This window comes from Pseudopipra pipra, chromosome 25 (assembly GCF_036250125.1).
Source record: "Pseudopipra pipra isolate bDixPip1 chromosome 25, bDixPip1.hap1, whole genome shotgun sequence".
NCBI classification, from domain to species: domain Eukaryota; kingdom Metazoa; phylum Chordata; class Aves; order Passeriformes; family Pipridae; genus Pseudopipra; species Pseudopipra pipra.
This window is the reverse complement of record NC_087573.1, coordinates 5,836,714-5,907,060: the sequence shown is the minus strand read 5'-3', so window position 1 is coordinate 5,907,060 and position 70,347 is coordinate 5,836,714. Positions and strand designations below refer to the sequence as shown.

The following is a 70,347-nucleotide window of genomic DNA, read 5'->3' as shown; positions in this document are numbered from 1 at the left end:
GAGGACAGAGGGGGTGTTGGTGTTGTGCTCAGCTGTGCCTCTGCCAGCACTTGGATTTTTTTCCCCCTCTTTTCCCAGGAAGGGCTGGGCCTGGGTGATTTTGATGTGAGCATGACTGCTGAGGGGAGCAGCTGTGCCAGCTTGGGATGAACAGCCTGGAGAGCAGGTTTCAGCAGCATAAGAGCAAAATCCCCTCTTGGCCTCTGAGTATGTGATGATGGATCCTGCTGGGGCAGAAGCAGGTCCTCACACAGGAGCCTCCTTGGCAGGAAGTGAGTTGGTGTATTTGCCTGATTTGCAGCAAAAAAACCACCAGTAAAACTAATTCTTTTGTTTGGACTCACAACACCTGTGATCTTTGGTGCCTTGGAGAGTGAGATCAGGTGTGCCCATAAATCAGCAGTGGTTTCCCAAGCTGTTTTCTGAGGGCTGATCTCAGCCCTAGGGACTCTGGGCCTTCTTTCCCTGTTGATTTTCCCTTCTTAGGCCCTGCTTAGTGGGGCTTTTCTCCAGCCAGCACAGAGACCAAGGCTCTGAGAAGCAGAAGACTCCTGCTTCCTCTTCCTCTGCAGGTTCCTGGCCTGCCACGTGCTGGGAATGTCCCTGTCCATGTGTTTGCCCTGCACACGTCCCAGTCCTTTCCCTCCAGGACAGAGCTGCTCAGGCTGTGGGCCTCAGCTTCTGGTGGAACCCCTCTAGAAGGAGATGCTGCTGCAGCCCTGTGTGCTGCACACCCTCTGTGTGCTCCTCAAAAGTTAAGGGTGTTGGGATGCTGCTCTGGCTCTGCTGGGACGGGACAGGGTGTGGGATTTGTGCTGGTGTCCTTGGGGAACCTCCCCCACGGAGAGCTCCGGCGCATCTGCAGCGTGTCCCTGCCACGGCTGTGTGGGTGGGAGTCCTGAACAGCCCCTGAGGGTGAATTCAGGGGCCTTTTCCCTTTGGGAAGGATAACTCCCCTCTGGCTGCAGGAATTCACAGCCCATGCTCCTGGCAGGGCAAGGTGGTGATGGATTGACCCCGGGCAGCCAAGTTTCCCACCCCCTTCCTGGATCCAGGTGCTGCAGGAGGGGACTCGGTTCCCTGGAGCTGGCAGAGCTCAGCAGGGAGCGGCAGCCTTTGGAGCAGCCTCTGTCCTCGCTCCTCCCTGTCCCATCCCTCCATCTCCAGGGGGTGGAGCTGCAGGACCGCAGAGCTCCCCAGAGACAGCGGAGGGAGGGTTTGTCAGTGCAGGAGACTCTGCAATTCCAGCTCCTTCAGAGGCTGGAGGCACTTTGGAGCCCCCATGAGCCTTGTTTAAGAGCTGCTGTTGGCATGGGCCACCTCGAGCCCTGGGAATGAGCTCTTCGTTCCTGGGTGATGAGGTTAGATCAGGGGTAGCTGTAAGCTCAAGAGTGCCCTGGCAGTGTCACCCACAGTCTTTGAGGATGTTGCCCTTCTGTAGACTACAAACATCATCTTTGTTTCCAAAGCCTGTTCCAGAGCGGAGCCAGTGCAGCTGGTCTGGAGATGCAGACCAGGAGGTGGCTGCTGGAGCAGCCAGAGGGAGGGGAGAAAGGAGCAACCTCCCACACAGAGGGGTTTGAAAGGCACAGCTCTCCAAACAGAGGGGTTTGAAAGGCACAGCTCCTCACACAGAGGGGTTTGAAAGGCACAGCTCCTCACACAGAGGGGTTTGAAAGGCACAGCTCCCCACACAGGGGTTTGAAAGGCACAGCTCCCCACACAGAGGGGTTTGAAAGGCACAGCTCCCCACACAGAGGGGTTTGAAAAGCACAGCTCCCCACACAGAGGGGTCTGCAGGCTGCACCAAGTCAGGAACTCAGCCTAGGAGGTAGGACATGGATGTGGTACCCTGTCATATATCCTGCTGCAATCTCTCTGTCCCTGCTTAGCTCTGGCTGTGTGTCTGGAGGATGGAGATCTGGGAGCAGAGTGTGAGGGCACACAAGTCTCTCTGGTTTGTATGAACCAGGCCCTGTGGTCATCAGCCTGGGGCAGTGTTATCTGGTGGGGCAGGACAGGGACTGTGGCCTCACTTAGGTCCAGCTCCATGTCAGCTCCAGGTGGGAGAACTGCTGGGTCTGCTTCCAGTCTCTCATGGCTCCTGAGCTTTTCTCAAATTCAGTTAAGACTATTTTCTTTGCCTTCCACAGTTTGCCATTCCCCATGGAAGCTGGGCAGCAAGTGTGCTGTGAGCTGGCAAAGCAGAGTGGAGTGTGAAAGGGCTGATGTCAGCCCAGCCCGGCTGAGAGGGGCTTTTCAAACTCAGGGAGTCTGTGAAATTGCCCTGGAAGTGACAGAATCACAGAATGGTTTGGGTTGGGAGGGGCCTTAAAGCCCATCTTGTTCCACCCCCTGCCATGGGCAGGGACACCTTCCACCAGCCCAGGTTGCTCCAAGCCCCGTCCAACCTGATCTTGGACACTTCCAGGGATGGGGCAGCCACAGCTTCTCTGGGCAACCTGTGCCAGGGCCTCCCCACCCTCCTGGCAAATGATTTTTTTCTAATACCAAGTCTAATCCTACTCTCTGTCAGTGTGAAGCCATTCCCTCTTTTTATGTCACTCCAGGCCCTTGCAAATTGTCTCTCTCCATCTTTCTTGTGAGCTCCTTCAGGTACTGGAAGGCCACAATTAGGTCTCTCCAGCTCCTCTTCCAGGTGAACCCCCCCAGCTCTCCCAGCCTGGCTCCAGAGCAGAGGGGCTCCAGCCCTCAGAGCATCTCCATGGTGTCCTCTGGACTCTCTCCAGCAGCTCCACGTCCTTCTGCTGTTGTTTCCAGTGCTGGAGGCAGCTCTGCAGGGGGGTCTCACCTGAGGGGGCAGAGGGGCAGAATCCCCCCTCCCCTGCTGCCCACACTGTGGGATCAGCCCAGGGCAGGGGGGGCTTCTGGGCTGGGTCATGTCCAGCCTCTCCCCCACCAGCACCCCCAAGTCCTTCTCCAGCTGTTCATTACCAGCCTGGATTGATCCTGGGGGTTGCCCTGAGCCAGGTACAGCACCAGCCCTTGGCCCTGTGAAACCTCCTGAGATTCCCAGGGGCCACTTCTGGAGCTTGTCCAGGTCCCTCTGGGTGGCCCCGTCCTTCAGGTGTCTCACGGCCCCCTCGGCTTGGGGTCACCTGCAAACCTGCTGGGGGGCCCTCGATCCCTTTGTCTGTGTCATTAATGAGGATATGAAATCACACTGGTCCCAGTACAGTCCCCTGAGTCCAGAGCAGTCCTAGGGCAGCTGCTTTGCCCACCTGGGAGGGAGGAATTTGACACTGATTGTACAGCATTGTCCAGTTTTGAAGAAGGTAATCCCACTGCAGAGTGTCCTACAACACCTCCACTGGGACAGTCTGGCCAGGGAGGGATGTTTTGTGCTGGGGGAGGCTGGTTTGGGACATGGCCCTTCTGGGGAGGGTGAGTGGGATCCCAGTGGGATGCTGGGATGCTCCATGGCTTGCTGGGGATAGAGTGTGAAGCATCCACTTCACAGGGTCAGCTTTCCTTGTTTTTTTCATGGGATGTTAAAGAAACTGGATCTCTTCCTCACATCTGTCTGGGACAGGATGACCACAGGACTAGATGGGGGACACGACGGAGCGCACTTTCTGACTCTCCTAGTCCTGGATCTACACTGGCTGCAACTTCCCTCCTTGGGGTACTGGGATACTCCATGTGCAGGGCCGATGCTCCCAACGGGGGAAGCTCTACTGCTACCAGGTTCCAAGCCCTTGTCCTGGCAGGTTTGGGGTGCCATGGGGGTGTGGATGCCTTCACAGTCCCTGGAGGTCTCTGATGTGCTCTGCCAGCGCCCTCTAAACTGGAATCCCTTCCCTGCCCCAGCACAGGGTGTCTGTGGGTGAGTTAGAGGGGTGCAGGCACTGAAAGCTCATCTTGCCTGGCTGAGTCACCCACAGATGCTCTGGGAGGTCTGGCTGAAACTGCTGCGATTGGCACTGCAGAGAAGTCAAACTGGACAAGTCTGGAGTGTTTCTAAACCCTCTGCTGCGCCTCAGCAGTGATTCAGCACTGATGGGAGCCCAGCAGCTGCCCAGCTCAGCTGAACCTCTGGTGATTTGGGCAGTTTGTGCAGAGCTGCAGCTCCCAGGGCTCTTCCCCACCCAGGGCAGGTTTCCTGCAGGGCAGCATGTCCGGATGCATGACTTCTCCAGCTCTGTCTCACCCAGAGGGACCTGTTAGCAATGGGCAAGCTGGATGGAGGTGTCCACCAGACCCTCATCTCCTGCCTAGGCTTATTTCTGGGCCTTGTGGCATGAAAGACAAACCAAAAACACTGCAGCAGGATCCTGTTGGTCCTTCCCTGCTGAAGGCAGGTCAGATGAATGCAGTGTGGGCTGATCACCTCCTGTGTCATCACTGAACATGGTCCTTGGGCCGTAGATGTGGGATTGAACCAAACCCTGCTGTGTCTGGGGAGCTCCCTGGTGTTCAAGGAGTTTTCTTTGAAGCCACGATGCAGCAGCAGTTCAGTCAAAGGTGATGCTGTGTGTGCTCAGTCCCTCTGACAGCAGCCTTGATCCATGGAAAAGATCCTGTTATGCCACAAGGACCTGGGATGTTTGTTTGATAAGGAAATTATCTCCACATCTGCAGCTCAGCTGCAGTTCTTGCTGTATAAGGGGACTCTTGAGGCCTCCAGCTTCACTCCTTGGTCTGTGCCCAGCCCTGGCACTGCCAGAGGGTTGGGGGTCTGCCAAGGGACCGTGGTCATTCAAGGGCCAGAGCTGTCCCAGAGCTCAGCCAGAAAGGATCATGATGCAATTGGGGCAGTTCAGCCTGGAGAAGAGAAGGATCTGGGGAGACTTAGAATCCCTTCCAGTGCCTAAAGGGGCTCCAGGAGAGCCAGAGAGGGACTTTGGACAAGGGCCTGGAGTGACAAGACAAGAGGGAATGGCTTCCCACTGACAGAGGACAGGATTAGATGGGATACTGGGAAGAAATCCTTCCCTGTGAGGGTGGGGAGGCCCTGGCACAGGTTGCCCAGAGAAGCTGTGGCTGCCCCATCCCTGGAAGTGTCCAAGGCCAGGTTGGACAGGGCTTGGAGCAACCTGGAATAGTGGAAGGTGTCCCTGCCCCTGTCAGAGGTTTAGAACTAGACTGTAAGATCCCTTCCAAACCAAACCATTCTATGGTTCATGTGATTCTACGATTCTACGACGTGAAACTTGAGTTAAGTCACTGGGAGCACCAAACCACAACGTGCCTGCTCTGGCTGACACTGGTTTCCCTCGCCCTCCTGGGTGACACGGGCTCCTCTTTGCCCTCAGCAGGCTCTCCAGCAGGTGCAGATTTGCATGACAGACCCAGAGGCAGTGGCCTGTGAAGTTCTGTCACCCTGCAAATGACATTTCCTCTCATTTGCTCACTCCTGTGCAATGGAGCCGCTCTCTGACCTGCCCCAAGCTCTGGTCTGGCAATCCCTCTGGGGTGGCCTTGGAGTACTTGGAGGTTCTACAGGTGCTGGTTTCTGCAGCTCTTTGTTTTCTGTGCCCACAGCTCTGCCTTTGTCCCGTTTTTGTCCGTGTCCAGCCACCTCCTCTGTGTGGTCCCTTTGGTGGGACGGTGCTGCCTCAGAGAATCACAGAGTCTCCTGAGCTGGAAGGGACCCACAGGGATCATCGAGTCCAACCTTCAGCCCTGCACAGGACACCCCAACAATCCCACCCTGTCCCTGAGAGCACTGTCCAAACCCTCCTGGAGCTCTGGCAGCCTTGGGGCTGTGCCCACTGCCCTGGGGAGCCTGGGCAGTGCCCAACCACCCTCTGGGGGAAGAACCTTTTCCTGAGATCCAACCTGAGCCTGCCCTGACACAGCTCCAGCTGCTCCATCTGAGGAAGCTGAAGACACCAGTGAGGTCTGACCTCAGTCTCCTCTTCTCCAGCTGACCAAACCAAGTACTCTCAGTCTCTCCTCAGTTTCCCCCTCCAGACCCTTCACCATCTTCGCCCCCCCTTTGCCTGATGCTGCTGTTGCTGCTGTAACTGCTCAGCAACCACAGGCAAACCCAGATTTCTGTGCTCTCTTTGCCCTCCTGTCCCTCACCCACCAGCCCCAGCTCCTTCACTGGCTGCAGCAGCCACCCAGGCTTTCCACATCCCTGGTGGAGGCCTGGCAGCATGCTGAGGTTGTTTTGCTTCCCCCGGCAGCCCGTGCCTGCCTTGCCCTGCCCACACCCGGCTCCCTCCCGGCTCCTCTGCCTTGGCGTGGCACCTCCTGGCCTTTGTTCCCGCCTGTTGCACGGCGAGCAGATGAAAGCCGACCTTGGAGCCTAATTTATAGCTACCTTGAAACTCAGTTTTGGCAGGGCAAAGCACGCCAGAAAGATGTGGCAATGCCCAGGGAGCCGCGCTCACGGTGCTTATCAAACGATGCTTGAAAGGCTCGGTAATGCAAGAGGAGGGTTGACTTGCTTAATTCCAGCAGGGGATAAACTGCCTCTATTACAGGGACACGTGTTTGAGAGCAAGGAGCTGAGAGCTGCCTTTTAGAACTCGTCCAGCAAGGCAGCTCAGCTCCGGGAGCCCTGGTGCGAAGGGCAGCCAGGCTGGGGAGAGGTAAGTGTGTCCCAGCAGGGCTGCACCACCTCCCCAGCCATCTTCTAGAAAACGGGCCTAGAGAGGAGCTCATTGCCTTTAACACAATCACAGATGTGAGTCAGCACAGGCTGATGACCCGGGGATCTCTGGGCAGCAGGAATTTGTAGCCCCCACATCTGCAGGGACACTGCTGGCACAGTTACTGTGCTGCCAGGAGAGCCTGGGCACAGTCAGGTGTGTGGCAGCCTTGGCTGAGGCAGAGAGCTGTGACCTGCCACTGCACATCCATCTCTGCTCACAGAATCATAGAGCCACAGGATCACAGAATCCCAGGATATGCTGAGTTGGAAGGGACTCACAAGGATCATCCAGTCCAACCCTCAGCCCTGCACAGGCCCAGCCCCAAGAGTCACCCCCTGTGCCTCAGAGCATCATCCAAACCCTCCTGGAGCTCTGGCAGCCTTGGGGCTGTGCCCACTGCCCTGGGGAGCCTGTTCAGTGCCCAACCACCCTCTGGGGGAAGAACCTTTGCCTGAGATCCAACCTGAGCCTGCCCTGACACAGCTCCAGCCATTCCCTGGCTGCTGTCCCTGGTCCCCCAGAGCAGAGCTCAGTCCCTGCCCCTCCTCTGCCCCTGCCCAGGCAGTTGTAACTGCACTGAGGTCTCCCCTCAGTCTCCTCTTCTCCAGCTGAACACCCCAAGTGCCCTCAGTGTCCTCACACGGCTTCAAATCAAGGCCCCACACCATCTTCGCTGCCTCCTTTGGACACTCTCTAATGGCTTTAGATCTTCCTTATCTTGCAGTGCCCCAAACTGCCCCAATGGTGCAGGTGAGGCTGTGCCAGGTCAGAGCAGAGTGGGACAATCCCCTCCATTGCCTGGCTGGTGATGCTGGGCCTGATGCCCCCCGGGACAGGTTGACCCTCCTGGCTGCCAGGGCACAGTGAGTTGTGCACAGCCCTGGGCCAGCCCAGAGCCCTGGGCAGTGTCTGAGGAGCGTGAGGGCACCACACACCCCAGGGCACAGCTGGCCACTGCCATGCCAGTCTTGCAGCTGATCCCCTTCCCTGTCACCTTGTCTCTGTCCTGGCTGCTGGCCATCTGCACTGGAGGGACTCCATGGTGCTTAAGGGAGGGCAGGATTTTAACATTGCAGGGTGGGAATGAGGCACAGAAAGTCCTTTTTCTGCTCCAGTGCAGGACAGTGCAAGTGGCCTTGCCTCAAATGGGGTGTTTGTCTTCTCCTTAAAGACTTCCACTGCTACAGGCTCCATGGGGTAAAAGGTACTTGCTTCAAATCATCAGCAGCTGCTTTTTTCCCCCTCAAGACCCCTTTTTCAGGGCTAGGAAGAGTCCAGGAACTGTCCTCTCCATGAACCGTCCCCAGCAGCCAAGGCAGGTGAGAGTTTGGGTGTAGCCTCCTGCCCCTGGAGCAACAACAGCTGTGAGACCCTGGGACAATATGGAGCCTTCAGGACACTCGTGTTTCCATGTGGGAACAGCCAGGCACTGAGGGAACATTCTGTGGTGCTGCTGAGGTAATTCCAGCTTCTGTCTTGGGGATATTGAGCTTTTTGGGTTTCTGGGGGCCTTGGAGAAAACTGGACCACACCTGGATCCTCTGCTGGTGTCCCATGAGTGTGACCTACCTGTCTTGGGGTACCTGTGCTGCCAAGGAAGGGGTTCCAGGGAGTAGGTCCAGTCCCACCCAGGCTCCCCCACCATCAGTTCACTCTCCAGCTTTGTTACAAGCTATTCTACTCATCCTTCTCCGGGGCAAAGCCTGGGTTTGTGCTGTAAAAACACCACCCCACCACTGCCTTCCAATTATTTCTGACACTTGAGTTACACAGGAAAAATCCCTCTGAGAACAGCAATTATGTCATGGGCCACTGCATGGGTCTGGGGAGCAGGATCTGTAGATAAAACCTGCTCTGAAGGGGGATGTCCCACAGCAGGATGGTCAGGACCCCATCCATGCTGCCTGCCCAAGGACCAGGGGTCAGTCTCTGTCCTTCTTGCATTACCTGTGGTGACACTTCCACTCTTGCTGATCAGGGGAGACCCTCAGGACACCCATGGGGAGCGTGGGAGTCCCCTTGGCCAACACTTCTTTGTCCCATGCACTGGGACAGGACTTTTTGTACCGGCACTGTTGAAAAAGTGTCCCAGTTGCAAATGTGTCTTCCCTGCCTTCCCACAGCCACGGTGAATGCTTTGGATGCCATGTGCTGTGCCAAGGACAAGTAGTTTCCGTTCCCAAGGAGGTTCCCTCCTTCCAAAGTTGCTGCTGGGCCACAGCAAGGGGCCCTTTCCCCTTCTGTTCAGTTGCCCACAATGGCAGGAAATTTCCAGGACGTGAGGCCTCAAGTGGAATATGGGGTAGAAGTGTCTAGAAAACTTGTGTTAAAACCAGTTTCTGCACAGAAAGCTCTAAATTTTATTGTATTTTGTCCAATTGACTTAAATAAGAGATTAAAAATCATTCAGGACAACTGCTGCTTGGTAACTACTGAAACATCCTCTCTGCTTGTCTAGATCAAACACTTGTACAAATGTCAGCCTTGTTTGGTTACAAGAGGAACACTTTGATCTACAGAAGCAAGGTAAGATTTTTTTCAGTCATTCCTAAGCGGCAGAACAGTCCTTAATGATGTGATTTTAATGAAATTACGTGCATTCCAACCCCAGCTGGTGGGCCTTTAAAGACAAGAGAAGGTGCTCTTTGGTGTCACAGAAGTGGTGAAACCTCCTCTGCCACCTTGGAGGCTTCCACTGCACATCAGGAGCCTGGAGTTCTGCAGAAATGGCCCACAAACGTGGCGACCCCAGAGTCAGGTGTGTTTTAGCTCTCAGACCACCCATTCCCACCCTCTCCTAGGGGGATCTGCAGTCCCCTGGATGTTGTGAAGGACTCTGTAGTTAGAAATTACTGTATTTGGCCAGTTTGGTTGCACAGTGTTCACCCCTAGTCTGTGCAATGAAAGACTCTGCAAGTCCATGAAGTTGTTGTTAAACCTAAACCCACATTTTTCCCTTCTCAGGGGAGACGTTTGGGGCCAGAGAACATCACATATGGTGGGAGGTGGTGCCTTCACCCTGGAGAAGCAGAGGTTACCCAGTGGTTTTCCCCCACCAAGGGGAAGGGCCAGAGCCTTCCAAGGTGCACTGAAAAAGGACAAGTGGCACCGTGCAGAGGCTGCAACAGGGACAATTTCAAGTGTACATAAGGAAAAAGATTTTCCTGTGAGAGATGTGCAGCCCTGGGATGGGATCTTCACTGAGGACATTCAAAGCTCAACTGGGCAAGGGCTGGAGTGACCCAAGCCCTGCTTTGAATGTGGTGTTGGGCTCAGGGCCTCCCAAAGTCCCTGCCAGCCTGAATCTCTCCTGATTTGCCTGTCCTGCAGGGCAGTGACCAGTACCCACACATGGAGCCCATTACATCCTGCAGAAGACTTGAGAAAGGGAGATGTCACTGAATCACAGGGTAGTTGGGGTTGGAAGGGACCTCTGGAGATCACCCAGTCCAACCCCCTGCCAAGGCAGGGTCACCTGGAGCAGGTGACACAGGAACACATCCAGGTGGGTTTGGAATGTCACCAGAGACGAAGACTCCACACCCTCCCTGGGCAGCTGTTCCAGGGCTCTGCCACCTCCATGGGAAGAAGTTCTTCCTCATGTTGAGGTGGAACCTTTTGTGTTTTAGTTTATGTTCATTACTCCTTGTCACTGAAAAGAGTCTGGCACCATCCTTGGAGATATTTGTGTGGATTGATGGGATCTCCTCTCACTCTTTTCTTCTCCAGACTAACCAGGCCCAGCTCCTGCAGTCTCTCCTCATCAGAGAGATGCTCCAGATCCCTCACCACCTTTGTGGCCTCCACTGGGCCTTCTCTAGTAGCTCCTTCTAATTTATCCCTCGACAATGACATCTCTTGCTTGGGTTTTGGCAGCCTAGAAACGGGGGGGTAGGAGGAGCTGCCCCAAAGCACAGCCTTTCTCTGCACCAGGGCATGGCTCTGTGGGACATTCCTGCCTGGAGCACCTCATTACTCATTTCCATTATAAACCAGGGCCAGGTGTGTTTGTCCTCCAGCAGCGTGGCAGGAGGGCAGGGATACACTCTGGAGGATGAGCCTCCTCTTGTCCTCCTTGATTTTGTGCCCTAGTCAAGACATCAGACCCCAGCTAAGGGCCAAGAGCTGTTTCTGCTTCCAACTCCTCTTTGGACTTGCCAGGGAGTGTCACCAGGTCCCTCTGCCGTGCCTGGGGCTGCTGGGATGTGGAACAGGAGCTCAGCCAACAGGCTGGGAGGTGGAATAAATTGTGTCCTTAAACCAAGGCCAAGGGGAGGTGTGAACCTGCTCTGCCCCGAGCTCTTGGAGCTGGTGTCAGAGCCAGGTCAGGCTGTCCCAGTCCCTGCTTGCTCCCCATGGGGAGGGGTGCTGGACTGGCAGTGCTGGGCTTCCCAGAGCAGCCCAACAACCCCCCACACATAGAGAACAGAACAACAAAAATCATGCTGGTGCTTCAGCACGTTTCCAGTTGTGGATTTTTGCAAGGTGTGACCTGGCAAAAGGGACCCAGAGGACATGCAAGGATCAGCACCCAGTGTGCAGGCACGACTTGGATGGTTGAAAATCTTCTTGACTGTCAGGGAAGACCCTTTGCCTCTTCTCTAGTACTGTTACCTGATGATTGTTCATAAATGCAAGTCATAATTTCACTTCAAAAAATCTGTTTATCCCTGTTCAGTCTGAAGGGGAACATGTGAATACTTGTCCATCTTGAAAACCCAGTTCAGGATGGACTGGTCCTGGAGAGCAGGCACGAGTGAAACAGAGAACCCCTGCATGACATGTGCTGATTAGCCTCAAATAGCATCTCTAATCACTAGTGTTAGATTTCACTGTTAAAATAAAACATATCCTTCAGAAATGATGTTAGTAGGATGACTTGCATAAATCTATTGAGTGGTTCATAGCAGTCTTTATTTAGCAGGTTTCTTAGTTTATTTAGGAGATAGAACAAGCTTCAAGGTTATCTTGGCATCATTATTGTCATAAAGTCCCTCCCTGCACCCCTAAGTAGATGCCAAGTGAGTAAATAACATCCTGTGAGAATCACCTCTACCCCACGCTTGACAACCATGTGTCCTCTTCATCCCCTCTCCTGGTGTCTGCCCCTGGCCCCACAGGACCTCTGGGCCTTTGGAATGGGGTGAGATGGAGGATGAGTCCCCACGGGTCAGATCTGCTCCCAGCAAGTGTCCCCAGTGTGGTGCAGAACGACAGCCCAGGGCATCCCAGGGCCTTTCCTGATGGAAGTCTGGTGCCACTCACTTAGTCTTGGGAGTAACTTGGGAGTCTGTCTGTGTTCTCTTCTCAATCATCTTCTCCTCCCTGTCCAGGGCTCCTCAAGGATTGCAGGTGGGACACCACAGCCCTGAGTGTAGGTGGAGGAGGGTCTCCATCATCATGGCCCAGTGCATCTCACTCCAGGGCAGAATCAGGTGCTGTAGAGGCATCAGAGCCTTCCCAAATGCAGGACAGCAAGGAGGGTGGAGAGGAAAAGTCCTCCAGCAGCTGCTTTTCCAAAGGGATGAGTATGGCCTCAGTGTGGCTTTTCAACCCCACAGCTCCCAGTGGGCACCGGTGCCCCGTGGGGTTAACGGTGGAGGACACTGTGCTCAGGGTCAGTACAGCCTTTTCATCTGGAGAGGACTCACCTACGCTGGCAGTTGCAGACAAATCCTCCTGGAATTAGAGCAGGCAAGAGGCCAGGCCTGGAGGACAGGTAGTGAGATGGCATCACCAGTAATTCCAGTGCCCGGGCTGGGGATCACTGCTCTCATCCTCCCCACAAGAGGACAACCATGCCAGTGGCAAACAGTGTCTTTGTGCTTAAGCTGAGATCAAACTGACAGGATTCCCTGTGTGGGGAGAAATAAAACCCTCTCACAGAATCACAGAATCCCAGGATATGCTGAATTTGAAGGGACTCACAAAGATAATTGAGTCCAGCTCCTGGCCCTGCACACGACCATCCCCAAAAATCACACCCTGTGCCCCAGAGCATCATCCAAACCCTCCTGGAGCTCTGGCAGCCTTGGGGCTGTGCCCACTGCCCTGGGGAGCCTGGGCAGTGCCCAACCAGCCCCTGGGGGAAGAACCTTTTCCTCAGATCCAACCTGAGCCTGCCCTGACACAGCTCCAGCCATTCCCTGGGTCCTGTCCCTGCTCCCCCCAGAGCAGAGCTCAGTCCCTGCCCCTCCTCTGCCCCTGCCCAGGCAGTTGTACCTGCACTGAGGTTTCCCCTCAGTCTCCTCTGCTCCAGCTGAACACCCCAAGTGCCCTCAGTGTCCTCACACGGCTTCAAATCAAGGCCCCACACCATCTTCGCTGCCTCCTTTGGACACTCTCCAATGGCTTTAGATCTTCCTTATCTTGCAGTGCCCCAAACTGCCCCAATGGTGCAGGTGAGGCTGCCCCAGGTCAGAGCAGAGCGGGACAATCCCTCCATTGCCTGGCTGGTGATGCTGGGCCTGATGCCCCCCAGGACAGGGTTGTCCCTCTCCCAAAGCCCTGCCCTGGAACAATGCTCTGCAGGGGAGGGAAGAGTCAGCACTGATGCCAGGAGTGCCTGCACCTCCCTGCAGAGCACGTGGTGCTGCCAAGGTGTGGTGTGGGCACGTGGACACTCATAACCTGGTGTCTGACATGACAGGGGTCCTGGGCCACGGTCACAGCCCGTGTTCCCCATCTGGCCCAGGGGACTGTGGTGTGATCACCTCCCCCTCCCTGCTCCCCTCACCAGGGGCTGCTGTGACGAGTTGGGTCACACTGGAACATGTTGCTAAATCATTACATAAGTTGGTCTGTGAGGTTTCCTCCCCCACCAGCCATGCAGGGATTTCACAACACCGTGGAATCGAGGGCATCCTCGCACCATTTACACACTTGCTCCCTTCCTAAACTTTGTCCTGTCACCTCTGCACCTTTCACAGAGGGAACAAACTCTCCCTTCACTAAAGTATTTGTGATCTGGTCCAGGTTGTGACGGCCTCAGGGAGGCCAAGGCTTCAGGTGCCATCCTGGTACACTTCCCCCTGGGTCCCCACCTGTGGGAGACCATTCACACCTCTTTGGTTCCAAACACCCATCTGGATTCTGTCTTGACCTGCAGTGGCCATGGGCACGAGTCCTCTCCTTGACTTTTTGTGCCATGCACTGATAAGGCTCCTGGGCCTGGCAGCATCACCTCTGGGGATGGTGCCCCACACCCCTGCCCTCCCTCCAACCCCTCCTGGAAGCAGCAGATGCCCCTGGCAGGACCTGACTTGACTGCATTTGCAGGGCACCACCCAAGAAATGCTCATGCACCCCACGGGGGCCTCCAGAGCACTCTTAGCTTATCTAAGGGTTTTTCATGGGAGTGTGGGCTCTTCTTCCCTGTCTGAGAGTGGTTATTCCAACCACAGCCATCCTCAGGCACTGCCTCCATCGACAGCCAGCTCCCTATGAACTTGCCAGACATGGGATGGCACAAAGAGGGGGAGACTCTTCAACCCTTTACATATCTAAAAGCAAGAAAGGCACTAGACAGGTCCTTGGATGGTCCACAAGACCTAGAGGAATGCAGCAGGGAGATGAAATGAGAGAGAAAATGGAGGTCTGTCAGGTCTTCCAGGCACAGTCAGGCAGGATTCACTGTCACTTGGAGCCTGTTGTGAGAACACAACCTTGCTGAGGGGCTGGTTCATCCTCACAGGCAGCCAGGAGACCCCAGAGGGGGATCCAGCCCAGGGCTGGACATGGTGGGCAGCACCACGACATGGACACAGGCCAGGCCCCCGTGCTGACCTCACCAGCACTGCCCACTTTCAAGGGAAGCCTCTTGCAGCATCACCACGTAATTGGTCCCTGAGAACAGGCTGCATCACCAAAGTTAAGTGCCATGAGCACAAGGAGTTCCTCATTGCACCCATCCCCTCCCACGTGTCCCCTCCTGAGGATGTCACAACCTGCCACTGAGGTGCACCAGCACCAGGGAAGTCCCTGGGACAGGGCCAGCCCCAGAGATCCTGAGCTGGGATCTTCTGCAGCCTCCTGGGACTACAGAGGGGTTTGTTCCCAGATTCACTCAAACACCATCGCAAACTTTGCCCTTGGGCTGCTGGGCCAGGTCTGTAGCAAGGAGGGGCTTGGCCAGCAGGGTCCCCGTGGTGAGTCTGGGTGTGCATCCCCCTCACAGAGCGGGGTGAAGAGACAGCTGCAGGCTGAGCTCTGTCCTGGGCATGGCCCTGGCAGAGAGTACTGGGTACAGATGGGAGGAGAACAGCAGCTCCTCCATCCATTCAAGATCCTCAAGTGAAACAGGGAAACAAGGAGATGAAAACTGGGTGGGTTGGCCAACTGGATGGCCTTCTTCTGGAGGGGAAGCAGAGATCCTTCCTTCTCCATCACCATCCTCCCCTCCCAGGGCACCTCCCTGGTGCCTGCCCTTCCCTGGCAGCTGCATGGCCACTCCTGGGGCCTGTTTCCAGAGTGACCTGCTGACCACATCCCTTTTTCTCTGCTGACAACCCTGTTCAGCCCTGGGAGCTGTCAGCAGTTCAGAGCTGTGATGTTGTTGCTCATCAAAGGTGGGACCCGGGATGTGACTGTTTGCCAGGGGATGTCCAAGCACAGGGAGGGGCAGTAGGGACAATCTCAGCCTCGATAGTGCTGAGTCTGGGCCTGCTGTCAGGCTCCTGCAGGCTCCTGCCCAGAGCTGTAAGGGGGGTCTCCAGCCCACAGCCCACCCTGTCCTGCTCTGTGCCCCCTGGAGTGGGTTACATGTGCCACCTACCACAAATGGGCAGTAAAGGCAGGGAATGAGGAGCGTGACCCTGTGGAGGTCCAGTGGACAAGGACAAGAGCTCGGCTTCCCCTTCAGCCCCAAGATGGTCAGGAGGGGAGCACAGGACTCACAAGAAAAGGCTGGGAGACCTGGATTTGTTCAGATTGAAGAAGGGAAGGTTTGGAGGGATCTCACAGCTCTCTGCAGCTGATGAACAAGAGCAGGTAGAGAGGATGGAGCAAGTTCAGAGGAGGCCACAGAGATGCTCTAAGGGCTGGAGCCCCTCTGCTCTGGAGCCAGGCTGGGAGAGCTGGGGGGGTTCACCTGGAGAACAGAAGGGTCCAGGGAGACCTTAGAGCCCCTTCCAGTGCTAAAGGGGCTCCAGGAGAGCTGGAGAGGGACTTGGGACAAGGGCCTGGAGGGACAGACAAGTCAGAATGGCTTTCCACTGCCAGAGGGCAGGGCTAGATGGGATATTGGGAAGAAATTTCTCCCTGGGAGGGTGGAGAGGGGCTGGGATGGATTTCTCAGAGAAGCTGTGGCTGCCCCATCCCTGGAAATGTCCAGTGCCAGGTTGGACAGGGATTGGAGCAACATGTGATAGTGGAAGGTGCCCCTGCCCATCGCAGGGGGATAGAACGAGGTGAGCTTTGAGGTCCCTCCCAACCCAATCAATCCATTTTGTGATTCAATGGAGATGGAGTCACACCTTCTGGGGTGCATGGGGAGAGAAGAAGAGGCAACTGGAATGAGCTGGGACAGGGGAAATTCCTCTTAGATACATGGAAAAAAATTCACCATGAGGATAGTCAAATACTGGGAGAGAGGCCTGAGAGGCTTTGGGATCTCCACTGGACAAGGTCTGGAACAATTGTGTCCTGACCCAGTTCAACAAAGCTGACTCTGCTTTGAGCAGAGGGGCAGCTGCTTCCTATCCCAATCAATTCCATGTTTCTGTTAGGGAGCACCTTAATGATGTTCCCAGGTGCTTTATCTCCATGACACGAGGCTGCATGGAGCCTCTTGGCTGCTCTGCACAATTTCTCCATTTCATGGAGAAATGAGGGATTTCCTTACTTTCCCCCCTTAAGCTCCCATGCCCACTGGAAGATCTCTGGGGCTTGGTGAAGTTCCTGCTTTGCCAAGGGCCAGCCCATGACCTCCCTGGTGCTGTCATCTTCTCACCCTCCCACAGCACCACCCCAAAAACATCTCAGTGCCACACGTGTGCAAGGAGTGGAGGGAAGGTTTTTGCTCAAGAACAACCTGCCCACATGTCCCAACAGGCTCCTGAGTGGCTTTCCTCAACGTGGCAGCTCCATGTTGTCTTTCAGCTGGATCCTGGTTGCCCTGTTGGATCTAAGCTCTCCATCTCTCCTGTTCTTGTGGTGCTTTCTGGCCCCACAGAAGAAAGAGGGAAATTCAAGGCAGGCAGAGCAAAACTAAGGTTTGCAAAACCAGGTTTCCTCCTGGAGAAACCTTGCCAGGCTCTGCAAAGTCTCAGATGTGCCAGGGTGAGGCTGAGTCACTTGTCAGAAAATGGCATTATCCCGGGAAATACAGGAAATTCCCAGCACCTTTACCTCTGCCCCTCCTGCAAACACCAGCCCTGAGGAAGAATTAACCCCTCGGTGCTAAAACAACCCCCAGAGCTGGACTCCCTGACACCAGTTTTAGGGGGCAATTCTTCTCCTCCACAGACATTTCCAGCTCAGGAGCACCCGACAAGTTGGAACAGCGAACCCGCAGCGCTCCGGGAGCAGAGTTGGGCCAGCGAGCCCTTTGATTGGGATCAGCCAGCTGGCAGGAATCCCAGGAACTCGCGCAAAAATGCTTTGAAGAGGCCAGATGCACAAGGCGTGTCCCCGTGTGGGGTGCGGCGCCGTGAGTCACGGCATTGCCATGAGATGCTCGGGGTGTTGCACACGCGGCCCCGGCACCGCAGCGAATCCCCCTCGCCCTCAAATTACCGCCCGCTCAGGCATTTCAACTGGATTTTCGAACCCTCCGATCTTTTTGCCTGTCGCACTCCAAATTCGGTGCGGGTTTTGTTTCCCTTTCGGCCTTCCCCGCTTTGCCCGTGAGCTCCAGACAGACTGGCAGACAGGGAATTTGCTCCGGGCGCTGGTGGATCCAGGCTTTGCTGCTGCGCCGGGTCTGCGCTGGGCTCGCCGGGGATGACACTCCCCGTGCCCTGCTCGGGGACCATTCTTAGAGCAGAACAGCAGTTTGCACAAAGCTGCAATAAACTCCTTTGTTTAAGCACCTTTTGCTCTTCCAGATCCAGGTCTGGAGTCTGTTGCAGAAACCTGGGAGATTCCCTCCCTTGGGCTAGACCGCGCAAACTCGCCCCAAGAAACCATTGTTTCTTGAAAGCCTCTCTTAAGCTCCCTGTCCGCGGCTCCGCAGCCCAGCTCAGCATTTTGGGCGAGTTATGAAACAGGGCAGATGCCAGAGCCAAATGACGGGCTGTGATAAACACTCGGCTCTCCCGCACGGGGACAGGGTGAGGGCTGTTCCTTGCCCGGGGGGAAATGACATTACAGGTTTGTTAGAGCTGGGCACTTTGTTGTGCAGGAGCCATCTGACGCTGACAGCCTGTCATTGATTTGCGAAAACATCGCTTGGCATCGATAACAAGCTTTCAGGAGAAACAAGTAGGACAGAGGAAAACAACACCCAGGTGTTGCTTTGCTGTTCCCTACCTGGACTGGAAGTGCATGGACTTATCCCCAGTCTGTGAAATGCTCAAGAGCAGCAGAAAAGGAGGGCATCCACTCCACCCACTCTGTCTCACTGGGCATCAGCCACCAGGTCTTGGGCAGCACTCAGCTCTCCTCCTGGCTGGACTTGCTTGGGCATGGTTTAAAAGTCTGGGCAGGTTGGGTGATGGCCCAGAGTGAAGCCTCTGCACCCCTTGGATGAGGTGTCAGGAAACGAGGGGAGAAGAGACCAAAGGCAAATCCCCTCCAGTTGCTCTAGTCATGTGTCTCATCAACCAAACCTGGCTTTCTGCTCTTGAGTTTCATGGGAGGAGCATTGTGGAGCATCAGAAGAGGACACTGCACAACACTCATCTTCCTGGGGAGCCTGCCCTCTGCTTTCTGAGACTGCTCTTGTTGGTACAAAATGTGGTGGACACAAACCACCAGGGGAAGCACAAAACCTGATGGATGGGAATGAAATAAAGCATCTGTGAGCTAAAAGCACCAGATCTGCAGACAGCCAAGCCCTGGGTGCCGATGATTCTCACTGGAGAGAAACCACACAAGTCCTTTCTACTACCCTTCTACCTTTCTAGCACCCTCCATCTGGCAGCACAGAGGGCTCTGCTCCTCCCAGCCCTTCTCCAGTCTGTGTGCTGGCACAAACACCCAGGACCTGGTCCTGGGGGACCCAAGAATCCTCTGCCCTGGGCACCCTCCCCTCGGCCTCCCTCCTGATGAGGTTTCTGCCTCTTCTCCCATATCAGCCTCTTGTGGCTTGGCAGGAGCTTTGTCAGCGCTTGCTGTGACCTGAAACTGGTCACACCAGCACCAAGGTGTTCAGTTCTCTGCAAACGAGTTGCTGCAGTGTGGCTTGGCAGAGAGAAAATTCTCTGCTCACATTCATAACCTGGCATGTCATTTCTTGCACAGCCATTTTATCTTCTACTCTGCTTGCTAAATGTCCTGGTTTTCTCCCTGCTACTCCGAGCTGCTTGCAAAGATTGCCCCAACTCTGCCTGGCAGGTTTGTCCATAGGCCTGTCCCTGAAGCAACTGGGACACCCTTTGGGGAGAGGTCTCACCCCCATGGGCAGCACCGTGACTCTCCTGAGGACCTCAGGTCCCCCCCTGCCCCCCGTGCTGGGTGTTCTGCAGGGATTCTGCATTCCTGGGTTCAGAGGCACAGATTTGCAAACTGTGCAGGCAGAGGAAGGTTTCTGCAGATTGGGAGCTGCACACATTGAGCCAGGAGCACCTTGGCAGGCCGGAGGTTGGACCCCAGGCAGAAATGGGCACTGTGGGCAGCAATGCCCCTCTGACCCAAGGCCTGTGCAATGCTGCCTCCCACTAGGGGTGTCCCCAGACTTTTGGCATTGAGAAACCATTTTGATCCAGTTTAGACTGAGGGAAATACCAGAACTCAGGACGTGCAGGCTGTGTGGGAGATTCTCCAGCCCTCCGGCTGCCCGAGAGCACCGTTTCCTACCCAGACCCACAAGGCCTCACCCACGAGCCCTTGGCGACAGGCACGGCCACGTCCATCCCCAGCCCTCGCACCTTCCAGCCTTGCCCACTCCCCGTTGGCACCCACACGTCCCCCTCGCCCCGCTGTGCTCTGGCAGGGTCTGGGGGAGGCGGTTTTGGGGTGAGGGCCGCGGGGAGCCGCGTGCCCTGCAGCGACGGCGCGGGGGCCGCGAGGAGCCGCGGCGGGAGCGCGTGGGTGTGTGCGAGCAGGGCTGTATATCCAGTCTGGCAGAGGGTGTGCCTGCTCACACGCCGGGGAGCCGAGCTGGGAGCAGGAGCCCTGAGACACTCTCGGCCAGGGGACGTATGGCAAGGAGGGGCTCGGCAGATTAACCCCAGTCCGAGCCGGTCCGCGGTCGCCCCGTGTCGTGCACGCTCAGGTGAAGTGCAGCCCCCTGTCCCCCCGAGCCCCACGGTCTGATCGCAGCCATGCTTCACTCTCCACTGAAAACAGCCCTGGCATATGAATGCTTCCAAGACCAGGCCAGTTCCACGCTGGCTCTGCCCTCGGACCACAAGCTGAAGACCAAGGGCACGGGAAAGCAGCGGGTCCAGGAGCAGGTGATGATGACGGTGAAGCGGCAGAAGCAGAAGTCGTCCGTGTCATCGAGCGTGGGCCACTCGAACAGAGGTAAAACCCTGGACAGTGGGGGGGTCCCCTCTGGGGACAGGGCTGATGCTCTGGGGAGCTGTTGCGGGGTTTTGTTTGTGGGGGACAGACTGGTTTGTGTCTCTCATGGACACCCCAAGCAGGGGATGCCGAGGTCTCTTGCACTGGATGGAAGAGTTAGGACAAGACTTGGAGCTGGATACCTCGACTCTCTCCCCGGTGGAGCTGATCCCCCGGCAGTGCTGCACTGCTCCACATCCCCGAGGCACTTGGACATTTCGGTGTGGTGCTATTAACCAATTTTCCCCTGGGTCTAAAGCTGGAGTAGCTTCCTAATTTTGCAAATCCTTCCTCTGCAAGTGCTTCCGTGGTTGGAATTCTCCACCATCCCCTCCCGTGGATGGGCAAAGCTAACAGAGCTGCTCCTGCACGGTGCCATGGGGCTGGAACTGGCCACCCTCCGGGGCTCACTGCCTCCTGAGCGTTGAGCAGGTGAAGAGCAGGCAGCTGTGCCCACTCACAGGGCACAAACCTCGACTTGGGATTCGCCTCTGGAGCTCCCAACACGTCTGCCATTTGCAGGCTAAGAAGTGTGGGAGTCTCTGGGTCACCCTGGTGTGAGTGGCAGGAAGGAGCTGAATTCAGAGAAGTGTCCCTGGTGTTGCTTTGGTGGGGGTGTTTCAAAGCCCCCTCCATTGTGCAGAGGAGTAAAAAGGGGTGTTGGGGTCTGGGTGGCTGTTCCAGTTCCATGCACTGAGACTGTGCCACAGAAAACAAGCAGTCAGCTGAGTCCTGGAGCCAGGTTTCCTGCTGGAGTACCTTCCTCTGTGGCTCAAGGCTTGGCAAATTGTTTTCTTTGCCATCCTTGTGCCTGGAGAAAGCTGGTGTGGAGGTAAAGCTGGAAGCTGCAAACTCGGAGCGTTGAGACAGCTCAGTGCAAAATCTCATGAAATGGGAGGTGCTTTGGCAGCAAGAGAGAGCTCTGGCCTGTCTGAGTCCTCCAGGGAGAGGAAAGCTTGAGGCTTTGGGGGTGGACAGGTGTGCTGAGGCTAAGACTGAATGTTCAGCTGTGTTTGGAATGAGCAGAGTGTAGAGGGAGTTTGCTGGAAAGCTGGGAGAGCTGTGCCAGGCTCTGGTACTTTTTTGGGGGAACTATGCCTTGCCTGGCAGCTTTTCCAAGCTAGATTGTGAGGCCAAATCCAGCACTGGTGAGGTGTTGTGGTCCAGACACACGTTTTGGGCTGGTTTGCCATGAGAAGCCGGATGGCACGAGGCTGCTGGGTGAAGTGTGGAGGTGGTGCTCCTATGGGAGTCATCCTGGCTCTAGGCATTGGAATTGCTGGGATGGGGGGAATGGAGCAGGCTCATGGTGGAGGGCATGTGTGCCATGTCCTGTGGTGGTAGGAACGTGTCCCATGTTGGGGCACTCCAAAGGGGTGAGGGGGGGGCTGGGGCAAGGAGAGCTTTCTTCTGCCACCAAAGTGGGAGATGCAAATCTCCTTCCACCTCCAGAGGGCTTATTGCTTTTGCCAGGTGCCAGACCTGACAAAAAAAATACAAGTCAGGATGAGATGAGGGGCTCTGGATGAGCATCAGGGCAGTGCCAGCCTCCCTTTCCAGTGGAGGGGCATTTCAAGGGGAAGTGGGCAGAGGAATATCTCCCACTGCTGCCCATAGGCAGGATGGAAGGGAGGCAGCATGGGATTATTCCATTTGGAGAGGAGCCCAAGTGAAACCATGGGACAGGGTAAAAAGAAAAACAGCACATTCCCAAGCTGCCCATCTCTGCTTGACAAGCTAAACCCCTCCTCCAGCCACTTTTGGGAATGCCTGGGAATGGGAATTGCATGGAGATGTGCAGCTCTGGTTTCTGTGTCCCAGGGAAGCTGAGTCTCATCCCGCTCCCAGGAGCTGCCCCCACACACAAGGGTGAGGCTGTCCCACTCCCACCACGGGGGGATTGGCCAGCATGAAGGGCCTGGTGGCTGATTCACTCCAGCAGTTGCTCTGTCAGTGAATTTCTGGATGGAATCCCAGAAGGGTGAGAAGTTGCCATTTATTCTCAGGTCTTTCTCCTGATTGGTGCCTAAGCTGGTCAAACTAAATTTTCAGGTATTGGTTTTTACTGCTGTTGGCCAAAGATTGGCTGGGCAGGCCTGAGAAGGAAAATTAATGCTTCCTGCAAACAGGCTACATGGGTCTGCCTGACATGGATCCTGCCTGCCCAAATGCTCCTCCAACACCAGCTACCTGGGATTTCTCAGAGATGCTCCTCAAAGGCAGCCCAAGCCAAGGTATTCCCAAAGCCCCTTGCTTAATGTCCACATGCTTTTTCCCCCCTGCACCCAGACAGTTCCCTGTGTGTGTCTGGGCAGGTGTTGGTCCAGGTCCAGGTGTCTGTTGCTGCATTTTGATCTGTGTTTTGAGCCAGAGCTGAAGCACAGCCCAGAGCTTCCCCCAGCTTCAGGAACCAAGCATGGACATGGAACCCTCTTGCATGTAGCAGGGATGGGTGGTGGTGTATCCCATAACTAGAGCTCCTTAGGAAGGTCAGCACACCCTCCCTCAGTATCCTGCTGATTGATGGACACAATAAAATGAGTTGGTTATTTGGAGTCCAGCAGGTCACAGTGTTGTGGGTTCTCTCTGAAGATCTGGTGTCACCTGGTACGTGGCACAAGTCACAGAAGGGCAAGGTGATCAATCTGGGCTCAAAATGGTGTGCACTGGGGTAGGACAGTGAGCAGAAACCAGTTGCCTGCACCCACAGTGGGGTCTTGTCTCAGCACAGCAGCTACAGGTGTTCCCAAGGATGACTGCATAGTCTGGGGTTTGGGGGGTCTCTTGGTTCTTTGGGGTCTGCCCTCCTTGGGTTTTGGATCAGTGGGGTGTGTTCTCCTCAGGTTTTGGGTCTGTGGTATCTGCCCTGGGGCGTATCTGTCCTTCTCCCCATGGGAATACCTGACTGGATGGCTCCCACTGAATTTGTGAGTAATGCAAATTTCCAGGGAAAATGAATTTCACTGGCACAGCAGCAGAAAAGGCCAGGCCAAGCTGAGCCAGTTCCTCGTAGCCAACAGTGCTGGTCTGCAGAGTCCTCTGGCTAAAGAAAAGTTCTGCCTGTGACTTGTCACAAGGAGTGTCACATCCAACTGTCTCATGGCTGAGCTGGGATTGAGAGGATTCCTGTGCTGGCTGTGGCTGAGAGGGGAGAAATCCCACTGAGCTCTGATGGGATCCCACCTAGTTTCAATGGGGGTCATTACACTGATGTGAAGGGAGGAGGAAATTTTGGGGATAGCAAGTCTTTTGAAGACTTCTGCACCCTTCCCCCAGCATGATTCAGCGAAAGCCTCCCACTCTTCCACAAACCTCAGATTGTTGGGGTAGAAAAACGTACCCAAACTCTTTATCTCATAGGCCAGAAGGCATAAACGAAGTTTGGTCATTCCTGCAAGAATCTCAGCGTCTGGGATTTCACTACTACCTCTCTCCTAGAAGGCATCCAGGCTTTGCTTTGTGCCTCCCACAGACTCTCTTCTCTTACTGTGTTTTTCCTATGTTTAATCATCCTTATTGTTTGAAAGCCGTGCATAGTTTATGATTTAACTTGTCTAGCCTGCACTACGAGTGCCAGGTTCTTGTCTTGCCTTTCCCTGCCACAGATTAATATTTATTAACATGCATCCTTTTCCACAATGCTCCATAGTGGCTTTGCATGTCCAGTTGAAGCCTTTGCTGGCACTTTAAACCCAATTCTTCCCCTTGCCATCAGCTCTCAGCTTCGAGAGGAAAGCTGCCTTTGAAGAAAGCAAAGAACTCACCAAGAATAGGCATATTGGGTTAGGCAGAAGTCTCAGTTTGCTCTGCAATGATCCATAATAGGGACACAGAGGAGGATAAGAGCAAGGGGAGAATGTAGTGGGGGCCCATGGGGGTGCAAAATGCAAGATATTGCAATTCTTACCCATTTTAATTAGATTTTACCCCCATGGATTCTCCCAGTGAAGGTCAATGAGATTTTAAATTGACCAAGTTTTGAAGGAAATGTCTTGGGGGAATGATAACCTGGGGAGGGGGAGAGCCTGTGCAGCCCTCAGGGGGATTTCCTGTCCACAGTGTGGTCACTGGGAGGCTGAGCTTCACCTGAGGGATTTGAACCATGTCTTTTCTGCCTCTGTTCCATCTGTTGAGTGGTCCTTTGTTATGAGGAGCAGCTGAGGGAGCTGGGGGGGCTCAGCCTGGAGAAAAGGAGGCTCAGGGGGGACCTTCTGGCTCTCTCCAACTCCCTCATAGGAGGGTGGAGCCCGGTGGGTGTCGGGCTTTGCTCCCAGGGAACAAGGGACAGGACAAGAGGGAACAGCCACAAGTTGTGCCAGGGGAGGTTTAGCTTGGATATTTGTGAGGAATTTCTTCCTGGAAAGGCTGGTCAGGCCCTGGCACAGGCTGCCCAGGGCAGTGGTGGAGTCACCATCCCTGGAAGTGTTCAAAAGGCCCGTGGATGTGGCACTGGGGGACATGGGTTAGTGGTGACCACAGCAGTGCTGGGTTAATGGTGGGACTCAGTGACCTTAGAGGGCTTTTCCAACCTGAATGATTCTGTGATTCTCTGTTATCTACTACGAATATCGGGGGTTTAATTGACTCTGTGTTTGTTCAAGTGCACGTGGGCACTTCAGAGACCCAACCAGCTGGGTTGGATGACAACAAATGGGACACAGATATATGGACATAGCTAGAAAAAAGCACCAGGGAGTCACCTCCCCCAAAGAGCATTTCCACACCCTGCAAAAATGTGGGTTTTTTGAGATTGTCTGGTTTTATCCCAGATTCTGAGGACCTGTGACCAGCTTGTACAGTCTTTACCCTTGAGGTGGTTGAAAAGAGGAATGTCCTTCCTCTCCCTGAGGGCTGATGACACCTCTAAGCTGGTTCTCAAGATGAACCTGGCAAAGAAGTGTCTAAAGTTTCAGAAACAAACAAAGATGATGTTTTCTTTAGCCACCTCCATCAGAAAATTCCCAGGTCCTTCCTGCCCTTCAGACTGAGCTCTCCAAGCAATAAAATCACAGTTGTGTGGTGGCAAGAGAAGCATCTTCTCCAACCAGCAAGGTGACTTCAAAATGCCTTGAACATTTGAGGTTCTATATAATTATGTATTTATAAGCTCTTATATGCAAGTTCTTCGAGGTGAAGGCAACTCTTCCACAACTGAAGGACATAAACTTGCACGAACTGCCCAGTCTCCTGAATTCAGCCATGTAGTGGTGAATTTATCCAAGAAAATCAGAGATGTGCCTAAACTGGCTTATTTTTTGGTGTCTCCTTGCTCAAATCCAAAGTCCTTGAGTGCAGTGCATGGCAAGAACGGATCCTGAAAGGAGAAGCCTGGTCCCCAGGGAGGGCTGGTCAGATGGACCTGCAAGTCATGCCCAAAAACCCTTTCTTGCACCTGCTCCCTCACTGTGTCAGCAAAATGCTCCCTGGTCCTCCCTCCTGCAGTTACATGGTGTTTACAGAGAACAAGAGGTCGATTCAAAGAAGGAATTCCCAGGAAATTACCATGGGATGGCTTTATCTTTGTGCTCAGAATTATGGCTATTAGGTAACTCTGGCCCAAACTTCCCCTTTCCATCCCTGCCTTTCTGCTGCTGAGGCCCAGCACTAATTCCTGATCTGGGAATCCCTGAGCAGTGAGGCAGCACAAGGTGAAGGACATGGCTGAATGTCCCATTGCATGTCCATGGCCATGTCCATGATTTATCAGCAAGTTCTGTGCAGCTTTATATACCTAAAACAATCAGGGCTAGAGAGATGTCCATAAGGAGCAATGCCCACCAAGGCTCTGGCCTATGGAAAATGAGGTCCTGTGGTTTCCTGCACAGGTGAAAACACCTCACTATTGCCTAATCTGCACTGGGTGATGTTCTCCAGGTGCTCCCATCCCTACAGACTCACTCCTCTCTTGTTGACAACAGAAAGCAAATCTCATTATTATCCACAGGATTCATCTTCCTGAGAAAATGCAAGAATTTTTAGCCACAAACCAAATCACCATAACAGGTTCTGGGAGCCTCAGGCAAGGCAATAAATCAGGTTTATTCCAAGGATCAGTGGCTGTAGAAGACTGGAGTGGCTCCGGGGCCTTTGCGGTTGAGCTCATCCAGTTTATCTAAGGGATGAGTCTTATCAAACAATCACAAAGATTAGGATATTTCTGACATTACCCCCCAGTTTAGGTGCATAAGCTGAGACAGGTATGTCCTGATTTTGTACTTTGTTAGACATTCAGAGCTTCCCCTGGAAGTTAATTGGAGTGTAGGGTTTGCATTTCCTCATAACGGGACCTGGGATGCCACAATTCTTGAGCACTTTTGAAAATGAAACTTAAATGACCTTAAACTATTTTGGACCACCTGAAGGGGGTTTAGGAAATGTCACTGGGGAAAGAGAATGACTCATTTAATTTTTCCCTGTAGTGATGAACGTGGCATTGAGGAGAATATTTTTGGGACGGATCCAAGGTTTGCACTGCCAAAGGCTACTGGGGAGAGACAACTTTTGGAAGGGCTGGGATGGGTAAATCCAAACACCCTGGTTAAAGCACTGAGGAACAGTAGAAGTGGCTGATGGGTTCCTCCTGATCCAAGATGTTTAAAAAGCATATCTGACATCTAGACTCATTTATCTCACCATCATCCCAAAAATAATGATGGAGCTTGATACATGTTCAGGAAAAGAAAGGGCAAACACCCCAAGTGATCTTTTAGAGATGACATTAAAATTTAAGGCAGTGAAATTAGGCTTTTTTGTGTTTGACTATTTCACATCCCCATGTGTTAAATAGATTTGATCATCCTTTACCCATTGTGTTTGTTATTGGCTATTTATTGATTTTAGCAATGCTTGTGTTGATGTGGTTGTTGGGATTCAGACACAGAAAGGCAGACCAGGGAAAGGGTCAGGGATGGGTTTTTCCTCCAGAGAGGGAATTTGTATTTATCTCCAAGTCAGAACAAGGGAAGTGTGTTCCAGGGTCAGACCTTCCAGGCTGTGCAGCACAAAATATCATCAAGTTCCTCTCATATAGCAAAGAGGAGGCCACCAAGCTGATCAGAGGGATGGAGCAGCTCTGCTGTGAGGAAAGGCTGAGGGAATTGGGATTGTTCAGCCTGGAGAAGAGAAGCTTCAGGGTGACCTAATTGTGACCTTCCAGTACCTGAAGGGAACCCACAAGAAACATGGAGAGAGACTGTTCACAAGGGCCTGGAGTGACAGGACAAGGGGGAATGGCTTCACACTGACACAGAGTAGGTTTATATTACCTATTAGAAAAAAATTCTTTGCCATGATGGTGCTGAGGCCCTGGCACAGGTTGGCCAGAGAAGCTGTGGCTGCCCCATCCCTGGAAGTGTCCAAGGCCAGGTTGGACAGGGCTTGGAGCAACCTGGGATAGTGGAAGGTGTCCCTGCCCATGGCAGGGGGTGGAATGAGATGAGCTTTAATGTCCCTTCCAACCCAAACCATTCCATGATTCTGTGATTGTGTGACCTAAGACACTGGCCTGGTCTCTGACCCCTTCTGCTTGTCTGCTGTAGATTTTATGGCACTGGGTCTTTTGTGCTGGAAACCTTAGGGTGTCACCTGTGGTCTGAGAGCTGGAGTTTCCAAGAGCTCTTCTGGAATAAACATCTGCTATGCGTTGCCTGCAATGGCAAGGGCTCAACTTACAGCCTGTATTTTCTATGTTCCTGTTGAGATTTACAACTGTTACTACTCTGTAACTAAACTTGCTGGAAAAAAAGAGCCCTGTGCTCTGAAAGGTGTCCAGTGGGTGTACTTTCTCCTGCTGAACACATTTTTTTTCCCTTTACAGGTTCCATGTATGATGGTTTAGCTGATGGTTATGGCTACGGGACATCCCGGGGCAGCTACTACACCAAAACCCAAACAGGGAACAGCAGCTGGGGATACCCGGTAAGATACTCTTTGATCTGGGAACTGTGGCTTGCTCTGAGGTGCTGCACAGAAAGAACCCTCTCACAGTCTTGTAGGAAGGTCACAGAGCTTCAGAAACTTGCCCAAGAGAGATTATGCATCACTGTGTTCTCTTAGAAAGTGATTCAGTGCAACGGAGGAGGATGATTGAGGACCCTCCATCTATGTCTTATGTGCTTGGGGACTTCAGTGTGGACAAGATTTAGTTTGGTTTTGTGGATTAATATTGACATGAAAGGGTTTTGAAGCTGTCTGAAGGATCAGTGTTGGGTTCAGACTCTTAAAGCTCAGTTCAAGTTTGGAGCACATCCATTGCTCACCTGGAGCAGTTCCCACTTTTGTTTCTGTGCACCAAAATGTCCCTTTCAATAACATTAATGTGGTTGAGGGGTGATGACCGGGGGATCTGCATTAAAACTGTGGTGCTATTCCCAATCTCATGCTAGTGCAGACCCTTGCTAGATATTCTCTGTTCTTGGAAAAAAAAAAAACACTGTCCAGTTCTCCCGCAGTGATTTCCAAAAAAATTGTTACAGATGGCCAGAAAAAGCACAGGTGAGATAGTCCTTGTCTTTGTGCAGGACATCCCACAGAGTCCTGGTCCTGTCCTTGGTGACAGACTCTTGGTACACAAGGAATCACTCCAAACCACTCCACAGTCCACTGGCACAACTTGTGCTCATGCTCCGCCTCGGACCTGTGTTCTGTTTTTTCCTTGCTTTTCATCAACTCTGAAGTAGAAAGGAACAATTCAGCTCTGGGATTTGAATATGAGAAAAGGAAAGGGCTTCTTTCAACAACTCTGGGACTGCAAAGCAGCTCTGAGTCAACTATCAAAGGCTTGAACCAGGAAAGGTGCTTTTGTTGGCTTCAAGCACACAGACAGAGGGTTGCAGCTTTTCCTGGTAGTTGCTGGATCCTCTGCCTGTTCACAGCATCAGCATTCCTCAGCTTCAGAAGGATTCCTGTGTCATTCCCAATGGCCTTGGTGTAGCACACTTGCTTCAAGGCAGTGATGTCTCTTGCTGGGTTTGCATCATTAGGTTTGCTGCATGTTCATCAGGAAAACTGGGAGCACTGGAGTCTCTTTGAAATTTTTATTTACAGCTTGTCTGTTGTCTTGTTTCAGTGCCTTTTGCTGCACTGCTTAAATCCCAGACAGAGGGGTTTCTGCCACCAAAAGGGTGACTATAGTGACTGTGACTGGAAAAGCAAGTCCAGAGGAGGCCACCAAGTTGACTAAGGGGATGGAGCAGCTCTGCTGTGAGGAAAGGCTGAGACAATTGGAACTGTTCATCCTGGAGAAGAGAAGGCCTTGGGGTGACCTAATTGTGGCCTTCCAGGACCTTAAGGGAGCCCACAGGAAACATGAAGAGAAACTATTTACAAGTGACTGGAGTGACAAGGGGGAATGGCTTCAAACTGCCAGAGGGCAGGGTCAGAGGGGATACTGGGGAGGAATTCTTCCCTGTGAGGGTGGGGAGGCCCTGGCACAGGCTACCCAGAGAAGCTGTGGCTGCCCCACCCCTGGAAGTGTCCAAAGCCAGGCTGGACAAGGCTTGGAGCAACCTGGGCTAGTGGAAGGTGTCCCTGCCCATGGCAGGGGGTGGAACAAGATGAGCTTTACGGTCCCTTCCAACCCAAACCAGTTTGGGGTTCTGTGACGGGTCAGAGCAAAGGTCCATCCCTTTAACTGTCCTCTCTCCATCCCTAAGACCCAGCAGAAGGGTCTGGGCATGGTAAACTGGCAGGGGTTTTGTGGCCACCAGAAATTTGCAGCTGAGGCACCTCCTGAGGCAGAAGTGGAGTCTCTGGGCCTCATAAGTGAAATGGTTGTGATGTTTTGTTTCAATGATATATTTCTGTTGTCTATTGTGATTCCTGAATGGAGTTTGTTATGCTTTGTGTAAGCAAAAATGCTCTGTTTCAGCCATTTCAATAGTTTCTGGATTAATTTCTTGTTAAAGAGAGAAGCAGCTCAACCCAGCTCTGCAACAGCCCTTTGAGCTCATGCTCATGTTCATGCTGGGAACATGGTACTGCAGTCAGTGTTGCTGGTGTGAGGATTATTGCTTAATTTTGTTCTTCCCAAATATTGTGACATCTGGACAAACTCTAGATAGGTAGAAATGCCACTGGTTGCTGGGGATTTCAGCCAGCAATGGTGGTGTTCTGGTGAACAGCTTGGAAGGTGATGATGAAGATCGGGGCCTCCATTAGACACCAGAGTCCCGTGGACACAGAATTTCAGTCACTTGTGGTTCACCATGGACTCTGGCTGTTTTCTGACTCTTCTGCTGTTATTGATGAGAGAAGGTCTGCCTCCAAATTTAAGTGTCTTACAAGCCTTTTGTTTTAGAAAATTTTGGTAAAGGTCTTCAGGACCTGGGCTACTTTCAGGACTGGGACTTGTGAAGGATTCACAGTAAAATCTGTCTTACCTAACTGTGTCTATCTGAAAATCAGCCATTTAGTCCTAACAAGTCGTCTGGCCTCCTCCCCTGGCCAACAAAGAGAGAAGTATGAGGAGGTGATTCAGCTCCTGTATCTTGGAGATCTGTCAGGTCAGGATGAATCAGCCCCTCTGGATTCCTATCTCCTGCCACTGGGAGCTGGATGGGAGCAGTCACATAACAGGCTGCAGTTCGGGGCGATGAGTCTCAAGTGCCATTGGCACATTGGAAAATATAACCTCAAGCCTAAATCTGCTTAACAAGCTTAACAGACATCATACTCCCCAACCACACTGAGGAACCTCCTCCATTTTGCTTCTTTCCAGAAAGTATTAAAGGTTTACACACCTCCATCAGCAGCCTCCGGCTTGGGCTAACTTGAGCTTTGGTCTACAGACCTGTTTGAAGCCTGTGTAGGTTCTAGGCTTTCTAAAAAATGTTTCCTGTTTGCAATCCCCAGGTTGTAAGGCACGAAAACAAAGATAAAGTGAATCTATTTTTGAAGAATGAAATTGCTGGACTTCTTTCCAGCTGGATCTGGAGCTGTGAATGTGCCCCAGAAGTAGCAGAGTCTTTGAGGTGCAGAGGCAAATTCAGATACTTCGGGGAAATGACCTAGTTTTGTATTGAGGAAAATTGCTTACTCTTAATGCCCCTGGAGCTAAAAAGGTGTAGCAGGCAATCCATGTCCATGTTGTTGCTCCACAGCACCTGCAACTGAGACACTGCCCTCAAATTCCCTTAATCCAAGACATTGCCTTAGATGGTGATGTTAAAGGACAGGAGGTTTCCTGTCTCACCCACAGCTTTTAAAAGCTGTTATCCCTGGCTTCCTCCTTTTGTCTTGACTTGTGTCTTCCTGAAAATGCCTCTTCCTTTTTGCTTCTGTGTTTTCTTCCCAACCTTATGATACTGATGTTAAAATATTAGAGCAAAAGAAATGATAGATCTGGAGGAGGAGCTCTCTCTGGATCAGTCAACTTGGCACAGGCTGCTCAGGGCAGTGGCAGAGCAAAAAATGTGTGGATATGGCACTTGGGGATGTGGTTTAGTGGTGCCTGTGGCAGTGCTGGGGGAATGGTTCGACTTGATGAGCTTAGAGGGCTTTTCCAATTCTGTGGAAAAGCCACAGACTTAATATTTCTATTCTAACACTGCTGACTAAAACCTTTGATTTACCCTTTATTAAAGATTACTTTCTGTTTATTCCTCTTGTGGAGTGCCTTGCTTGCAGCATTATTGTACCTGGCACTGCAGTGAGTAACTGCTCAAGTAGGTACTCACTAAAGTACTACTACTACTACTACTACTACTACTACTACTACTAGTAGTAGTAGTAGTAGTAGTAGTAGTAGTAGTAGTAGTAGTAGACAACACTGGAATCAGTGCCACTGCAGAAACAGGCACTTGGACAGCAGAGGTTTGCACTTGTCTGCAGCATTTCCTTGGCTCATGTGCCAGGGGTTGGCTCAGCCTTCAGGGATGTTCAATCTTCAGGGATGTTTGACCTTCAAGAAGGTTCCTTTGCAGAGGGACCATCCTGGGGTGCACTAATGGGTTAGGTGATGTTTCAGTCCAGGTGCTGTCGAGCCCTGAAGACCCCTAGAGACATTTGTCACCCTACTGACAATGTGAGTTACGGGTGGCCACCAGTTTCCAAAGCCACCCAGCAGGAGCTGTGTGTGCTGTGTCCTGATGTAAGGCCTGAGCCATGCCACAGGTCCCACAGGAGGTTCAGTGGTCACCACCACGATTTACACAGACAAACCTGAGGGAGGTTTAAGGAAGCTGAACTAGGGCACCCAGAGTGGTGCAATCACGGCAGGAGAAGTCCCAGCATGAGCTGCCCCCTTGACTCTGACACCTCAATACCACCCCTTCAATAGGGTCTGTTCAAGGAGTGGGCTCAAAGCCAGGGGCACAGCCTGGTGGTCCCTGAGTTGCAGCATGTGTGGTGCAAAACCCCAAACGCCACAGAAGGCAGTGTGTGGAGTGCCATCACATTCAACTGCCCCCCTGCACTTGCCTGGGTCTGCTGGATTGGCAAGTCCATCCCTGAAAGAGAGTCAGGGGCACTCCCAAGTCCCCTGTCTGTCCTGCACGATCAAGATGAGGCAGTACCAGGACAAGGTGCAGAAACCCCCACGGGCTCCCTGTGCTGCTGCTTCCACGAGAAGGACACACACACCTGATGTGGGTATAAGTCCCCCCAGGACTGCCCCAAAAAAGGGCCAAATGAGCCCCTGGTGTGCTGGGTTGGAAATCTTGGATGTTGGGATGCTCTGCCTTCAACAGGGTGAGCAGACCCTCATCCCCAGAGAGCTGACCTCAGCCTGGAGCTCTCACAGAATCACAGAACTGTTAAGGCTGGAAAAGACCTGCAAGATCACTGAGTCCAGCCTGTGCCCAATCCCGCCTTGCCACGCAGCCCAGAGCATTGAGTGCCATGTCCAGTCCTTCCTTGGACACCTCTAGGGATGGGGACTCCACCACTTCCCTTCCAATGCCTGACCACCCTTTCCAGGAAGAAATTCCTCCTGATGTCCAACCTGAACCTCCCCTGGCACAACTTGAGGCCATTTCCTCTCCTCCTGTCCCTTGTTCCCTGGGAGCAGAGTCGGACTTCCCCCCCGGCTCCCCCCTCCTGTCAGGGGGTTGCAGAGCCAGAAGGTCCCCCCTGAGCCTCCTTTTCTCCAGGCTGAGCCCCCCCAGCTCCCTCAGCTGCTCCTGCTGCTCCAGCCCCTTCCCAGCTCCGTTCCATTCTGCGGACATGCTCCAGCCCCTCAATGTCTTTCTTGTCATGAGGGGCTCAGATGTTACTTCAGTGAGGAATGTCTCTGAGAGCAGCCCCGCTCCCAGACCAAGCAATATTTGTCAGGCCTAATGGTGCTCCAATTAAAGCAGTTAACTGAGCTGGATCTTGGCACAGAACAGGTGGGGACCAGTGGCTACTGGTCCACCCGTGCTCACCACTGCTTCACTCAGGCCCCACTGCTGGAGCCTCAGGCTCTGTCCTGCCCTGGCCCACCCAGCTGGGTCCCTGTAGCAATTATGTCAGTTATGGCACTAATGAAAAACTCACACTTTGGTGGTCCCTCTGCTCTAGAGACTATGAAAATTCTTAACCAAATGGCCTCTGTGGGAGAAGGTTGCACAGCTTTCTCTCCCAAGTGCTTTATCTGCATGTGCATTGTCACTGTGGGGCAGGACCACTTCCTGCTATCCCTGCCTGGCTTTGCTTCCATGGACAAACATCTCCCATTGTCAGTGGGAGCTTTGTTCCGTTGGGATTTCAGGTCCAAATGTGTCATTTCCTGTGATGACGCATTCAAGTTTAAAAGAACCCCAAAATAGAGTGGTTTGGGCAATCTTGTCAAAGAAAACCAAGATTTAGAGTCATTTCACTTCGTTGCTTGGTCAGATCCTGGTGTCCCTGTGAGGTTTTGCAAGAGGCTTCACACTTTGGAGTAGCAAGTTGGACATTGCCTTCCCTGGACAGAACAAACTGAACAACCGAGACCTAAATCTCAGCTGCATTACAAAAAAAAACAACCCAACAAATGAAAAATCATAGCGAAAGGCAGCACCCAGGAGAGGTGGGAAAGAGCATTTCAGAAACAGATAAACAATGTATTTGCTGGTTTTGCAATTTTTCTCCCTGCCATGGAGAGTGCAGGAGGCAGCAGCTGGAGCGTTTCGCAAGCAGCACCAGGAGTTTTCCCCACCCATCACTCAGGGTGGGACCTGTCATATTGCACCGCCTGTGCTTTGCCCTCCAGCCTGGGAGAAACCTGCTCCTGACGTGTTTATACGGAGCCCTTCACTTCTCCCTGTCTGCTGCTCTAGAAACAAACAAATTGCAAGGGGGAAAAGAAATGAGAGCCAGGTAATGAACTGATCGCGTCCTCAGATGCAGGAGGCAGAAACACCCATGGAAAGGCAGAGCTGGCATCAGAGCAGCGTTCCCGGGGCACCTTGCTCTGTGCTTCTGCTTCTCTGAAAAGCAGCAGGAGGGGAGGGACTTTTCCTGACAAGCAAAGGAGTTTATGGAAGAACAAGAGAGAAAAGGACTCCTCACGATCGATGGTTGGGACAGTGGCGTTTTGACTTTCTCTTTAGAACCAGTTGTAGTCCAGCTGAAATAAAAGGCTGAGGATGTTTATTCACCTGTTTTGTGAGACTGTTGGATATTCCAACTGTTGTTCCTGAAACATATTGCAGGCTGAGAACTGGTGATCCACAAATGCTTATTAATTTACAGGCAGGCCTGTGCTGCTGCCAGTGCAGGGAGGCACTTACTGCCTGGGCCTGGCAGGAGCACCAGTGCTCCCAGTGCTGCCTTTCCTCCTGTCCCTCCCTTCCTTGTTTTAATATGAATGAACATTTGCCAAGGCCTGGCCTCAAACAGTTCACAGTAGGGAGGAGAAGTTCAGGCTAAGATTCAGGATGTTGGGTTGCCTGGCTGCACATGAGCTCCCTCCTGAATCCTTGTGACAGTGCGAGGTGGAATGGCTGGAATCACAGAATCATGGGATGGTTTGGGTAGTGGGGACTGTAAAGCTCATCTCATTCCACCCCCTGCCATGGGCAGGGACACCTTCCACTAGCCCAGGTTTCTCCAAGCCCTGTCCAAGCTGGCCTTGGACACTTCCAGGGATGGGGCAGCCACAGCTCCTCTGGGCAACCTGTGCCAGGGCCTCCCCACCCTCACAGGGAAGAATTTCTTTGTAATATCTAATCTAAACCTACTCTACATCAGTGTGAAGCCATTCCCACTTATCCTGTCACTCCAATTCCTGATGAACAGTCCTTCTCCAGCTTCCCTGTAGGCCCCTTCAGATCCTGGAAGGTGCTGTGAGGTCTCTCACAATCTTCTCCTCTCCAGGCTGAACAGCCCCAGCTCTCCCAGCCTGTCTCCATAGGGGAGGTGCTCCAGTCCCTTTATCATCTTTGTGGCCTCCTCTGAACTTGCTCCAACAGTTCCAAGTCCTTATGCTGGGGACACCAGGACTGTAGGCAGTACCCCAGGTGGGGTCTCACCTTAGCAGAGTAGAGGGGGACGATCACCTCACTCACCTCCTGCCCACGCTGTGGGATGAGCCCAGGACACCATTGGCTTTCTGGGCTGCAAACTCACATTACCACAGGAACTGTGTGCTGGAAGGAGAGACCTACCAAACTGCCCTGACTTATCACTTCCCATGGGGAGAAGTCTTGGTGACAGCCTGTGCCCTCCAAAACTGTTTCCAGATCTTGCAGTGCAGAGGGAATCGCTGCTTTCTGTCCCCACCCCACTCTGAGGGACTTCCTCACCTTTTCCAGCATTTGTCCCCACTCCTGAAGGGCGGAGGTGTGGACCTGGCACACCAGGCAAACACCCACAAGCAGTGGGCAGATGCAATTCAGGCTATTAGGAAACCTCGGCAGCTTATGAGGTTTGAAGGCCAGAGATTGATTATTTCCTTTCACTAATGCTGCTCTTCACAGGGAAAGCTCCCCCTGCATGCAGAATGGCATCAGCAAAAGCTGTGAGACGGTTGTCAGGTGGCTCCTTAAACCACAGACTGTGTAATAGGATCACCTTCACCTTCAGAGATGTCATCTCTCCAGACAGGCACTGCCTCGCTCCTTCTTTGCCGTGCTCCCTATCTCAGGGATCGCTGCAGCCAGGGGAGAGATCACAGCACTGGGAATTCCACTGCCTTTCCCACCACTGCTCCAGGGACAGTCTCTGACTTAGCTGGGTCAGCATCCAGAATGGGGAGAGAGGTTTTAGTCTGAGAAAGCTGCTCTGAAGGCACAGACACGGCCCTTTGCTGAGATCAGGAAGGGTTCAGTCTCTGCAAGGGTTCATAGGGACTCTTTGGCAAACAGGTCTGAAATCCACTGAAGCTGGCAGGACACCCCTCATCGATTTGGAGGCCTTGGATCAGGCTCCTGCTGCAAAGAGGAATTCTAAGATACCAATTAGGTCCATGCCACTTGAAAGAGATTAAAATGGGCTCAGCCAAGCATCTGGTAGAATCAGCAATAAAAGTCATGCACTGACTTTGGTAATGAGCTTCACATCACACGGCAGCTATTTTCCCATGAGTTTGCAAAAGGCTTCCCCGCCCTTCCAGGACCTGCACTGACTTGCCACTCAGGGCTCCCTGTGTTGCAGAAAGGTGTCTTTCCAAACAGGCAGTGGCTTTGCTTCACCCATCCCAGGGCTGGCAAGGAAGAGAACAATTCAATCGGCCACTGAAAAACCCAGCAGGAAATCTAGAATTGATAATTCTGTACCAATAAACAGAGACACACTCACACCTTCCCTCACCCGCCCTGCCACAGTGTGAGAGCTCTGCAGAGCAAACAAAAGCCTTAGATAAACAGGTTACTCTTCCAGGGTTGGCTGAATCAGTTTCAGCAGATGCCCAGGGGCTCCACAGCTCTGCCAAGCTTCTGACAGCCCTACAAAATAAACCCAGCTTAAACTGACTCATAAAGAAAACCAACAGGGCTCACGTCTAATAAGCTGGTGTCTGTCCTGTGGCAGCTGCCAGTGGCGAGCCCTGGGAGTGGGTTCCCTGCTCCATGGACAGTAAAGTCCACCCTGCACCTTCCCACTGCAGCCCTGTCCCATCCCTCACTGTCCTAAGGCTTTATAAACATGGGAAAATGAATTAAAAATGAGGATGATGTCACTTTAGGAGGGCATACACAGTACATCATGACTTCATGAAAGGTCACTTTGCTGTTGTTGCATGTGCTGCATCCCAAGCAAAACTGGGATGGAGAGAACCTGTGTGCATGTCCATCCTGGACATCTCACAGAATCACAGAGTAATGCTGAGCTGGAAGGGATCCACAAGGATCGAGTCCAACTCCTGGCCCTGCACAGAACCATCCCTAAGAGTCACATTGTGTGTCTGTGAAGCATCCAAACCCACCTGGAGCTCTGGCAGCCTTGGGGCTGTGCCCACTGCCCTGGGGAGCCTGGGCAGTGCCCAACCACCCTCTGAGGGAAGAACCTTTTCCTGAGACCCAACCTGAGCCTGCCCTGACACAGCTCCAGCAGTTCCCTGGGGCCCTGTCCCTGGTCCCCACACAGCAGAGCTCAGTCCCTGCCCCTCCTCTGCCCCTCCTGAGGAAGTTGTAACTGCAATGAGGTCTCCCCTGTCTTCTCCAGCTGAACACACTAAGTGCCCTCAGCTGTCCTCATAGATTCCAGAGGACTTGCTCCACTGCCAGGGAGCCCCTGAGACCCATCACATGTGCCTCATCCTTGCTCTTCTTATCACATCCATATTGTTCTCCCATACCCATGGCACCAAACCCGGACCCACGGTGCTGCAGCACCAGCAGGTTTGTTTCTGTGTCCTCTGCAGTAAAGGCAAAGAGAATTTGCTCCCCTTTCCTCCCTTTCCAACAATTCAGCTGTTTAGATGCCCCCAGAAACAGCTGCCCAGCACATCACCAGCTGCTTGGGGATCACCTGCAGAGAATTCCCATTTCTCTGTCATGTGATGTTTCTAGGTTAGGAAATATGAAATTTTTTGCAGTGACATGAACTATTTACACCAGGCACAGGCTTTTCACATCTCCATGGAAATAGTGAGGTGCCAGTGTTGACTTTTGTCTCCCAGCCAAAGAGACCCTTGGGTGGCCTTAGCAGAAAGAGGCACCTGAAGTACCACTGCTTAGAGTTAGATGGGAAAAAACCACTTTGACCCAACAAGGGACCACAGATGAGCTTTCCCCAGACAAACCAAAGGGGGATGGGGCAGGCAGTTTTGTTCTTTAGTTCTTTTTATCCCTGTTTGCTGCATGTCTTGGAGAGCTGCTTCCCAGAGTGTGGAGGGGTGCAGGGCACAAACTCAGTATCATGAGGCAAACAGCAATAAAATAGCTGTATTTATTTCCCCTTGTGGAGTACACAGCTTAGTGACTTGTCTCTCGTTTGGATACAACCCTGTAAGCTTCTAGATGCCAGCACTGACATCCAGAAAGTTTAATATTGCAAAAGAATATTGAATTCATCCTTGGTGTGGCAAACGATGCAAATCTGAAGGAATTCTGGTGAAGTGGTGCAGTGATTTTGAACTGACAGCTGAACAGCTAAAGCCATTTTTTGTTTTGTTAATTGCAGATGATTTATTTTACCATCTTTTATCTTTTCTTTTTTTATTTCCTGGCTTAGTCAGCTCACTTTTTATTGCACATCCCGCATTGTTCCCAGAGCATCCCATTATGTGAGCTGATGCTACACACCTTGTAACTCATAAGCAGATATTCATTGTCTCCACTTGTTTCTTGGCACAGTTTGATTCAAGAATCACTTCTTACTCATTTTTCACTCCCTTTACTCCCTTCCTAAGGAACAACTAGATGGGAGGGGAAGACAATAGCATTAGGAAATTAAAAATAAATGCAGGCACTGTTGGAAAGTGAGAAGGTGGCATCAATTGTGACGACAAGAGATGTGCTGTGAGCTCCTTAGACCCTGTGTGTCTTGGCAATAAGGCATTTTCTCTGTTGCCAGGGTCATATTTGAGCTTTCAGTTCTGCTTTAAAGCTCCTGGATGCCACATCCTGATCAGTAAGTGTCCCAAATCAGGTTAGTGTCCCAAATTTAAGTTATCTATTAGAAAGAGGTTCTTCTCTCAGAGGGTGGTTGGGCACTGAAACAGGCTCCCCAGGGCAGTGGGCACAGCACCCAGGCTGACAGAGCTCAGGATGATCCTCTCAGGAACATGGTGGGACTCTTGGGGCTGGGCCTGTGCAGGGCTGAGGGTTGGACTCGTTGATCCTTGTGGGTCCCTTCCAACTCAGCATGTCCTGGGATCCCGTGAAATATCGAGGCAGGGTTTGATACCTTTGTAAGGGCTGCAGGTGGGACAACCTCCCACAGATTTGGGGCCACAAAACCACCTCAGAGCCCCGGGGGGTTGGCAGCCGTCCTGCCCCCACAGGAGCGGGCTCGGCCACACGGGTCTGCAGCTCCCTCCTAACAGCTTTGTGCCCTGTTTTGTCGTTGTCCAGCTGTACAACGGGACCCTGAAGCGGGACGTGGAGAACAGGCGCTACAGCTCCTACAGCCAGATGGAGGGCTGGGGCAACAAACACTACGGCAAGGCCGTGTGCAGCCCCCGCGCCGGCAGCGACTACTGCTTCGTGCAGAACATCAAGAGCAGCCGCAGCGAGCCCGACCTCTACTGCGAACCCCCCCGGGGCACCCTCAGGAAGAGCCAGGTCGGGGGCCGGGCCGAGCACAAGACGACCCTGAACCGTCAGAGCATCTACAGCAGCTGCAGCACCCAGCAAGGAACTACCAGGACAAGTAAAAAAATGCCAGCACGGGCCCTCTCCTGCCCCTCCAGCAACAAGCCCGACGTGGTCTATGCCCAGCCGGTGATGAGCTGCAAGCAGGACGCGGTTTATGGGCAGGCTCAGTCCAGCTCCAAGTAAGTTTGCTGTGATCTGGGTGAGCGTGGATGTGCTGGGGAGGCCCGCCCATCAGAGCTGGTCACCTGAGCTGCTCCACAGCCACTGGAGATCTCTTCCCAGGGCACCCTGTGCTTGATCGCGTCCCGCAGCAAAGTGGGTCAGATGAGTCACGCTCTTGAAGGGTTTATTTCTCTTCCTGGGCTCTGGAGGGAAACCAATATGACTGAGAAACCAATAGGACTGGCTGGGTGTAGATATCTCTGCTGTAGCTGTGTGGTGTTGGGCAAGATGATGCCTCAGTCTCTGTGGTGGCATTAACTGACAGCACCTTTGCAGGATGAGGGTGGGGAGGAGAAGAGCAGAGAGCCTGGTGTGCGGTCTGGGTGCCTCTCCTGGCTGTCAGGCTGCTTCAGTTTGGCAGAAAACATACCTGAAAAAACCCCAAAAAACCGTCTTTGAAGGAGTTGGTTCCTGAGGGTCTGACTCAGAGCAGAGCTGAGAACCTGCTGAGTGGTGGCATTTACCTCTTTTCTTTCCACCCTACCTGTGCTTCATCTTCCCAAAAGGTCTGATTCGGGTTCCGGAAAAAAAATGAGTCCAAAATTGAAATAAATACCCTAATTGGAATAATTTGTCTAGTCAGGAAAGAGGAATCAGTGGAAGCTGTTAATTCCTTGCTGTCCAGAGCATCCAGTCCCATTTGGGTTAGGAAATACGTAAGGGTGGAGGATGGTCCACCATATGTCAGCATCAGATACCTTCTTGTCGAAGCTGCCTACAGCAACAGGGCAGACAAATCACCCCAGGGAGCTCAGACACTCCCAGGAATGTAACTGGGCAATGCAGCAGAGCTCCCACTAAAACTCAGCCTTGTTTGGGTGATGTTACTGGGGTGTTGGTTGAAAGCTGCCCCAATGGGCCGAGCTGCCTCCAGCTCTGCAGCAGCAACCATGTTCTGCTGCAGCCTTGGAATAGACTTGGTCTGCACAAATCATGGTCTTGGAAGACTTGGAAGTCTTGGAAAACTGTGGTTTCCATGTTTTGAGCTGCAAAACACTGTTCTAATGGGCTAGAGGAGGGTCTGCAGCTTCCACAAGCGTTTTCCAGGGGCTACTGCACTACTTCTGCTGCACCAGCATCATACATGGCTTGCTCTGCACCCACCCAGAAGTTCTCACAACTCCCAGACAGATGTGACAGCTTGTCACACAAACCCTAGAAGCTCCCAAGCTCATTCCTGGTGTTCCCTGGTCCCAAAGAGAATTTGCACACTGCAGCACAAGAGTGACACTATTTAAATGGGCTCATAGACTTTGTCATAACTCCCACCAAAGGCCAGAAACTGTTGAGCCATTGCCCCAAGGAATGATGTAGATATTGAGAAAACCCCCTCACAGTCAGCAGTTTGTGAGCCAAATCAGGCCCCTTTTCACATCTGAATGTTCCAGATTTCTCTGGCTAAGCCTCCCTGGTTTTGTATTGAGTAGGAGTGTGTCCCAGGGCATGTATGCCAAGAAACATCACTCACCATTAGCATGTTATCATGAAACCTTGGCTACCCATGTGCTCAGTTACTTCTTGTTTAACACGTGCAAAATTAGCCCTGGCCAACCCAGACCACTGGTGGCAATGCCTTGCTGCTGTCAGCAGCTTTGTAAATCCTCTGGAAGAGGAAACAGATGTTACATTAGCTGGGAATAACTTGTTCTAGGGGATTTCTGACTAAAGAGCATAAAAGTGTAGTGGGAGGGATGGCAGAACGACTGAACATGTGGCTGCAGCTGCCTTCTTCTGGGGAGAACACTGCTTTTGGGAAGTTAGTCCCAGGCAGGCTCTGACCAAGCCAAGCCCTGCTCTGCACAGTGCTCGTGGTTATGGGCTTGGTCATTGCTCTGAAAAGGTCACTTGAAGAATGATGGCATTTTCTGAGGAGGAGAAATGCTGTTGTGAGAGGAACCTTCTCCAGTGCTGGGTGCCCCTTGGTTAGGGAGTGGCTCCATTTATACACTTCTCCTGGCTTGGGGCATGGCCCATCTGGCAGAACTGGTTCTGATGTGGAAATGTCGGCTCCGAGTCGTAGGCTCAGCTGGGGCTGTGTCCCCTGAGTAAATCTGATCTGGCTGGGGCACACCCCCTGCTCCACCTGGGACTGCAGAGCTGGACTACTGCTGAGGGCAGCTCGTGCAAGGAATTCTGCTCAAAGGAGATGAGGTTGGCAGCAGTTGTCCTTAAAGCTCTGGAAGCACAGGAAGGAGTTTTCCTCTTTGGAAAAATTACTTGTTTGGAAGACTATTGGCCCCTAGAAATTATCTGGCAGTCACTGTTAGCCTTGTTCTGCAGTGTGCTTTGGGTGGGTTAGGACCATGTCTGGGCTCTCCTTGTTGTGTGGGATTGTTGTGTTTGGAGGATTCTCCACTCGGAGATCTCAGTATTCATGTGGGTCACCTGATCTTTGAGCAGGGAGAGGTTTGCTTGTAGGTATGGCATTATTAACCTGTGCATGCAGGACAGGGCTCAGCTGGGTCACAGCTGCTGCAGTGCCCAGTTTGGGGCTCTGTCCTCCTCTTCTAGTGGTTCTCCAGGTGGAGTTTGTGCCTTTGTAACAGGGATAATTTTGTGTTGGGTTTTTGTGCTGTAAATCTCCTGTGTGGGTGGATGTCTTGTCTGCAATTTTGCAAACCACCTGCATGAGCCAGGGAAGGGCTGGATGCTTTCCATGCTTTCCAAGGTGATCCATGTAGTGATTTCCATTGCTGTGAGAGTGACTGCAGTGGGACCTGTGATCCACTGGGTCTGTTTGCCACACAAAATTCCTCTATAATTCAATGGCTGTGGACAGTGTCATTGCTGGTTCAAAAGTGGTGCTTCTAAGATGTCCTCTGCTATGGATCTGATCTCCTTGGATAGTGTGAGATGAAAAATGGGTGACTGGGTGTTCTCAGGTAGTGAGAATGGTGTGGAGATATCAAAATACTGAGTGTGCAACAAGTATTTGACTGAGTGTCAAATACTGTACTGAACAGTCCCTCTGCATTTGGTCACAAAGTTATTTCATTTCTGGAACTATTCTTGACTGTGTGATTGCTGCTTTTTATTGAGCTGGTTTTGGCTGTGTGAGACATGGAAGAGCTGTTTCTTTGATAACTATCTCTCAGAGAGTCCTTCCTCTTACAACAGCAACTCTGATGAAGGCACCTTTCCTCCAGCTCACTGATGAGTAGTTTAACACCTAAATGTTTTTCAGGAAAAGCCATTCTCTGATTCTCTGATAAACTAAACCATGACATAGTCTTTTACTCACCCCATAGCATTGGTTCTGGTGATGAAATCTGAATTTTGCACTGTTTGCCAGATCAGGAGGTTGAGCAGTAATGACTTGCTTGGAGAAAACTCCTCTTGAAGTCTATTCTCTTCCACTGGCCCTGTTGTTATGATCCCACCCCAGTGAGCAGGATGCTCCTTCTGATGCCCCTTCCTTTCTTTCATGAAGAATTTCTTCATGGAAAGGTTTGTTAAACATTGGAAGGGGCTGCCCAGGGAGGTGATGGAGTCCCCATCCCTGGAGGTGTCCAAGGAATGACTGGACGTGGCACTCAGTGCTCTGGGCTGGGTGACAAGGTGGGGATAGGGCACAGGGGGGACTTGATGATCTTGGAGGTCTTTTCCACCCTAAATGATTCTGTGATTCCAGACATACTTCTCTCTAACCACTCAGGGACTTAAGCCTTTGGAAGCATTATGTCATATCTGGATCTACATTTCCAAGCTCAGTACATCTGTCCTGGGCTCAGATGTCCACGGGTTACTCTGGTGGCAGTTTTCAATGAACAGCACACAGATGTTGCCAAAATACAGCCCTCTGGAGTGAGTCCAGGTACCTGATGGAGCTGGAGACAGTCTTCTTGGTGTCCAGGGCTCCATCATCCCCCCAGAACCCCTCTCCTTTCTTGTGACATCCCTCAGATCTGGAAACTCTCAGCAACAGCAGCTGGTGAAGATCACCCATATTTGCTCACTTTAAATCACTTCCTCTGATGGGTGGTACTTGCAACATGCTCCAAGTGACAGGGTGTCACCCTGAGCTCGACAGCTTTTAGCTAAATAACATCTTGCAATATTATTTATGTCATTTATGCCCAGTCAGGAAGAATGTTTCTACATCTCGCTTGGCCGTTAGGTACTGATAACGAGCAGAGGAATAAAGGAGGTGATGTTTAACGCCTCCTAGAAACTTTTGAGCCTTTGTCCTGCTTCAGCTGGAACCTGAGGTACAAAAAAACCCCTGTGTCTACCACCAGCTGACATTATGTTGGTTCTGTTTGTGGACGTGTTGCACTCTGTGCTTCAGGTGCCTCCTGGGACTGACCAGCCCCGGGCCGGTTGGTCATCTGGTTCCAGCACTTTAGGACGTGCCTGTATCTGAGCTGAGGGGCCCTGGTGCCCTTGCAGAGATTCAGGCAGTGGCCAGGGAAGCTGAATTTGGAGCTCAGTCACTGAGTTACCCCCCTAACACACTCAGTGCCCTTGTTGACTCCAGGGGAACCCCAGGTGTCTGAGCTGGAGACGTTACTGAGAGAGCAGATTGATCCCAGCCCTGTGAAGGATTCAGGGTGTTCTCGTCTGGGGAGATGAAGAGGTGAGCTAGGGTGTCTGCAGACACTCCCCAGGTTAAGGGTTGCTGATACAGATCAGGAGCCATTAATGGACACCTACAATCCCACAGGCACCTTTGGCCTCCTTTTAAGATGTGGATACATTTCCCTTTGGAGTTCTGTGTATGAGAGAGACTAAAACACCTCATTAGAGATCATGGGAAAGCAAGTGACTCTCAAGGCACCTGGAAATATGTAATATCTTGTTGCTGCTCTGTTAAAGGTCTTGGATGCCTTGGCTGCTGGACAAGACAGTAAAGGCTGGGGCAACCCTTTGGGTTTTCTTTGGGTTCATATTTGTCTATGGTGACACCGATTTGGCCCCAGCTGAGCTGCATCAGCCTCTCTGCTCTGTGAGTGAAGTTCAGAGACAGTAACTGAGCTTCCCATAACCATTCACTCCTTGGCTGAGCTCAGCCTCCCTGGAAATTCTATAGACAGTGAAAACATCCTGAGGTTCTTGAAATAGAAAAGGTACTGAGGGTGTTTTCTGATCTATCTCCAGTCTTTTGGGATAAATAAAGGTGATCAATATCAAAACATTAATTCTCCAGGGCTGTGCCACTTCATGAAGGCAGAACCGTGTACAACGAAAGGCACCTTCATTTTGGTTTGTTCTTATTTGGGACAAAATACCTCTAAAAATGACCATTTCACAGTCTGGCTCCTTGTGACGTGAACTTGTCTGAGCTGTGTGTTTGCATCCAGCGCAGGTGCTGAGGAGCTGTCTGTGATTCTGTCCTGGCAGGGTTCCCACCACTGCTCATGGGGAGGATCCCAGTGTCACTCTGTGCCCATCTCCCCTGGGGTCTCCCCGTGGAGCAAAGCCTGAGGGGAAGCTCCAGCTGAGCTTTCAGTGTTGTCAAAACCTCAGTGCCATGTCCCGAAGATGGACGTGGCTGCTTGGCTTGGGGCCTGGCTGTCAGTGCAGCTCCAGTGCAGCTTTATTTTGAAAGGCTTGGACGTGCTGAATACTCTGTTTTGAGCGTTTTCAGCCTGATGTTATTAATGAACAATGGAATTTGCTAAGAGTTTTCTGGCTTCCTCCTCTCCTGGGATTTGTAGCCCCAACAACCAGGATAGAGACTTAGATTTGATTAACACAACGTAAGGGAATTTGCCCTTCTGTGATACTGATCCTCTTCAGTATTTGTTTCCCTTCCATCCCCGAGTGTGATCATCTTTTTTGTCTCCATTGAGTAACTTCCATCTGCCTCCATTAAATCACTTCCTATTTTGATTGCTTCTTTCTTGTGGAAGAGGAACAACCTTTGGAGCTCTTCCTACCAGGCACACTGGCCCAGGCTGGAAATGGCCACTTTTCAAGAGTTTGTCTCAGAGCAGGATGTTTTTCCCACAGTGTAGATCTGGTCAGGCATATCCCTGACTGGGTGATGAACAATCTCCTTTTAGCTGGGTTTTGCCAGGGTCATTACATTCCCAGCAAGAAGAAGTCTCTGAGCCTGGCTGCTTACCCACTGGAGCTTCTCCTGCTGATGAGCCAGGAGGGAAAAAGGAACCTTTTCCATCTTTTCTCACACCTGAATCCCAAGTTTTTCCCTGCTGAAGAAGGGTTTGGCCCTCTTATGGAGTGAGCGGGAAGAAAACTGCCTTCCTGGAGTAGCTGGATCAAGTGGAGATCCTTGTTTCTCAGAAAAAGGGCATTTGATCTAAAAATTATAAAGGAAAAAAAAAATCACCATGATTTACATGGTCACTGACCTGATATTTTTACTAATCTGCCTCCCTCCCCACACTGCCAGCCCAGGTCCCAGTTCTCAAAGAAGTTCCTCTGGTGCAGGATCCATCAGTGTCTCAGCTCTGTCGTGTCTCAGGAGCATGAAAAAAACTGAAGTGAAAATCCCAACACCCTGGGTCAAACCAAAGATTTCTGGGGCTCCTCAATTTCTAGTTTAAACTTTGTCTCTCCACTTTTGTGTTTCCTTGTTGCAAGTTTGAGGGAAGTTTCTTGGTGCCGAGTTTTCATGAAGATTCAAACTGATGAAAAGTCATATAATGAAGTGATGTTTTATTGTCACTGTAGAAATAGAAGTGGAATGAGGTTCATCCAGCCTTAGACATTGAATGCTTAAGGTCCAATCCAAGGCTGTTGTCTATCATTCCTTCATTCCAAGAGAGGAAAAGATATCTCCAGAGGACAGGCCTTCCTGTCTTAGGAAAAATGGTTCTTGGAAGCACCTATTTCTCTCCATTGGCTCCACAGGTGCTTAAAAGAGTAACATAAACTGTGTGCAACTTAATGCCAGTGAAGGTAGTGGAGAGGAGTCCTTCATGCTGCCTTCCCATGTCACAGCCCCATTGCTGGCTTTTGATATTTGGTATGAAATTTGCCATACAGCTGTGGGTATTATTCACTGCTCTGTACCGTGAGGAAGGGAACCTTTGGATTTTTAAGAATACAATATTTTACCTCACTGTAAGCTGCTGGGGGTGTCCTTTCTAGACCTTTATTCCTAACATTTCTTTGGCACAGTCAAAATGACTCTACATCCCCTGCCTGGGAGTGCTACTCTCTTGTAGTGATATTTAATACTTCAAATGTAATAGGCTCATCTGAAGAACTTATTCAGAATCACTATGTTTTGTTAGTCTACTGGATTGTCTGAGGAGGATCAGCCACGTGTAGGATCATCCCCCCTACGCAGTCACTCACGGGTATGACATGGAGTAAAAATATATATAAATAAATGCGGCTCAAACAGGAACTGGTTTCCTGATTTCCAGGTAGAACTAACTCACCATCAGTCCCAGCTGGGTCCCACACAGGGAATAACATCAGTGAGGCCCAGTTGGCCTAGCAAATCCCTCACACTTTTGGATTTTGTCCACTGTTAATGAAGCATTTGCCATTTGTGCCCTGTCACTGCTGGCAGTAACAACCAAACAGGAGGTTGGGTTTTCACTCTTCTCAGTCCTGAACTTTCTGGGGCTGTTGTTGTGATGAAAATTAACTCAGACGCTGCTGCAATGAGCACAGATCCTGCTGCAGCTGAGAGGTGAGGGCAACTTTTAATTATATTAATTCCTATAACAGGAAACATAGACAAGCTTTGCAGTTCAGACCCTCTTCCTCATTCTGAAAGTTTGGACCCTTTTCCAATTTTGTGTGGTTAAAACATCAGAGATGATGCTAAATAAGTACAAGCCAAAAAGAGCAGGACCTTCATATTTCTAAACAAGTAGACAAACATTCCAGTGTTTATATTTCTCCCAAGGTTCCAGTCCTGCCCCAAGCCAGTGGTATCATATCCTTCCTCTGGAGTCTCTAGGCACATTCTTTACCTAATAGGGAATGGGGACAGTGGTCAACTTTTGTGGAGAGCATGGAGATCACCAAAGTGAACATACCTTGGGAGCAGGATGTCTCAATGCTGTTATTAGGATTTAATAAACTCAATATTTGTCCACCCCATCACTCCAGACGTGCCTGTTGCCTTTTCCTAAGGGATCTGCTCAGGCCTCCTGAGACCATCAGCTGCTCTCACATTTTTGCTTCCACCACATCTCACATCAAAGGATCACACACTGTGGGAAAATCATCTGCCTACGTTGCATTGTCCTAATAACCTGGAGGATGGTTTCACTCCTGTCCACTCATTCTTTTATTGAGGAACAGTGAAGACTGGTTCTCTGTTCATTAAACCTTCTACCTGAGACATGATTAGACATCTAGCACCGCAAGTGAGCTTTCATTTTCTGTCTCCTTTGCTTCTGGATAGACTGGATCTGTAATTTATTAGCCTCAGTGCCCTCCACTGTGTATTTTCCACTTTTTACCATTTCTTTTTTTGAGACAGAGAAATTCTCTAGGGGAGCACTGTGTGTGCTTTATGTGGGAATGTGATAATATTTTACATTTTGTCATTGATTCCTCCCCAATAATTTAAAGTACTGCTGTAGCTCTTCTAGCTGAGCACTCAACCAGTGCCATGTTTCTCTTTAACACAGAATGTGTGGTGATGAGATAGATGCCGGGACAATGACCATCCAGAAAGCCATACAGCTCCTGTGCTCCTCTGATGACAAATACCAGGCCATGGGTGCTTACTACCTCCAGCACACCTGCTTCCAGGATGAGTCTGCCAAGCAAGAGGTGAGCAAACCCCTTCTGAGCTCTGCTGGCATGCGGGGTATGACAGCACAAGAGATGGATGGAGCTGGTTTTTCCCAGTACCAAGGATCCTTAATTTTGATGAATTGCAGAATCTGAGATGGAAGGGACCCACAGGGAGCCTTATACCTCACTAGTCATGCTCAGGAATTAATTAGGTGGGTTTTTTTCAACTTTTCAACTATTAGTGGCCACTTTCTGACAACAGCAGTTAGTCAGGATTTTAACACAGAGGACTGTGTTCACCTTATCACCACAAGCTGCTGTGGCACAGGTTGATGGGGTCTGGCAAGATGGAAGCAGCCATCCAGTGTCCTCTTCTGGGTGCAATTGCTCTCAGTTCCACATAAATCTTTCACTGCCTCAGAGCTGCAGTGTCATGGTCAGACAAAGTTGCCCCAAGGCCAACTGTGATTTTCAGTGGGCATTCCCAGTGACTCTGCAGCATTTCCCAGCCTTTTTCAGCCACCTGAGCCAGTGGATTCATCGGTGATTGTGTACAAAGATTCTGCACATCCAGAGTGGTGGCTGCCCCTTCCCTGGAAGTGTCCAAGGCCAGGTTGGATGGGGCTTGGAGCAACCTGGGCTAGTGGAAGGTGTCCCTGCCCATGGCAGGGAGTGAAATGAGATGAGCTTTAAAGTCCCTTCCAACCCAAACCATTCCATCATTCTATGATATTTGATCAAACAGATGCCCTTCTTACAGCACAGGTTATTTTTCTTATGCTCTTGCTCTTCAACTACTTTGCCAAAACCCATTAAGGGAGGCGGCCAGAAGGGTGGATCTGCTGCAGCAAGACTGCTACCAAAATTTATCCCCACCCTGGTGTGTTTGCAGTCATGCAAACATGGGGTGATCAAAATGCCAACCCTACAGAGGTGGCTTTCCAGTTCCTGGCCCAGCAGTGGAGCTGGATGTGCTGGCATATGTGGGGCTGTGCTGGCATACGTGGGGCTGTGCCCCTGTGCCTTTGCTGTGCCTGAATCAAGCGCAGGTCCCCCAGCCCACCTTACCAGGGCTAATGGTGGGGGTGGCCACACCCTTCATTTACCATTGAAAACACTTTCTGAGCACTGGCCTGTCTGGTGGCTTCCCAGAAAAGATGTGTTAGAGTAGGTCTGTGAGTTGCCTGAGCACACACTTGTTTTCTGAAAGGTGCTCATTCATTGTCTATTGTCAGTGGGGTTGGTTTGTGCCAGGAGGGGCTCCAGGCAGGATCATGTCCTGGTACAGAGGACATCCTACAGCAGGAATACTCATCATTTTGGAGAGCTCAGCTGGAGGAACTTGCCTGCAAACCTCTCTGTCACAAGTGTGGTGTCCTGCAGGTCTGGGCTCACACCCCTTCCTGGTGCTGGAGCAGCTGGAGAGGCTGAGCTCCAGGGTGGTGACACTGTGCCATGACCACCCCTCTAAGCTCAGCCCGTGATTCCAGGATGCAGACAAATTACCACAGCATGTCATTACATGGCTATAGATGGCCTCTTCAGATGGGCAGAGCAACATTTTCACCTGATGCAAGCTGGAGGTTGGTGAAAGTTTGTGAGAGCACATTTACATCAGCAAAGGACTCGGTCCATGGCCTTTACTCAGAGACATCTACTTACAGAGCTTTAGGCTCCAATCTCCAGGCCATCAGCTTTGTGGCCATGACCTATGGCCTGAACCGTGTGTCCCGGGGGGCATCAGGCCCAGCATCACCAGCCAGGTGAGGGAGGGGATTGTCCCACTCTGCTCTGACCTGGGGCAGCCTCACCTGCACCATTGGGGCAGTTTGGGGCACTGCAAGATAAGGAAGATCTAAAGCCATTAGAGAGTGTCCAAAGGAGGCAGCGAAGATGGTGTGGGGCCTTGATTTGAAGCCATGTGAGGACACTGAGGGTACTTGCTGTGTTCAGCTGGAGCAGAGGAGACTGAGGGGAGACCTCACTGCAGTTACAACTTCCTCAGGAGGGGCAGAGGAGGGGCAGGACTGAGCTCTGCTCTGGGGGGACCAGGGACAGCACCCAGGGAATGGCTGGAGCTGTGTCAGGGCAGGGTCAGGTTGGATCTGAGGAAAAGGTTCTTCCCCCAGAGGCTGGTTGGGCACTGACCAGGCTCCCCAGGGCAGTGGGCACAGCCCCAAGGCTGCCAGAGCTGAAGGATGATCCTCTGGGGCACATAGTGTGACTCTTGGGGATGGACCTGTGCAGGGCCAGGATTTGGACTTGATGATCCTTGTGGGTCCCTTCCAACTCAGCATACTCTGGGATTCTGTGAGTGTAATTTTGTGAGTATGTGATTCTGTGACATGCCATTTCTGGCCATCCTTCCCGGCCAAATCTGCTTCTGCAGCTCCCCTGAGCACGAGGAGTACCAGGAGTGCCCTGTGACTCCCAGCATTGCCGTGGCAGTCCCGGGTGCCCCTGCCCCAGCCCCCTGAGCTGATGGCAGCCTGTCTCTCCTGGTGCAGGTCTATCGGCTGGGGGGCATCGCCAAGCTCGTGGAGCTGCTGCGCAGCACGAACCAGAACGTCCAGCGGGCAGCAGCCGGGGCCCTCCGGAACCTGGTCTTCAAGAATCCAACCAACAAGATCGAAACCCGGCGGCAGAACGGGATACGGGAGTGCGTGAGCCTCCTCCGGAGGACGGGGAACACCGAAATCCAGAAGCAGCTGACAGGTGCAGTTGCCCAGCCCTCAGCAGGACCGTGCTCCCCGCGGCCTGTGGCCCGGGCTGCTCCAGCACACAAAGGCCCCGTAGCCATGGGGCTGCCATACTACAAAAGGGGTGTTTTATGTGCCTGTTGCACCAAATGGTGACCTAAATCAGAAAGGCAAAGGAGGGCCTGGCCCTTCCATGTCCCATAAGGGTTCCTCACTTCAAAAGTGCCCCTTGGGGAAGCACCTGCCCCAGGTTTTCCCCGCAGTTGTGGTCACCCTGCCACCCTCATGCCTTCCTGCACCCCAGGCCACTGCGATGTTCCCAGGAGGACTAAAGGGTGCTGGAAACCCCAATATGGTTGGGCAGGTTCTCTAACTCGTGTCTCACCTTTCCTTGAGGGGTTGATGTGAGTTTTTTTGGTGCGGATCACACTCAGCTGTGTCTGAGGTCTGAAGTGCCAGCCTTTATGAGGTCCTTAGAGAGATGCTTTCCCCCTGCAACCTGATGGCAATAAACACCAATTTTGGGAGGAGGGAGGGTGCTTGGATGCCCATCTCCACATGGGGCCTATCCTGTCTGTCTCCCATAGGGATGCAGAGACTGGGTTTCAGGCAGCCTCTGCACCCTTAGCTCAAAGAGGGGTGAAGTGAGGAAGGCTTTTGGTGCTGGAATTCACTCTGACTGAAAGACAGTTCCTAATGCCTGGTGACCCTATGCTTGAGCTTGTCTCCCACCTCCATCCTAGGATTGCTCTGGAACCTCTCCTCCACTGATGAATTAAAAGAAGAATTGATACAGGAGGCCCTCCCTGTCCTGACAGACTGTGTTATCATCCCTTTTTCTGGCTGGTCTGACAGCAGCTGCAATAGGACAAGAGAAATTATTGACCCAGAGGTGTTCTTCAATGCCACAGGGTGTTTGAGGTGAGTCACCAAGCAGGGACTTACTGCAGCTTATGTCTGTTGGCAAAAGCTGAAGCCATCTAAATCCTCTAACAATGAGCTGAAGACATGCCTGCTGCAATTGCATTAATTAGAAATTCTCCTTGAGAAAGTTTTCCTCAGAGGAGGAGGAAAAAAAAAAATTACATGTAAAATGCTTTTGGAGTAGCTTTCTTTATTTAATTTATTTTTTTTTTAAAAAAAGAGTTTTGTTCTTGATAAGACTTTTCTCAGAAAAATGCAAGTTGCTTTGTGCAGTACTGAAACCCGTCAGTGTTCAGCTCAGACCAGGAAACTGGGCACATTTTACCTTTAGATTTTTGAGGCTTCCAGAGAAAATTTTACTCGCTAGAAAACAAACCGGTTTGGGCATTAAGTGACAAAAAAAAGGAATCTTCTGTGTGGGGAAAACAAGCGTTTCCCCACTTATTTTAATAACTGTTTTAGCACGGATCAGTCCCAACACCCTGGACTTTTCCTGTCTCTTTTCGTCAGGCAGCTCAGCTACAAAACACGAGGCACAGGCTGAGCCCAGAGTAGTTTATTTTTTTCACGGGGAAAACCAGAGCCTGTTTGCAGAGGATCTTTGCCCTGACTTGCTGTTTCTCCTACCACCCTCCTCCACTTGGATGGGAGCTCCTTGTCTCAATGGGAACAAGTGGGGAAAAAGAACCGTCCCTGCATAATTAGGTACTTTCATCAAGGGAAGCTCTCCCCGAGGGAGCGCAGCGCTGGCCGCGCCCTTCCCAGACATGCAGCTTGCAGGAGCTGTATTTGCTTGTGAAACGAACTGGGTGAATGCAGCAGGGGCCTCTGGAGACGTGATACCATCGTCTTCTGTGGCTGAGAACCGTGTCTGACAGACAGTGGGTGCTGTTCCCTGACGGGCAGTGGGTGCTAGTCCCTTCCCTGTTGTGGAGGGCACCATCCCCTTGCAGCTGCACGTGGGGACGTGTGGTGTGTTGTGTGTGAGCTGCTCGACTTTAAGACCATCTCAAGTCACCAATGCCACAAAATATTCCATTAAAATGAGGGAAGGAGTGTGGTGACAGCTTGTAAAAGGAGCTTTCTGTGGAGTTCAACTCAAGGCAGGCTCTGCCTGCAGAGATTTACCAGAGCCTGTGGCAGCAGTGTCCAACCCCCCGATGAAGACTGGCAGATGCAGGTCAGAGAGGGAGTTCAAAAGGCCAAAGGCAGCAGGACTGGGGAGCAAGGAGAGTGAGGAAAGCTGGGCACTTGAGTCTGGAGCCCCTGCTCTGAGGGGTGAGCCAGGATTGCTGTGACTCACTGCCCTGCCACATCATAAAACAGAGATGAGAACAGCCTTGGGTTTGCCCTGGGCTCGAGCCATTGCTGCTCAAGCATTTCTGGATTGCAGATGAATTCATGTTAATGAGGAGGCTGCAAATCACAGTGAACTCAAATCCAGTTCTGGAACGCCTAGAGTGAATATCTCACAACGACTGCCAGCCTCTCTTTGTTTTTCCTTTGCAAGCTACAAGGCAATAAAACAGGGAAGGAAAAAAAAACACAACAAAACAACAAAAAACATTTCCTGTTACTGGAAAAACTCCCTTCTCCAGGCAGCCACCAGTGCCCAGGAATCCATTACAACTTCACAAACTGGTCAGTCCCTCTGGTCAGAGCTATTGCTGCTCTCCAGCACCTCTGCCCTGTGTCAGGATCAGACACTGCTGTTGGCCCCGGTAGCTCTGATCTTACAACCATTTGCACCTTCCTGGTGATCACAATAATCCCAGATGGTCTTTAGCCAGTCTTCCCTTTGGCAGGAGGCAATGAGGTGTGATGGCACAGGCACAGCCTCTAAGGTAACATCCTGCTGGCTACTCTCACTAGGAGAGTGTCTTCTCCTTAACAGGACATTTCCCCAGGTTAAATCAGTCCTAAAGAGCAACAAGAGAGCTGTGCACCAGCACAGTCCTACAGAAGGCCTCCAAAATGAGAGCAGTAGATCAGCCCTGCTGAATCCACAAAAAAATTCCTGAATTCAGCGACAGCCACAGCCAGAACAGAGCCCAACTAACCCTCTCTCCTTCTCTCCTGACATGCTCCTCGATGGCTTTCCTTCAGAAACCTGAGTTCTGCAGACATGGGGCGCCAGACCATGAGGAATTACCCTGGTTTGATTGATTCTGTCATGACTTATGCCCAGAACTGTGTGGCTTCCAACCGACCTGATGATAAGGTACCAGATGCTCCCCCCAAGCTGTTTGCTGGAGTTCAGCCCCGTGGTTAACAATTGCAACTTTGGGAATATCTCAGAATCCCTTTCAAACAAACACAAGAGGGGACTGGACTCTCTGTGGCTGCTTTTGTCCTTCTGAGCCCCAGTGGGATCTGTTGTAGGATTACAAGTCCTCTGGGATCTGGGACTGAAGTAGAGCTAGGTTTTACAATATTCCGTTCCCAAACACAAAGACAAACCAAAATACTGAGCCCCCAATATGCTTTACTCCCTTCCCACCTTGGGATCCTTCCAGCATCCTAATCTCCATCTCTTGCTCTTCCCATCACGGCATCTCTTCATCCAGCAGGACTCAAGTGGATAATCCCTAGATTATCATCATGTTCAGGAGGAAGTCAGGAACTGGCATCTTTCTGCCAGACCCTGATAAAATGGTGTTTATAGCCACATTTTCAGGAGTTCAACACCCTGAAGTCCTCAATGTCTAGGAAAGTGCCAAAATTACTTTGAATTATCTCAGGATTGAGCAAATCCTCTTTTAGGGATCCTCTTTCATCAGCACATAGAGGACACAGCCCTCTGGAAATGGAACCACATGTTTTGGTGTTGGTTACAGGTATCCAGTCAAAATTCTATTTCCATTGGCCCCTCTGACATCAGGTGAAGGAGGCTTAAAAGTGTGTTCTTGGTAAAAAGTGTCACCTGATCTGTAGCTGTGACTTGGATAAAGTAATTGAAAGCTGACTATGGCAAGAGGGGGACTTGGAAGATTTGGTATTTCATAGTTTGGTGTAACCACCCTCACACTCTCCTTTCCTGTTGCCAACTTGCCTGTGGCAGTGAGACCTACCAAGGTTCACTGAGTCAGTCACCTCACTGAGATCCACACTGCAGCATCTGGGCTATGTGCTCTTCCTTCATGTCCACTCCACCTCCTTCTTCCTCTCCATCCACCACTTCCCAAAGCAGGATCAGGAGCATATGTGGCACAACAGCTAAAAAAGCTGATTATGGCATGGGAGATGTCCTCTCTGGAGCTATAGCAGGTGCTGCTCCATATTTTTCTGCCTAATGTGATGTTTGCATTTTTTATTCTGGGGGTGATTCAGTCTGTGGAGAACTGCATCTGCATCCTGCACAACCTCTCCTACCGCCTGGATGCCGAGGTTCCCAACAAATACACCCAGCTCAACCACATGGCCCGCAGCGTTTACATGGACAAAACTCTCACAGGCTGTTTCAACAGCAGGAGTGGGAAAATGGAGGTAAGATGTGCCACAGAGGGATTGGGAATGTAATGTCCAGCCCCAGGCAGGGGCTGCAAGTGAAGAGCAGGATCTGAGCTTCCGGTTTCTCATCTCTTTGTAGAATGATGAGTATGGTGTCCCCCTTCCCGAGGAGGATTTTAAACCCAAAGGACCCAGCTGGCTCTACCACTCCGATGCCATCCGCACCTACCTGTCCCTGATGGATCAGAGCAAGAAGGATGCCACCCTGGAAGCTTGTGCTGGAGCTCTGCAGAACCTCACTGCGAGCCGAGGGCTGGTGAGCACCTCTCTGTCCTCTGCACGTGTGCAGCCAAATGTGTCAGTGTGGAGTCAGAGAGCAGTAAGGCTGGAAAAGACCTCTAAGATCATTTACATCATCATCACTTTACAGCCACCAAAAAGGAAAATGCCCTCCTTAAACCTCAGGGCACCATGGCCAGGGAATGCTCCAGTGGGATGTTTATTAATTCCGAAAATGGAGTCTTGTGGGCAGCTATAATCAGTACCCCAAGAGTCTATCCCAGGTCCATACACTTGTTTTCCAGGTTTCCCCAGTCTGTTGGTCATTCTACCAGCATCTGCTGGTGTTGACACCCTCCCCCCAGGGCACCAAGTGAGGATGTGCCCAGATGTGCACATGTGGACAGATGCCACTGAAGGAGTGAGAAGGGCTGTGTGTGTGCCACTGCCAGCGAGTGTTCTCCAAGCGGGAGGTGGCTCTAATTAAAGGGTGGGTTGTTCTGTGGATTGTGGCTTGTCCTCACATCAGAGCTGCTTGTAAAGTAGCTCTGACAGATGTCCTAACCCGTGGGCATGGCAGCGTGGAGGTGACACGGGCTGTTTGATGCCAGGGGTGTTGCAGGAGCGAGGGGTGCGTCACGACAGCAGCTCTGCCGTGCCCAGTGTCGCTGCCGTGGGCATGACCTCGCAGGCTGCCTTCACGGGGACAGATCTTGACTTGTCTGTTTGTGCCGAACTTCACCAATTCCAATTTAAATAAGATGGATGGGGAGATAAGGAGATAATGATTTCATACGTAGGAGAGGTGTGTCACGTGTGTGAAGTGTTCCACCCAGAAACACGGGGTGACTCACGGGAGGAGCCTTCACTGCTGGGACAGCCGTGACCTGCCAGCTCCAATCTCCTGGGAGCTTTTGTTACAAGCAGTTCTATGTGTAATACCTTGGGAACTTTGATTTTTTGCAGTTTAACTCAGCTGTGCCACTAACCAGAAGGTGGAGAGAGGCTGTCCCAGATTGGGTAGAGCTGATCAGGGAAGTGGAGCTGGAGTTCTGTGCTCCATGGGAATGAAAAGCCTTTCAACAACTGACATCATTGCACAAGGATATCTCTTGGGCATGGGGGAAGAAAACAAACAAACAAACAAAACCCTGCTCTGACAGTGCTGAAGCAACTTAATTCAGCCTTCTGGAATGGAATGGCTGATATTTGTCTGGATATGACAAACTGGCTCCTCCCTTTAAGGGAGCTCAGAGCTGGAGTTGGGGTGAATTGCTGGGTTTGCTGTTTCTTGATGGAAAGGGAAGCTGGGGATAAGCTTGCAAAGCTTGCTGTGATCCTTTAGCTTATTGAGGATGGCTCTGAATCTCTTTCAACTCCTCTTTACACATCCCAGTCCTGCTGGTGTGCAACTGTAGCAGGGCACAAGTGCCTCCTGAAGCATGGGAAGAAAACTGGATCTCAGCCCACTAGAAGAGTGGTTGTTTTCCAGCCTGTTCTCTCCATTCTCATGTTACTGTTGATGGACATGTGTCACTGGTGGTGCAACACTCTCTAGCAGCCTTTCTGATGGGGGAATGGCTGAGAAGTTCAGTTTAAACCCTGTCAGTAGGAGGGCAATTTACTCAGGATATGTGCTTCAGGTCATCTGCATTGGCTACATCCTGAGGTCTTCTAGGTTTACATAAGCAAGCACAAGATCAGAATCTGAGTATTTTTGTTCATCAGACTCCTTTTTAAGGGTAACCATTAGTTGTTACTTGAGACATGGCAGGGAGCTGCAGGAGTCTTGTGAAGGACATGAAGGTAAAACTTCTCCAGCTTTTGGGAGTATCAGCTGGGCGATCAACTGTTCCCACTCGGGGTCCAGAAAGAGTACCAGTTGTATCACAGAAGATGAGGCTGACTTTTCAAATGTCATGGAGTTGTGGAATCATTAAAGTTGGAAAAGCCCTCTGAGAATAAGTGTGAACCCAGCACTGCCATGTTCACCACTAACCCATGTCCCCAAGTGCCACATCTACAGGTTTTTCGAACGCTTCCAGGCGTGGTGACACCACCACTGCCCTGGGCAGCCTGTGCCAGGGCCTAACAACTGCTTTGGTAAAGAAATTTTCCCTAATATCCACTTGAAACCTACCCTGGCGCAACTTGAGGCTGTTTCTTTTTGTCCTGTCCCTCGTTCCCTGGGAGCAGAGCCTGACACCCTCCCAGCTCCACCCTCCTGTCAGGGAGTTGTAGAGAGTGAGAAGGTCCCCCCTGAGCCTCCTTTTGTCCAGGCTTACATAACTGTGGAGAAGAGAGGCAAATGACAAAGAAAGTGGGATAATGGCAGCAGGAGAAAGGTGCCTATTTTATAGCACGGTCGTGTTTCTCCAGCCCTGCACATCATTCCAGTTGTGTCCTCCTGGGAGTCCTGAGACATCTCTGTTTTCTCTCCCAGATGTCCAACGCCATGAGCCAGTTGATTGGCCTGAAGGAGAAGGGATTGCCTCGCATCGCACGGCTCCTCCAGTCCAACAGCTCCGAAGTCGTCCGCTCTGGGGCCTCTTTGCTGAGCAACATGTCCCGGCACCCTGTTCTCCACAAAACCATGGGTAAGTCACTCCCACCACGGTGGGTTCCAGGACAATGCCCAGTTTCTAGCTGTGTGGTATCTGCCCATCTCACTTAGTAAACCCCATGAGATGGCTCAGACAAGCTCCCAAATTGGCTGAAGCGGCGTCATTTCTTCTGGCCCAGAGGACCAGAAGAAGGATCAGTGGTGTCTGCAGGCTGAATTAAGGGAATGTGCCATCTCAGATTCTCTGGAAGCACGGGGTGTGTTTCATAGGCGGTGATAAATCTGCAGGATCATGAGGGTGACACTGTTTTAGGAACTGAGCTGGACTTGACTACCCATGACCACCAACATTGCCCTTCCAAAGCCCCCCCCAAATATTGTCTTGGAAAAATCAAGTGATGAATATTATGCCATTGCTGTCCAACCCCATCAGTGCCTCCTCCCAGAGACAGCACGGCATTCTTGTGTTGAATAGTGCTAACACAAATAGTATTGTTCACTCGTGTGAGGTTTGATGTAATTGTTGATTGGAACATTCCTCCCTCCACCTCTTTAGCTCACCAGGTGCTCCCAGATGTATCACGTCTCCTGTCGTTCCAGTCTGGAAACACCAGCAGCTATGGAGAGATCATGACATCAGCTTGTTACACTCTGAGGAACCTCATCATGTCCAACCCCCACCTGGGAAAGTCTTACTTGTCAAGCAACATGCTCAATAATGTAGTGAGCCTGTGCCGAAATGGGTGAGTTTGGGGCAGGAGGCATGGAAAAGATCAGGTGCAGATGCTTTTGAGCCCCCCACACTCTGTGCAAAGCCAGCTTAACCCCAGAGCCTTCCCAACACCCTTCGGAGCTGTAGTAGAGCATCTTTCTTTCCCTGGGCTTGTAAAATGAGACTAAAATATACCCCACATTTTGGTAGACAGGAATCCTCAGCACTGGTTTCTCGGAACCAGGCAGGAGCCATCCAGGGAGGGATTTGTAAAGGGGAGCCTCAGGAAATTTTCTGGTTGAATTTTAGGAAATTCTAAAAAGAGCTGAAGCACCAACATTTTAAAAGCTTTTTAAAAAAGTACTTATAAAGCTGATAAAAAAGAGGGAAAGTGACTTTTTACATGAGCTGACAGTGACAGGACAAGGGGGAATGGTTTCAGACTGACAGAGGAGAGAGTTATACTGCATATTAGGAAGAAATTCTTCCCTGTGAGGGTGCTGAGGCCCTGGCACAGGTTGCCCAGAGAAGCTGTGGCTGCCCCATCCCTGGAAGTGTCCAAGGCCAGGTTGGATGGGGCTTGGAGCAACCTGGGCTAGTGGAAGGTGTCCCTGCCCCTGGCAGGGGTTGGAAAAAGGTGAGCTTTAAGGTCCTTTCCAACCCAAACCATTCTGTACTTTTCTGATCTATGAAAAAATCCCAGTCCTCAGAACAGGGGCTGGCAGTGATTTCCTGGCTCCTGGGCTTCCTGCAAACCATGAAGGTCAGGTCTGATGTTCAACACTGCAGGAATACAAGGATTGTGCTTAACTTTTACGTGCAGATCTGTTCATCTTTCTGCTGAAACACCTTCCTCAAGCTGTACCTGGGAGGGAAGGTGTATGTGAATTGCTATAAGCACTTCCCCTGGTCTACTCAAATACTTTACAACAACTGAGCCATCACAACGTATTTTGCTACTTTCTATTTTAGGACTTGGTTTGGGTTTTGGTGGTAGCAGTTCTGTCCTGTTTGTTATCCACATTCCCTACAGCCCTGTGCACAGGCCTGTCAAGCCTTGCCAAGCTCCATGTTCATTTCTGGCCAAACTGGTGTTAGACTTGCATTAGCTTTGACCATGTATTCTCCTTCCTGGACTTTCATCTCTCCTACCATCTATCTGCCTTTGTTTTAAAATACCTTATAGGAGAACCTTTTGTTTTCTGCTGTGAAAAGGCATTTGCATGCCTTCATCATCCTTTGATAAACCACTTCCAATCTAGCCCTTGTTTCATGGCAGCAGGGAGGCTCTCAGTCATTAGACGGGGCCTCCTTGTTTAGTTTGGGCCTGGGCCAAGGAGCACTGGTCTATTTGCTGCTTTTATGGGCTTCCACTCTACAACAAGCCCAATTAAGATGAAACCCAGCCCTCTTCTAAGTCTTCCTTGTTTTGAATGGTATTTACTCGTGCCTAAAGTCCCGCTTTGGAGGCCTCAGACCAGTTGTCAGCTAATTTACTAATTCAGCTCCACGTTGCCCAACTTGTGCTCACCTTAATTGTCCTCACTGCTTGGTGTGATGAGCTTTGTTTGCAGTGACTCACTAAACTGTGAGGAGTTACTAAACTCTTGAGGTATCTTCAGCATGTCCCTCCTGTCTGTATCACAAATTCCTCCTGAGAAACTCCCCAGTTCTTAAAATATCCAAAACTCAAGTTGTTCCTCTTCCTCCATTATTCGTTTTTGGGTTTTTTTTTGTCCCCAAATATTTTTATGCTGTTCAATTCTTTAAAAAAAATTACACCCAGGACTAATCTTACTTATTCAAGCCATATTATTTGAGATTGTTCCCACAGAGCAGATGTGAAAGAGCCCTTGGGCACTTGCTAGTTCACAAGGGAGCTATATTCTACATTTTCCCACTGTCTTGTGTAGCCTGTGAAGATCAACAAGAAAAATTTGGTTCGGATTCGTCCATTCCTAAACAAATAAGTTACAGATCTTTGCCTTTCCCGTGTTCTTCTCTCTTCCCAAGTTTCTTTCTCTTCGTGTTTCTTGTAGCTGGTTTCTGAGTGAAAGGCATAAATGGTTCAGCAGTTTATCTGATAGATGTGGTTTCTTCTCCTTCCTGAGCATCCCAATTAAATAATTGTCTCTGTCTTCTGCAGTTACTCTCATTTATGACTTGGGGTTCATGGTCATGATGGTGCTCATTCACTCTTCGTTATTTTTAAACCAAGTTGCCAAAATATTGAATATTTTCTACTTGTTGTTGTTTCTAAAAATCAAGCTACTGTACCTGATTTATTGTAATGTCTGGTTTCCTTTGCACCTTTTTTATCCAACTGTCTGAAAAGCATTTTTCTGCTCATTATTAAGCAACTTGTTTTCACTAATAAATTTACAATTTTTCTCAATAATTCTACTGGCTGCAGTCAAAGCTTTTCTCCAAAATCTCTCCCTGTACTTTAGAGCATCAGATTTGCAGATTTTTCACCTCACAGTCCCTTTATCACAGATTTATTTCTGTTTCTCTTTGTTCCTTCACTTTTCACCCCTTTTCTATTGCAAAATTTTATTTTAGATTTTAATTCCACAGCATTTTACCCAAATTAATCTTTCAAGAAACTCAGGTCTTCCCTTGATTCTTTCCTGTGGAAAAGAGTTCTCATCCACTCATCTCCAATTTCCCATTTCTTCCAGAGATTTCACCTTGATATAAGTTTTATACACTTATGACATCCTGGAGAAATCCTTCTTCTGGGGATTCCTTGGCATGTTCTGTGACATACATGAGGTTCTTTATACTTTTCTCCTTTGAGGAAGAATTGTTTTCCCCATTAGTTGATATTTATGTACAAAACTCTTGTCTTTTTTTGCCCCCTTTGTGTTTTCCCCCCAGTTCCCACCATCTCCTCCTGATTAGGTTCCTGTTTGTGCTTTGTTTTTTGGGTGACTCCTGCCACTGCCACCAGTGAACGTCTTCCCCGTTTTCTTTCCACATTTTTTAATGAATAATTCTCTTTTTAAAAAAACCAGTCTGTCCTTAAAATCAACTTTGATTTTCAGGCAACTTGTTATCAATAATTTTTTCCCCCAAATCAGCTGTCCTTGATACTCTGCTCCATGTTTTCCACTGCTATAATCACACTATTCCCAGCACTTTTGTTTAGGAGATACCATTTATATACTGAAGTTGTCATTACAGCTCCAGCAGCTCATGCCTAATCTCTTTATACCTAAAGTGTAGAGTAGATGCTCTATGAAACAGCCAGCAGCAGTCCTTCAAATTAAGTGTTTAGAGATTCTTTTGTCTAAATTTTTAAATGGCTCAGGCACCAGATGTTGGTAATTTTGGTTTGAAAACTAAAAGACTTTTGAGGGCTACTCTGGAGACACAACGGCAAAAAGGATTTTATTTAGCATCATTAGAAGTAAATTATTTAAAAAATAAATGAAAATTACTCTGCCTTAGAAAGAGAGAAACTACATGAAACAACATTTTCTTGAAAGAGAGTGTCCAGGACATGCACTGACCATTTAATCACAGGAACCTTTGGGTTTTTTGGGCTTTAATGGCTTTTCGGCCACAAACAACATTTCAGCCAAAAAATGTTTTAAAACATAGTCATTCTGGTGACAGTGCATAGGATGGTTATAACCAGAGAACAGATTTTGCAATAAAACCTGGTTTTATTTGTCCCAAAGCACTGCTCAAGGATTTCTGGTTGTGCCCCAAGCCCGCTACACATCACCACGAGCTACAGAACCCATTTGAAGTTTATGATCAAGTCACACTTAACCATCTCTTTGGTAACTGCTGCTGTGCATGTTAGAGAAAAGCCCCAAAATTTGCTGAATGTGGTTCCATTGCTGTCCTCTCACACTCCAAGTATGGTGCTTGAGGTCCCAGGTTCTTCACAAGCACGGTCCCATTTCTCGTGGCCTGGTGAGGATGTTCAGGGGACAAACTGGTTTTGTGGAGCTGTATCATACAGGCAGGGGCCTGAGCCTGGACTTGTACCTCTCCATCCCCCTGGCTGAGACAGGCTGGGGGAGTCTCCCACAGACAGGACGAGGTCCAGGAGATGAGGAGTGGTGATAGGAGCCAGCAAGGAGGTTTAGATCTGGGTGGTTGTGTGAAATGCTCCAAAATTATAAAAGGCACTGCTATGACTCACGGTTTCGGAGCTGTTACATGAGCAAGTATCTATTAACTTGTGCTGAGTAAGGACTTATGGTTGCAGATGTTGTTATTACAAATGCTCCCATCTCCCTCGTCCTCCCCAGGAAGAGGAGCCCTCTCCTCTGCTGCCCTCCCAGCAGATCCACCCACGCTGTCCCTGCAGATCCAGGGAAGGGCTGGCACCATTTCCCTTCTCTTTCACTCTCTCAAATTCCACACTCAGAAACACTCCTTCAGCTCAATTTAGTGCCCTTTTTCCCTCTCAGATCCTCCCCTCTTTTTCATTTGTCCTGTTCTGCTCCCAGAGGTTGTTGTCCCATAATATTGCTGAGAGAGCAGGGAGGGTTTTATTGACAGTGTCAGGCTTCAGCTGGAGATGGGCTGCTGGCAGAGGCTGTAGGTTGCTGTTCTGTGGCTTGCCATAAGTCACTGGGGTTGCTTTCATGTTCCCAGCTCCTGTCCAAAGGCGGCCGAAGCCGCTCGCCTCCTCCTGACAGATCTCTGGTCCAACAGGGAGCTCCAGAGTGTGCTCAAGCAGGTAAGGAGAACACTTGTGCTTTTGGGAGACAGGAACAACCCTGTCTTGACTCATTTGCTGAAGCTGGTGAGTTTGCAGAGGCCATGATTCAGCAGGGGCTGGGAGGAGCCCGGGGTGGTGGGAGGACCACGATGCTCCCAGCACTTTGGCACCACCTGGGATCCAAGCAGGAGGCAGTGAGTCACAGCTGAGCTTAGGGGCTAAGCAGACAGTGGTGTGCCTGTGCTGGGCACCTTCCTCCCTGGGGCTGATGCTGCTTTAGGTGGGCTCTGCCACCTCTCTCCTGGGGTTGGGGGGGTGTGCACAGCACTGCTCTGGGTTGGGACAGCTCTGGACATTTCACACTAGTTTAGGAGATTCCCTTCGTTGCAGCCCATCGTGTAGGAGCAGCATGTCCCAGCAGATCCCTGGCAAAGTTCCTTCCCTCTTTCCGCCCATTTTCTAGTGTGTCCATAACCCTACCCTGTGGTTACATCACCCTGCAGTCAGGGGAAGCTTTTAAACAAAGAGGAGGAGTATTTTAGGATTTGTTTTGCTCCCTGCAACAGAAGCTGTGGAAGTGCAGAGCCAGACGGGGGCTGAGTTCCCAGCTCCCAGTGGCTTGCTCTGAATAAGCTGGGTTTGTCCAACTCAAGAGCAGCAGCACCTGCAGAGAGTAAAGGGCCAAATTAAAGAGAAGGATCAACATCTCCAAAGGGGGCTACCTGGGGGCAGGAAGGGAGAGAGCATCCAAACATGGTTCTCATATTAACAGTTAGGGACTTTCTGCACAGCAGCTGGTGCAGCTTTGTGCCAGGCTCTGCTCAGCAGCCTGTGCCAACTCATTGTGATGTGACTGAGCCACTCTGGTGTTCACCAGATGTTCACTGCGTGGGTAAACATGAGATGAGAAGGATGGGAATCTGCAAGGGGAACATGCTTCATGCATCGACTTGTGCTGCTTTTTCAGGATGAGGAACAAACCCAAATAATACTCAAAGAATGATTAAATAAAGGTTTCCTTAAAAAAAAAACAACTGGAGAAATCCAGCTCTTGGTCAATGGGAAGCAATGCAAGGAAGAGCTACTTGGTCTAGTGGAAGGTGTCCCTGCCCATGGCAGGGGCTTGGGATGAGATGAGCTTTAAGGTGCCTTCCAACCCAAACCATTCCATGATTCAGTGATTCTATGAAGTCCCTCCATAATGCTGACATGACAAAGGCACACAGAGGGCTGACAGTGGAGGCTGGTTGAGAAGGAAGCACACTTTGTAAGGGGAGGACAGGTGCTGAAGTTGGGCAGGAAGGCAATAGATATCTGTCATATATAGATATATAGGTGTGTAGATATATAGATATATTTATAGGATTCTGGAAATTGATATGCACTCACTGCACTTCATATGCATCTGCTTTTTCAGCAAGGGTTTGATAAGAACATGATGGGATCTTTAGCTGGAACGACCTTCAGGACCCTCTCTTCCAGATTTTAGGAGCCTCTCCATGCACGTTCAGGCTGAAGGTGAGAACAGGGCCCTCATGGGTGGAATTGGGGCAGAGAAGTCCTATGAGTTTTTGCTACTTTTAATCACCCCTAAAGTATGTTTGGGGGATTTTCATCCCAAATCTTCTCAGCCCAGTTTGCAAAGCATTTGTGTCAATGGCAGGGCAGGAGCTGGGCTGTCCCTGGGATGAGGGCAGATGTTGCCCAGCTGTGCATTTCAGAGATGCTCCACACAGATGTCACAGGACAGACAAAGCTGCTGGATGTGGCTGTGCCTCTCACTTACTTTGCCAAGCAGTAACTGATTTATTGCATTTTTCCAAGTCTTCTCAGGAGAGGCTCTTCACAGGATTCTCCTTGTCAGTGCTCTCGTTCCTGAACTATGAACAGTGTTATCCAGATAATGTCAGTAATGTGCAATTAATTCCAGCCCCTGCTATGGCTTTAGGGATTGTTTGAGCCCTTAATCCACCTGTAAGCCTCGTGTCAAAGTTGAGAACCACGTGCTGTCAACTGAAAAACCCCAATAGAGGAACCACAGTAGAGGAATCATGGGCCCAATTTTTAGGGCATCATTGTGGCTTTATATTCAGTGTGAAATGAGGACTGAATCCCTAAGGCACTTTTCACTCATAATTCCCACTGCAGAGAAAAGCTTTAAGCACTCTGCAAATACAGGATGTCTCTATGGTGGCAGATGAGATTATCCAAGAATTAATTATTTGCTCCCTTCCCCAACATGCTCCTTGTGAACAAGCTAAGCACAGTCCTGGTGTAAGAGGAAATGGTGCCAAAGCCCATTTCTTCCCTCTGCCCAGGTACAGATTTCACTTCTTGCTCTGTTGGGATGTAGAGTTGCACTCGATGATCCTTGTGGGTCCTTTCCAACTCACCACATTCTGTCATTCTGTGGGGTTGTTCCCACTGAGACTCTCAGGAGCATGAAAGTCCAGGGTCAAAAGCTATGGGCAGCCAAGAAACTGGGTACAGGCTAAGAAAAAAGATAAAAAGTTGGGGTTTCATGTAATGAAAAGATTTCTTGGATGCTTTAATTATCTGGGTTTTCAGTTTTCTTTGTATGTTTTTTTTTTTCCATTTCAGAATTTGGAATTGGTTCATGTCCAAGAAGACAACCCTTCCACGATTACTTAGGAAGTTAAAGGTGTAGAATGTTTCTGAGTTTAACTCAACTGTAAAGCAAACTAAACATGTGGATTTCATGTGGATGATACTGATATTTTTAAGCATTTTCTTCTTTTTAGCGGGAGAAGGGACTTTTATATACTTTCTTGAGGTCAATAATTATTTTTTTTGCCAAGAGTGTGTCTGTGTAAGTCTGTGCTGTGCATGTGTGTGCAGGCAGCACACGGGCACATGCCGTGAGTAGGATCTTCCTGCAGGCTTAGTCCCCTGCCCTCCTCCCAAAATCGTGCAGTTTAACCCCCTTGCAGACTTTTATTCCAATTCCACCCAATCCATGTACCAAACACTGCCACACTACAAATCTGTCACGACCCATTTTTATCCACAAATACAAAAAAATGTCAGTTTTAGGCCGAGTTCCCCCCGTTGCTCATGGCTGTTACCAACAGACACACACACATCCCTGCTCTTCTTTCCAAGGCTGGTTATTCCCAACCTTTATGAACATGGGTTTCTTCTCCGCTTAGCATTTTTTTCTCTGATAGTTATTTAGTATTTTTCTTTCCTGTCACATGAACTCTTTGTCTCAAGAAGCAAATTGACACCTGCAAATACTCTCCCGGGTCTCAGTAACCCTTCTCTGAAGCTGAATATTGAGGGGACAGTTGCAACACATCTGCAGAGCAGGAGCATTCCTGGGTCCTGATCCACTCTGAGCACCAGAACAACTCAATCTCGTGACTGAACCTGGACAAACGTGGCATTTGAGAAGCAGAGCAGGACAGGCAAAGTGGTTTTTCCCCCAGGATCACTGACTGCCATACGAGAATGAAAAATGAGGGATTTTTAATCACATTTTGGTTTTAATGATCAATGTAAAGAAGTAGTATTAATGTGCAAAGGAATGTAAGCATTTGTGTGATGTCAGGTTTGGAAATATTTTTATTTCTTGGGATCTTTAATTGCATGAATCTCCCTGTGATGCTGAGGCTGTGATAGGGGACTGCTGAGTTCATTTTAGGGCAACCCAGTTCTTATGACTGTTGTCCCTCCAGGAGAAAAACATCCTCTACGTGTCCCTGGAGGGAACACAGCTCAGATCCACAGGTAGAGGACCAGCTGAAGATGCATTTGCTGGCTGTCCCACACATGTGGTTATTGTGATGGTTATTCTTCAAACTGTGCAAGGGCTCAGGACCCCACTTTTCAAACATCAGGGGTTCAGGATGTGCTTTGGGATGGATGGATTATTAGCCTAGAAATGGAAAAATGGTCTCATTTTTTGCAGGTGTCAGACTCCCAGATCAGTGGGAATCAGCCTGTCCCTGTTCCCATCCACGGGGTGATTTGTGCCAGCTGAAGAAACACCCATGAGGTTGAGATTTGCTCTGGCACAGCTCCAGAGCTAAGAGACAGGGTGGCACTTGTTGGTCCCCCCTCTAGAGCACAGGGAGCTCATGTACACAGAGGGAGACTCTCTACCAGCTGGTTTTCCTCTTGGACTACAAAGGGTGGCTTAATCTAGTGCACTTTAATGAGCAGCAGCTCTTTGCCTGCCTTCACCCACGTTCAGTCGAGAGCTTTCTGTGCCGAGCTCGCAGCCAAATGAGAAAGGGAAAAAAGCACCTTTGAAGTGGAGAGTTAGAACCAGGAGAATCTGGTAGGACAGTTTCAGGAGCGTTTAAATAGCAGCTCAGGAGCCCCAGCCCGTGGGCAGGCCCTTGCCAGCAGTTCCCTCACTGGATGTGTATTCCCAGATGCACAGTTCCAAATGTTTTCGGCAGAACCCAAGACTCCAGATGTCCAAAAGTTGTTGCAGCATCCCCAGGATCGTTTCAGTTTTGGTGTAAAAGCATGTTGGGTGCAATTTTGCATTCAGATTTGTTCCTGTAATTACATGTTCAACAGGAGTCCTGGGAGTTAATGGTTTTCTCTGTAAAACTAATTGGGGGAACCTGACTACAAAATGGAATGATGGAATCTTGAGGAAATTCTTTCTAATTGGCTGTTGTTTAGGCTTTATTTTAAAACACTGCTGCTGCTTTCACTCGTGATGCAGTTACTGAATCACTGTATAAGGCACAAGGAGCCGTAGCTATATGATCATCAGCTCACAATTAAATTTACAAGTACTGGAGATTTCATTAGGAAGTCTTAGACTTCAAGAGACAGATACGTCATTCACATAAATTTTATTTAAGAAAAATTATTACAGTCGTTCTTATTACAGTTGTTTTTCCAAAGCTAATAAAATGATAGAAATAAAATCTGTCTCCATCCTCAGAGATCTTCAAAACGTGACTGGGCACAGCCCTGAGCAATCTCACCTGGCTTCCACGTTATCCCTGCCTTGAGCTGGGCAGACCAGAGAGGTTTCTTCCAATGGAATTACTTTTATGATGCTGTTTTTTACTGCTTTCATACCTCAAAACAGAGCTAACTCAAGAGAGCAGTTGGCTGCATGAACTGTAACTGCTCTGCCATCCCAGGGCTGCTTTGCAGCTATTTCTTCCCCAAAAAATTCTCTAGAAATGGATACTCAACTCTATTTTCTTCCCAGTCTCTCTGTTTAAAATCTGGACTACAGACTCCACCCAAGTCAGTGAAGAGAAAGGAAAATCAGACTTACTGGAAGTTCATAACCAGCACTTCTGGGCGCTCAGTGAGGTTCCTTCCATCATAAATTAATGCTGTTTTCACCTCTAAGATTTTTTTTTTCATTCCAGGGAGGTATTCCTTCTTAAAGGCATATTTTTAACTGTGACATCCTCTTTGATGAGCTGGCTTGCTGTTTCTTGCTTCTTTAAGAGCCAAGGTGGGGCACCCCCCCAGTGAGAGGGACACTGGCAGGTCTGAGGCACACGCTCTGGGATGTAGAGATGGAGAATTTCTGAGGAGGGAAGGACCACAACCAGCAGCACCATTAGCTCTGCCAGCAGCAGAAATAAGAGCACTTGGGGCCTGATTTGTGCACAGGACACACAACCATGTAAATAAATACCACACTTGTTTGTCCTGGGCGTAACAGAGCTTTTTTGGTCTAATTTCTGGTAAATGCTTTGTCTGTTTTGTGTCTGTACAATCCAACCCACCCCAGCATTTCAGAAGCCTCATGGACGAGTAGAAGGCAGTAGGCAGTTTTCTTCCTCTCTGAACACACACCAGTTTGAGACCAACTCAGCCTACAGGTCCATAGCTATACAGTGTATTCTGTAAGATAGAGGTATGTGAGAATAATATATCAGAGTTTTGTTTTGGCTGTACTGTATGTATTTGCTTCATTGGAAAAGCTAAAATCAATAAAAATTGCTGGAATTTCTTCAAGCTTCCTATTTTGGATGGTTTTATTTTGGTTGTCTTGCCAATGTTAGGAAAGAATTAAGCATCTGATTGAAAGGTCTGACAAAACCTGTTATACTGCAGCAGTGAGTAGTCTGGACTGCTCTGCCTTATCCAATATGAGTAAGGAAGCTGGAAATCCCATTTCCTCCAGCCTGACACTGGAACAGGCTCCACAGGGCAATGGTCACAGCCTCGAGGCTGCCAGAGCTC

The 70,347-nt window shown here is 50.6% G+C and overlaps 1 protein-coding gene across 1 annotated transcript; it reads left to right on the top strand.

The window, feature by feature from the left end:
* Positions 1 to 19,856: 19,856 nt before the first annotated feature.
* On the top strand, positions 19,857 to 70,119 carry PKP1 (plakophilin 1). Its single transcript, XM_064635709.1, has 14 exons — positions 19,857 to 20,252; positions 28,108 to 28,208; positions 39,707 to 40,128; positions 48,733 to 48,877; positions 51,349 to 51,556; positions 52,284 to 52,461; positions 54,571 to 54,685; positions 55,795 to 55,950; positions 56,054 to 56,230; positions 58,637 to 58,790; positions 59,313 to 59,499; positions 64,086 to 64,170; positions 65,570 to 65,670; positions 66,754 to 70,119. The coding sequence occupies exons 1-13, from the start codon at positions 20,051 to 20,053 to the stop codon at positions 65,639 to 65,641; spliced, it is 2,202 nt and encodes a 733-aa protein (XP_064491779.1). The 5' UTR covers positions 19,857 to 20,050; the 3' UTR covers positions 65,642 to 65,670; positions 66,754 to 70,119.
* Positions 70,120 to 70,347: the final 228 nt, after the last annotated feature.

Bases quoted from the DNA above. Each gene is read 5' to 3' on its own strand.
- PKP1 (XM_064635709.1), top strand. From the start codon at position 20,051: ATGCTTCACTCTCCACTGAAAACAGCCCTGGCATATGAATGCTTCCAA. The intron at 52,462-54,570 runs GTGAGTCACCAA...GCTTTCCTTCAG, and splicing joins AATGCCACAGGGTGTTTGAG to AAACCTGAGTTCTGCAGACA. The intron at 64,171-65,569 runs GTAAGGAGAACA...CTGCTTTTTCAG, and splicing joins TCCAGAGTGTGCTCAAGCAG to CAAGGGTTTGATAAGAACAT.